We start from the raw sequence: 71,929 nt of genomic DNA, 5'->3' as shown, positions 1-71,929 counted from the left end.
CTGGCTGCTGCTCTTTGTGACTTGGGTTGGTTACAACAGACTTCTCTTTAGATTGCCATGCCTGCTAAAACAAAGACACAAATGTACTGTAATGGAATATGGGGGCCACTGGGACGTGAAAAACTTTGGCAATCTGCTGCCTGATAATTCCTAAATCCTGATGGTTGGGAACCTCGAGTTTCTTACCCCACCGCCCAATCCTGTGCTCCTTTAGACTCCCTGGAAAATTATATTACTGTGTAACATATTTCAATAAAAAGGGGATCAGCAGTGCCATCTGAACACCGATGACATTCTTTACAATGCTACGTAGCACCACAAGTGTGCTGGGATGGGGCAGATTCAGGTCAGGCCATGTCCTCTTCTCAATACCACCATCAGGCAGCAGGTACAGAAACTTCGGGACCCAAACCACCAGCTTCAGGAACAGTTATTCAAAGTTCAAAGTAAATGTATTATCAAAGGGCATACATATCACCAAAGGCAACCAATTTTCTTACAGGCTTACTCAAGAAATCCATGGCTGGAATCACCCTATGAAGCAAAAGAAGACTTTTAAAATTATTAATCGATTCCAGCCCGATATAATTTTTGCTGAAGAAACGCCTATCAGAACGGGTGATCAAAATAGATTTTTTAAATAGTGGTAGGGCCTTCAATATCATGCTACTTGTCAAAACAAAACCAAGGGAGTATCTATTTTTATTAAATCTAATATTTTATTTATCCAAGAAGATATCGTGTCAGATATTAATGGTAGATTTTTAATTGTCAAGGGAACAATTTGTAATAGAAAAATTGTCCTGATTAATCTACATGGACCTAATGTAGATGATCCTTCTTTTTTTAAATATGTATTTGGTTTATTGCCAGATTTAAATGAATATATATTGTTAATGGGTGGTGATCTTAACTGTTGTTTAAATCCTTTGATTGACAAGAGTTCAACCAACCAGCGACTTCCGAGTTGTTCAGCATCACTTATTAACTCTTTTTAATTGATTATGGCTTGATCGAAATCTGAGGAAATTTACATCCTAATGACAGAGATTCACATGTTCATAAAAAATATTTGAGAATTGATTATTTTATAGCTGATTTCCGAAATTTGTCCAAAGTCCAGAAATGTGAATATGACGCTATCGCTGTTTCAGATCATGTGCCTTTAAGCTTAACCTTTGAATTGAATGATGTCGTATTGTAAATTTGCCTTGGCGTTTTCCAGAAAATTTATTACAAAGTTCAGACTTTGTCAAATTTATTGAGACTCAGATAAAAAATTTTTTTCTTTTTAATAATACGAGAGATGTGTCAAAATTGATTATATGGGATACACTTAAAGCATATTTGCAAGGTCAGCTAATCTCCTATTTGGCTAAGCTCAAGAAACAGACAAAAATAGAGTTAGATAAGATTTCAAAACAAATTAAAGACTTGGATAATATTTATGCAGTCTCTCCTAACATTGATTTATTTAAACAAAGGGTTGAACTTCAATCACAATATAATTTACTATTAACTTCTTATTGAAAGAAATTTGCTTAAATCAAAAAGTCAATTTTATATGTTTGGAGACAGAAATAATAAGCTATTAGCATCCCAATTAAAGGCAGCTGGAGCTAAAAGACAAATCTTAAAAATTTGTAAGGGAAATGGTAATTTAGCTTGTAATTATGAAGACATTAATAAAATTTTTCAGGACTTTTACAGTCCTGAATCTCAGTCCAAATCTCAGTTTCCAGCTGATCCTTCTAAAAATGATTGCCTCTTTACAAAAGATTGATCTTCTTAGAATTTTTGTTGAAGATCAACAAACTCTTGATACTCCTATTACTGAAAAGGAAATTCAGAAAGCTATTCTTTCAATGCAATCTGGTAAAGCTCCTGGACTGGATGGTTTTTCCTTAGGATTTTATAAAAAATTTGAAGAATTGCTTTCTCCATATATGTTGGAAATGCTCAAAGATTCTTTTTTGTTAGGAGAGTTACCTCCCACATTTTATGAAGCTTCTATTTCTTTAATTCTTAAGAAAGCTAAAGATTGTGCTTCATATAGACCTATCTCATTATTAAATGTGGATGCTAAAATCCTTTCAAAAATAATGGCTAATCGACTGGAGAATATTCTAGCTAAAATTATTTCTCAGGACCAAACAGGTTTTATAAAAGGCCGTTATTCCTTCTCTAATACTCGGAGACTGTTAAATGTTATATACTCATCCCTTTCTAAGACTCCTCAATGTGTTGTTTCTCTTGATGCTGAAAAGGCATTTGATAGAGTTGAATGGAAATACTTATTTAACATTTTAGAGAAATTCAACATTAGTACTAATATTAATACGTGGATTAGAATGATATATAAAAGCCTTATTGCCACTGCTATTACTAATAATTGCAGATCTTTTTTTCGAATTTTGCGGGGTACGAGACAAGGATGTCCGTTAAGTCCCCTGTAACTTAACTTGATGTTGGAACCTTTGGCTATTGCATTTCATGAAGCTAAAGATATTCAAGGAATTTCCATAAATGGGACTATTCATAAGATCTCCCTTTATGCTGATGATCTTTTAGTTTATGCTTTGAATCCTGAAGAATCCATTCCTAGTTTATTGAAATTATTAAATGAATTTGGAAAGTTTTCGGGATATAAATTAAACTTTAATAAAAGTGAATTATTTCCTTTGAATGATTCTGCTTCTATATATGATGACATTCCTTTTAAAGTTACAGACTCTTTCAAATATTTAGGTGTTATCATCACTAAAAATTATGGAGACCTTTATAGAGTTAATTTGGTTCCCTTAGTGGATTTTATGAAGCAAATATTTTGTAGATGGAATCCACTTACACTTTCATGCAGTTAAAGTGATGATCTTACCAAAATTTTTTATATGTATTTCAAAATTTTCCTATTTTTTTTAACTAAGAAGTTTTTTGATCAGGTTGATTCTATTATTTCATCTTTTGTTCAGAATAATAAGAGACTAAGAATTGGAAAATATCATTTACAAAAATCAAAAAAGGATGGAGGTCTTGCTCTGCCTAATTTAAGAATGTATTATTGGGCGGTTAATATACGTTATTGTGTGTTTTTGGTTATATTGGACTGATAAAAATGAACGACCACCTTGGGTTGATTTGGTACTGAAAGCTGTGAAACAATTTTACTTAACTTCGTTATTAGGAGCCTCTTTACCTGTACAACTAGCCAAAATTTCTATTCTAAATTTATATCCTATGATTAAGCAGTCATTACGAATTTGGTACCAGTTTCGTAATTTTTTTAATCTTAAAAAATTTAGCCTTCTTAGTTTAATTTATCGAAACTATTTATTTAAACCTTCACTTAGTGATCCTACCTTTTTTCTTTGGAGGAATAAAGGAGTTTATCCTTCATGGATCTGTTTCAAGAAGGTCGATTGATGTCTTTTGAGAAATTAGTAACTAAGTATTCTCTCTCGCACTCACATTTCCTGCAATATCTTCAGGTCAGACATTTCTTACAAGAATATTTAAGTAATTTTCCATATATACAAGATTCTGACCTGTTAGGCATTATTTTAAAAATGAATCCTTTAGTGAAAGGTTTTATTGGGAAAAATTATAATTTACTATTACAACAGTATAATTATCCTTTACTTAAGATTAAGCAAGATTGGGAAAGAGAGCTTAACATGACCTTGATATCAGAGGATTGGTTGTGAATTTTGAAGTTGGTTAATTCTTCTTCGATTTGTGCCAGTCACTGTCTAATTCAATATAAAATTGTACATAGTTACTACTTGACAGAGGAGAGACTGTCTAAAATGTTTCCTAATGTTGATAGTCAGTGTGATAGATGTAAAACTGAGACAGCTACATTGACACATATGTTTTGGTCGTGTTCTGTATTGAAACAGTTTTGGAAATCTATTTTCTCTATAATTTCTAAAGCTTTAAAAATTAATTTACAACCTAATAAATTGACAGTTTTGTTTGGTACAATTCCTCAATATATTCATGGTATTTCTATATCAGACCAACATGTAATTGCATTTGTCACATTATTGGCCAGAAGGGCTATTTTGTTGAAATGGAAAGATGCCTCTGCTCACACCTTGATACAATGGTTCTCTCAGCTGATGTTATGTCTTAGTTTGGAGAAAATTAGAAGTCGAACTTTTGATCCTCGATTTGACTTTGAGAAAAGGTGGGGTTCTTTTGCCCGTTACTATCATTTGATTTGAGTTAATTAAGGTGGTCCCCTTCTGATTCTTGTGTCATTGGTTTTGGTTGGCAGATTGATGTTTTTCTTTTATGGAAGCTTATATGTCATATAGCTCCGGGGTTGTGCTCCCAATGGGTTTTTTTCCTCATTTTTTTTTCAGTTAGTAGGTTTTTTTTTTTGTTTTAGTTAGTAGGGGTTCTTTTTTCCTTTTTTTTTCCAAAAATTTTTTTTTAAAAATCCATGATAGAGTAATAACGTAATAGAATCATTGAAAGACCGCACCAACCTGGGCATTCAGCCAGTCTGCAAAAGACAACAAACTGTGCAAATTCAAAAAGAAATAACAATAATAAATAAATAAGCAAAAATATCGAGAATATGAGATGAAGAGTCCTTTAAAGTGAGTCCGTTGGTTGTAGGAACAGTTCAGTGAGGGGGCAAGTGGAGTTGAGTGAAGTTATCCCCTTGGGTTCGAGAGCCTGATGGTTGAAGGGTAGGAACTGTTCCTGAACCTGGTGATGTGAATCCTGAGGCCCCTCTACCTTCCTCCTCTCGGCATCAGTGAGAAGAGAGCTTGTTTTGGGTGGAGGAGGTTCCTGGTGATGGATGCTGCTTTTCTGTGACATTGTTTTGTGTGGATGTGCTGAATGGTGGGGAGAGCTTTACCTGTGATGGACCGGACCATATCCACTACTTTTTGTAGGATTTTCCCCACAACCATCAGGCTCCTGAACCAGGACGGATAACTTCATTCACCTTGACACAGAACTGACTCCACAACCTAGACTCACTTTCAAGGACTCTACAACTCGCGCTCTCAGTATTAATTTTTATTTGCAGTTTGCCTTTCTTTGCATATTGGTTGTTTATCACTCTGTTTATGTGTAGCTTTTTGTAAATTCTATTGTATTTATTTTTCTGCAGGAAAAAGAATCTCAAGGTAGTATATGGCAACATATATGTACATTAAACACGCTTTCTCATTCCGTCCATAGCTCGAACGAATGAGATAAAGCACAAAATCATTTTCCTGCTAATTCCATTTGACGTATCACCATCACAAATTTAACATGTTTCTGTTTCACAAGCTCACAAAGTGTAGGAGGAATGTTAACCAGAAATGAAAACAAACAGCATTTTAAATGAAATTGGAGCCTCTAAGAACAGCATCCCTACCGTTTTTGTGGATGTCCCAGTTTCCGTACTTCTCAGCTAGAATCAAAAAAAAACACAAAATTTCACACTGGGAACAATATTTGATGCACTGTCACAGATCTGAAATGTTAACTCTCTCTACATATCAAGACCATAATTCACAGGCCATTCAGCCCATTGAGTCTTAAATCACAGTTCTCAAACCCATTCTTCTGTCTTCTGCCCGTAACCTTTGACACCATTACTAATCAAGAATCTATCAACCACCACTTTAAATAACCCAGTGAGTTGGCCTCCACAGCTGTCTGTAGCAATGAATTTCACAGATGCACCACCCTCTAGTTAAAGAAATTTCCTCCTCATCCCTGTTCTATTCAGAGACTCTGCTCTCTGATCCTAAACTCCCCCACTGTAGAAAACATCCCCTCTACATCCATTCTGTCTAGGCCTTTCAATATTAAATAGGTTTCATTGAACTTCCCCCTCCTCAATCTTCTAAACTCCCGTGAGTACAGGCCCTAACCATCAAATGCTCCTCACACATTAACCCTTTAATGTCCAGAATTATTCTCATAAACCTCCTCTGGACCCTCTCCAGTGCCAGCACATCTTTTCTGAGATAATGGGCCCAAAACTGCTCACTTTACTCCAAGTACGGTCTGACCTATGCCTTATAAAACCTCGGCATTACATCCTTGCTCCTATATTCTAGTTTGCTTGAAATGAATGTTAACATAGCATTTGCCTTCCTTACCATCGAATCAACTGGCAAGTTAGACCTTACAGAATCCCTTTGCCCCTCCGACTTTTGAATTTTCTTCCCCTTTAGAAAATAGCTTACACCTTTATTCTTTCTTCCAAAGTACATGACTATACACTTCCCAACATTGCATTCATTTTCTGCTACTTCTTCCCCATTGCTTTCATATTCCTTCTGCAGACTCCCCACTTCTTCAACAATACCTGCTCTCCATCTCTTTGTATTGTCCATAAGCTTGGACACAACGGCATCAACTCCGTCATCCATATCTTTGACATATAACGTGAAAAGAAGCGGTCCCAACTCCAACCCCTGCAGAACACCACGAGACACTGGCAGCTAACCAGAATTCCCACTTTTTGCCTTCTGCCCTGAGCCAGTCCTCTGTCCATGCCAGTATCTTTCCTATAATACCACCGGCTCTAGTTTTGTTTAGCGGACTCATGTGTGGCAGCTTGTCCAATGCTTTCTGAAAATCCACTGATTCTCCTTTATCCGTCCTGCCAGTTCTTTCCTCAAAGAAGAAATTTGTCTGACTTGCGGAGTGTTTCCTACATTTTCAGTTTTTAAAACATCCGCAAACACCAGATGCACACTTTCAAACCACAAGCCTCCATGGTAATTCACCTTTTCTTTGAATTCCCTAACCAGAGAAGGTATTTGAAGCTAAGTCATTAAATATATTCCATATGGACTTAAACCTGATTTCTGAGGACGAAAGGAATTAAGGGATGTTATGGGAAAAGCAGGAAAGGGGACTGAATTTGGATGACCACCCTTGTTCATGTTGAAACCCCAGAGCAGGTCGAAATGTTTGTTCCTGCTCCTATTTCCTATGGCCTTACACAAAAAAAACTTTTTTTAAAAAAAATTCTAAAACAAAGCACCAAAGAGTTAAATTTGGCATAGTCAATAGCAGAAGGAAATAACCACTTCTCTGTTTGGTCAATCACACCTGTCCTTGTGGAAACATTGATCGATTATACGTCATGCTCCAAGTGCTGGAATTCCTCCAGTGAACCTGTTCTGCGCTCATGTCTAACCAGACCAGCACAGTACTAGACCACAAGACACAGGAGCAGAATTAGGCCACTTGGCCCATCATGCACCATTCCATCACAGCTGATTAATTATCCTTCTCCCCATTACCATCAACACCCTAATCAAGAACCAATCAACTTCACTTTAAATATACCCAATGACTCGGCCGCCACAGCTGTCTGAGGCGATGAGTTCCACAGATTCACCACCCTTTGGCTAAAGAAATTCCTCCTTATGTCTGTTCCAAATGGACATACTTTACTGAGGCTGTGCCCTCTGGTCCTAGACCCACCCACTAAAGAAAACATGCCCACTCGATCTAGGCAATTCAATATTCTATAGGTTTCAACGAGATACCCCCACCCCCCCTCATTCTTCTAAACTCCAGTGAGTACAGGCCGAGAGCCATCAAATGCTCCTCATACATTAACTCTTTCACTCCCAGGATCATTCTCGTGAATCTCCTCTGGACCCTCTCCAATGCCAGCACATCCTTTCTTACAGAGGGGGCCCCAAAACTGTTCACCACGCTCCAAGTGTGGTCTGACGAATGCCTTACAAAGCCTCAGCATTACATCCTTGCTTTAATGTACTGCAGCACACTTGGATGTAGAATGCATATAGAGTAGTTACCTCACACACCCCCCACCCCCCATACAACTGCTATTCTATATGGAGGAGGAAGAGAAGCATATCCTCTCAATATAACGAGTTCTAAGTTTAAACAGAAGCTCATTACCTCAAACTCGGCGTAGTTTTGGTGTCTCCTCTTTGCCTCGTGTCTCCACAACTTCAGACAGACAATGGAGCTGATGAGATACAGGAACATGGTGGCAAAGAGAAAGATGACCGCAGCGATCTGTCCTCCCTCGACGCGGCAAAATGTCGCATTCAGTGGGGTGTTGAAGAGAGGATAATAGCAGAGGCCGCCGCGGTTCATATCGTTGAGGTACACGATGGCAGCAGCCAGAAAGAGGATAAAAAGAACGACGTTAATGGCAAACTCGGTCAGCGGCCACCAGTTAGAATCCAGTAAGATGGTGCGATAGTACATGGACATCCCCAGCACCAGGAGAATGATGGTGACCACCCACGCCAAGCCTGCGACGACAATAACAAAAGGTGTCTTTGGCCCCTCGTAGTAGTATCCTCCTTGCAAACTGTTGGCAGCGTGACTGTACGGCCGAGAGTAACCAAACATATTGTACCATTCATTGTCTTTATGTATGTAAGCACAGACACAGGCAAATACAGCGGCCCCAAACAGCAGCTGAATGGCGCCCAGGATCCGCAGCAAGCCAGCCCACGACTTCATGTAGGAGTATTTCAGGTTGTACTCTTGCACTTTGTCATGGTAGTTCCGGACGGTGCGGGTGTGGCGATCCAACGAATCGTAGGGGTCGCGGGGGAGCATCGACTCAGCCTCTCTCCGAGAGTTGTAGCTTCCCCCTGAACCTCCGTAGGGATCCCGGTAGGAGCTGGTGCCGGACGCCTGCCCTTCCAGCCCGAGATATTCCTTCACAGAGGGTGTGGGGGAGGCGGGTGGTGAGCACTCCACTCCGTCGCTGGTATTGCTAAGAGCCATGTTCACCTGTGGATCGTCACTTCTCCCTCTGAACAAGTTCTTCACAGAATCTGGGATAAAACGCCGCACCGGCTTCAGCTCCAGGGAAGTCACCGGCTCATCAGCTTCATCCGGATAGAACTCGGGGCCAACGGGTGGGTGCAGAGGCAGTGGTGGGGGCGGCAGGGGGTCTGCACTCACTGCTAAATCACAATCCTTCAACAGCTTTGCACCAGGTGCAGTGACGTCCTCCTCCAGAGAAGGATGGGAACGCTGGCTTTCTCGAGGGACCTCATCGTACTGCGTCACCCTTCCCCGGTTCCTCCATGTTTCATGAGAAGCTCCAGACCTCTGTCCCAATGACATTGGCACAATTTCCCCCTGCAACTTAAAAACAGCATTTTATTCTGCTTTCTGCCCCCTTCTTTTTCAGTCTTGATGAAGGGTCTCGGCCCAAAATGTCATCTGCTTCTCCCCCTCCAGAGTCGCTGGCTGACCTGCTGAGTTCCGCTTTTGTGTGCATTGCTGAATATTTCCAGCATCTGCAGTATCTCTTGTGTTTAAAAAAAACACACTAGTTTTAATCCACATCCCCATAAACACTGCTGAAGATGGTCACTCATTTTACCACACTTTATTTCAGCTTATGGGAAAGTGCATTGCTCACATACAGAACAGAACAGGGTTTGGTCACCCGTCCGCTCAACTAGCCCCACCAACTTCACATTCTACCTACTACTGTAACTTCCTTTAGCTCAATAATCACAAGCTGATCCCAGTATCTGTGAATAGAGCAAAGCAGTGCTTACAGCACAAAAGTTCTCAGTCTCCCTACCTCCTCCCTTCTTCAATTGTTACCACTTCATCTCTCCCTCTCTCTCCTCTGAGCTGTAACAGGCACACAGACTGCAAAACCTATGGACCAGATGAACGCAGTAACCCAAACTGCCTGTCTTCAACCCTCGCACCAGCCATGCAAACCGCTTTCAACCTATGGCGTTACAGGCATGGATAGAGGAATGGCTGACAGGCAGGAGGCAGCGAGTGGGAATAAAGGGGCCTTTTCTGGTTGGCTGCCAGTGACTAGTTGTGTTCCTCAGGGGTCAGTATTGGAACCGCTACTTTTCACATTGTTTGTCAATGATTTAGATAATGGAATTAATGGCTTTGTGACAAAGTTTGCAGATGATACAAAGATAGGTGGACAGGTAGGTAGTGCTGAGGAAGCAATAATAATTGCAGCAGCATTGGAAGAATGGGTAAAAAAGTGGCAGGTGGAATGCACTGTTGGGAAATATATGATAATGTATTTTGATAAAAGGAACAATAAAGCAGACTATTATCTAAATGGAGAGAGGGTGCAAACATCAGAGGTGCAGAGGACTTAGGAGTCCTCGTGCAAGATTCCCAGAAAGTTAATTTACAGGTTGAGTCTATGGTAAAGGCGGCAAATGCAATGTTGGCATTTATTTCAAGGGGAATAGAATATAAAAATAAGGATATAACACTAAGGCTTTACAAGACACTAGTCAGAGGAGGTTCAGAAAGATGATTCTGGAAATGAAGAGGTTAACATATGAGGAGTGTTTGGCAGCTTTGGGTCTGTACTCACTGAAATTCAGAAGAATGTGGAGGGATCTCACTGATATCTACCAAATGTGGAAAGGACTAGATAGGGTGGATGTGGAGAGGACGTTTCTTGTGGTGTCCAGAGTCAGAGGGCACAGCCTCAAAATTGAGAGGCGACCCTTTAGAACAGAGGTAAGGAGGAACTTTTTTAAGCCAGAGAGTAGTGAACCTGTGGAACGCTCTGCCACAGACTGAGGTGGAGGCCAAGTCCATGGGTATATTTAATGCAGAAGTTGATAGTTTTCTGATCGGTCAGGGCATCAGAGGATATAGTGAGAAGGCAGGTGTTTGCGGTTCAGTGGAATGTGGGATCAGCCATGATGGAATGGCAGAGCAGACTGAATGGCCTAATTGTGGCCCCCAAGTCTAATGGTCTGAGAGTCACGCAAGCCGCCTATCTTCAACTCGCGCACCGGTCTCGCAAACCATCTTCATCCCGTGTACGCATCACGCAAACCAGCTGCCTTCAACCTTAAGCAAACAATCTTCAACATCTGTTCTATAAACAATCATCATAAACTTGTTTGTGTTCAGCAGGTTTGCACTTAGAGCACGCTATAGCAAATGGGTTTGGAAAAAGACCAAACTAACCTTACAGTAAACAAAATGTTCACTAGCCGCAAGAAAGAAGGTTTTACCTATCTCGGGTGAAGTGCAGTGCACAAAGTGAATGTTCCACTTTAAGGAAGGAGTGAAAGAATTCATCGACCGCGTTTCAACACAGGAAAGCAACCTGATACCTGACTAGCCAATTACGTCTTTCAGACTGAGCAATAAGACGGTATGAATAAATATAAAGATGAAAGCAGCAGCATTATTTCAGCATTAGGAATGGAGTGTGGAGAATCCTCGGTTTCCAAACATGCAGGGAATATCCCTGCCTTGACTCACCATGGCTCCAATTTGTTGAGTTTAAGATTGATTTACAAGTTGAAGCATCAGGAACCATTCTCATCCCAAGAATGGGATTCCCTGTAAGGAGAAACACAAGAAAGCGCTCCTTGTTTTCAGGTGCCTATCATACCTTCTCTGCCACTCAATAAGGCAAGGCCAGAGGACACAGGAACAAAACAGACCATTTGGCCCATTGAGTCCATTCCATCATGGCTGATTTATTATCCCTCTCAACTCCATTCACCTTCCTTCTCCCTATAACTTTCGATGCCCTGACTAATCAACCTCCACCTGAACTATACTCAATGACTTGGCCTCCACAGCTGTCCATGGCAATGAGTTCCACAGATTTTCCACCATCTGACTAAAGGGATCCCTCCTCATCTCTGTTCTAAAGGGACACCCTTGTATTATGAGGCTGTGTCCTCATGGGTGATTACTTTTAAACCTCCATCCCTGCAAAAAAACTTGACATCTCTTGATTTTTCTTTAAGATGCAAAGGTCCAACCTATTTAACAAGTGATTCCCTACAGCCCTGTGGGGACAGGATTTCAAGTGCTACCGCTCTGGGTGAAGAAGCTCCCCAGGCCGACTGGCCTGCACCTTATTTTGGGACTGTGATACAAGAGCACAAATTCTACTGAACGCCATTTTGATCTCACACCTGTTAGGAAGTACAACTACGTCTATTTCTCCTGTATTATTGAACCCGTTAAATTCTTGCTCTTTCATGAGACTAGTTCACGGTTCTCTCGAATTGTCTCTGCACCTCCTGACAGTCCAGCCTCGCTGACGCGCTGACGGCAGTACCCGCTGACGCGGTTTCAAGTGCAGAGTTCAAACTTGATTCCCTTTGCGCAAGCTAAAACTTCTCAGCAAGAAAAAAGTTTAAATGGGACGTGTACTGTGGAAACAGGCTGTAGCCCAGAGGGTCCCAAAATTTAAAGAGGAGACATAGAGGTTCTGCAGATGCTGGAAATCCAGAGCAACACAAACAAAACGCTGGAGGAACTCAGCAGGTCAGGCAGCAACAATGGAGGGAAGTAAACAGTCGACGTTTTGGGTCGAGACTCATCAGGACACAATCAGAAACGGAATCAAGTTATCCTTAACATAACTAAGATGAAATTTGTTATATTGCGACAGCAGTACATCGCAAGGATAAAATGATTAGAAATTACGAAATAGAGCAATTAATAACCGAAACAGAGTAACGAAGGCATTCCCAGTCCCACAAGAAGACCACTTAAAGTGACAGCAAAGCAACAAAGTTTTAAACAAACGAGATTTTACTTCCTCAGACGTATTTCACACCCTGGACTCCGATGAAAACACCCGAAACTCCACTAACCCAGTTTCGGCGAGACAGAGAGCCGCGCACGCAGGTTTCGGGCAGGAGCGCCGGGTAGCAAAGGCAGGAGCCCGGCTCCGATTAGGAGGGGACCAGGCTCCCCCACCCCATTCAAACCCCCTCCGCCTCGCCCGCTCTCAGATACAGTACTCACCGCCCCGGCCGCTCCTTCCTCACCTGCCCAAATGGCGGAAACTCTCGGTCACGTGACCCGGCGGCTCCGGCATGATGTCACACACGTACCTCTCCAGGTATGTATACCTGTCCTCTTCCTTTCCAATCACGATGAAGGATCTCAGCCCAAAACGTCAACTGTTTATTTCTCTCCATAGATGCTAACTTGCCCTGCTGAGTTCCTCCAGCATTTTGTGTGTGTTGCTCAGGATTTCCAGCATCTGCCAAATTCTCTTTAGTGTTTAAAGACTAAAGAGTTGGAGTCTTATTACAACAACTAGATTTTCAAATAATCACGCCGGGAAAGATACAGTAATCCTAAAATAATCTTCAAACAGCCCAGTTTTATGAGAGGTTTCCATTGAAAGATCTTTACAACAATTATGTCGATGCATTCTTACTGTTAATGTTGAACAAAATAACATGACGATAATGATCTGGATGGGTGTATGAGACGTGTAAAAGTCTTAGACGCATGTTACAAAATCTGTAAAGCAAAGACGTTTTCAAATATAATGGAATGAGAAGTTTCCAAGTATCAAACAAATTACTATAAAGTGCAGCAAACAGTAAAAATCTAATTCAAATCAATATTTGGTATGACCACCCTTTGCCTTTAAAACTGCATCAATTTTCTTAGGTACGCAGTCGTGTAGTTTTATAAGAAAATCGGCTGGTAGGTTGTTCCAAGCATCCTGGAGAACTTGTCACAGTTCTTCTGCACTTTGGCTGTCTCGCTTGCTCTGTCTTTCCAGGTAATCCCAGACATGATGGTGAGATCTAAGCTCTGTGGAGGCCGTACCATCTGACACCACGTTAAAAGTTCAATGGTCAGGCTCTACGGCAAACCATCAAAGCCACATCAGAGGCGACGGAAAGAAGCAGGCACTGGCTTTGGCTCAAGCGGAAAGAACTTTCCTGGGCTCCAAGATAGCATCAAGAGAGTGGGAAGACACAACGGCGGGTGCCTCTGGGACGCCATAAGTCATTGTCAAGCCCTAAGGAGACTTAATGGGCTAATCGATGAAACATCGAGGAAGGAGGGTGCCCACTTGAAAAACCCTGTGTGCCAACCCTGTGCCACTCCTAAAGTCAAGGCAGTCTCGAGCAAAAGCTCATAACCCATTAGCACGAGGGATATTAACATCTTATCCTGTGTTTTTATTGATTTTTAGGGTGCCTAAGGCTTTTGCACAGTACCGTAGTTTCTAAACTTCCAAAAGTCATGAAACTGAAAAAAGAGAAGTAGTGAACAACAGGAATTCTGCAGATGCTGGAAATTCAAGCAACACACATCAAAGTTGCTGGTGAACGCAGCAGGCCAGGCAGCATCTCTAGGAAGAGGTACAGTCAACGTTTCAGGCCAAGACCCTTCGTCAGGACCAACTGAAGGAAGAGTTAGTAAGAGATTTGAAAGTGGGAGGGGGAGGGGGAGATCCAAAATGATAGGAGAAGACAGGAGGGGGAGGGATGGAGCCAACAGCTGGACAGGTGATTGGCAAAGGGGATATGAGAGGATCATGGGACAGGAGGTCCGGGAAGAAAGACGGTGGGGGGGGGACCCAGAGGATGGGCAAGAGGTATATTCAGAGGGACAGAGGGAGAAAAAGGAGAGTGAGAGAAAGAATGTGTGTATAAAAATAAATAACAGTTGGGATATGAGGGGGAGGTGGGGCGTTAGCGGAAGTTAGAGAAGTCAATGTTCATGCCATCAGGTTGGAGGCTACCCAGACGGAATATAAGGTGTTGTTCCTCCAACCTGAGTGTGGCTTCATCTTTACAGTAGAGGAGGCCATGGATAGACATGTCATGAAAGAGAAGCAGTGAGTGTTTTGCAAGAGCAAATTGGTAAACTAGCAGATAGATGCCAGTTGAGAATGAGGGGGTGCATTTGGTGGGAAGAATGTGGAAGGATAATCTAAATCGATGGTTCAACTTTAAAGGGATGCTGGAACAGAAACAGGTATGTGAAGAGGGAGAAGACAGCAGAACTTGCTGAAGGTTGCTAAGAAATCTACTGAACTCATTCTGAGGACCAGGTGCCAAAGACAGGCCATGCTCTCTTGAGTGGAGAAGAGATTTAACAGAGGGGAGCGTCGACTCAGACCATGAGGGGCCTGCGTCAGGCATTTTCATGCCTTACAAGGTGCAGATTGGAAGTCTGTGTGGGGCGCCACTCCTCACACAGACACTAGAGCAATGTGTGGTTAAGTGCCTTGCTCAAGGACACAAACACGCTGCCACAGCTGAGGCTCGAACTAGCGACCTTCAGATCACTAGACGAATGCCTTAACCACTTGGCCACGTGCCCAACACCAATTGACAATTAACAGAACAATTGACAAACTATTTCTACTTGTAGAAGGCTCAGTGATCTACAGATACGAATTTGATGGCTGGCCAAAAACCCAAATATAATGTGAGAATTAATACAAGTTATAAATTGGAATGCACTCAGCAAATGAAAAGGGGATTCAACAGGAACTTTCCAAATTAACTAAATACTAAAAACGAAGACATCATGGTACAGGTGTACAGTTGAAAAAGTTAAGATTCAAGATTGTTTAATGTAATTTCATGTGCACGTGTAAAGGAGAACAAAATAATTGTTACTCCTAATCTGATGCAGCACTAAAAACACAAAAGATAAAGAGCACAATAATAAAAACAATAAATATATAACATAGCATGTATATATAAATTGATTGTATGCCCATGAAGTGATACTAGGCTATCCAGAAGGTGACTGACAGGAAATAATGGTGTCGTGGGGGAGTTAGTAGGTGGAGGTATTGATCAGCCTTACATCTTGGGGAAAGTAACTGTTTTGGGGTCTGGTGGTCCTGGTGTGGATGCCTGTATAGCCTCCTCCCTGATAGGAAGGGAACAAGCAGTCCACGAGCTGGGATGTTGCTGGCTCTATTTTGGCTCCTTTCGGTATATATGTCCTTGATGGCAGGTAGGCTGGTGTTGGTGATGCATCGGGCAGTTTTGACTACCTGTTGTAGTGCCTTCTTGTGTGCTGTAGTACAGTTTCCATAACAAGCAGTGTTGGGACGCTCCATACTGTGTATCTGTAGAATGACATGAGTATGGATGTGCAAAGTCCAACTCTCTTCAGACTCCTCAGAAAGTGGAGGTGTTGTTGAGCTTTCTTGACTACGTAGGATGTGTTCATGTTCTGGGACCATGTAAGATTGTGTGAGATGTGCACTCTCAGGAGTTTGAAACTGCTTGCAGTTTCCACTGCTGTGCCATCGATGCAAAGTGAGGAGGGGGAGAGTGAGTAACGTGAGTTCTCCTGAAGTCAATAACCATCTCCTTTGTCTTATTGTCATTAAGGAAGAGGTTATTTTCCTGGCACCAGTCCTCAAGCTCTTCCACCTTCTTTACGTAGGCCATCTCATCATTGTTGATAATGAGCCCCACCACTGTTCTGACATTGGCAAACTTGTCAATGGAATTACTCGGGTGTTTGGCCGTGCAGTCCGCTGTGAGCAGAGTGTACAGCGAGGGGTTCAGCACACAGCCCTGAGGCGGGGGGACAGGGGCATCCAGAGTTTAGATGATGGGGAGGGAGGGAGGAGCGGTTATGCATCCTGACTAGCTGGGGTCTGTTCATTAGGAAGTCCAATACCCAGTTGCACAGTGGTGTATTTAGACCGCGGAGTAGGAATTTTGGGACAAAGGTGTTGAATGCCAAACTGAAATCCAGAAACAGTATTGTGACATAAGTGTCCTTGTTTTCTAGGTGTGTCAGGCCAGGTGGATGGCAGATGCTATGACATCTGTTGTAAAGCAGTCCTCTTGGTAAACATATTAGTGAGTGTGGCATGAATGGTATTTTTGATATGTGCCATTATCAACCATCCAAAGCAGTTCCTGATGATTGCATCAGTGCCACCAGGTGGTGGATGTTTAGTTCTGAAGGTATAGAATTCATGATTGCAAAGATGATGGCAGCTGATTTGAAGCGTGTGGGGACAGCAACCTGGACGAGTGAAGTGTTGAAGATGTCATTGACATCAGAGAGCTGGTGTGCACACTCCCTGAGGACTCAGCCTGGGATGTTGTCTGGCCTTGCCATCTTTCGGGGACTGACTCTCTGCAGAGTTCTTCTCAAGTCTGCTGCTGTTACAGACAGTGGCTGCACACGTGGGAGGTGGGTAGCTTTCATAACATGCCTCGAAGTGTATACAGAAGTTGCTTAGAGCGTCATGGAGGGAGGTGTCACTGGTAAGTTGACGCTGTTTTTCCTTGTGTAGTGATACCTTTGATGCTCAGCCACAGTCACCATGGATTGTTATCGGACAGATGTTCCTGAATTTTTGTACACAGGCAGTCTTTGACCTCTTGATGCCTAAGGTGGGGTTTGCCCTGGCTGCTCTGAGAGCTGTTCTGTCACCGGACTTGAAGGCAGTGTCCTGGGCTTTCAGTAGGGAGCGCATAGAGTATAAGGGAGGGTATAGAGTCGTGGTGAAAGTACAGAGTTGTATAGACATATAAATTCACAGCACAGGTATAGACTTGTATACAGGTACTGCATCACAGCACAGGTATAGAGTTGTATAGAGGTACTGCATCACAGTACAGATCTAGAGTCGTATGGAGGGAGAGCCATGGTACAGGTATAGAATCGTATAGAGGGAGAGTCATGGTACAGGTACAGTCATATGGAGGGAGAGTCATGGTACAGGTAGAGTCATATGGAGGGAGAGCCATGGTCCAGGTAGAGTCGTATGGACAGAGAATCATGGTCCAGGTAGAGTCGTATGGAGGGAGAGTCATGGTCCAGGTAGAGTCGTATGGAGGGAGAGTCATGGTCCAGGTAGAGTCGTATGGAGGGACAGTCATGGTACAGGTCTAGAGTCATATGGAGGGACAGTCATGGTACAGGTAGAGTTGTATAGAGGTACAGGTATAGTACAGGTAGAGTCGTATGGAGGGAGAGTCATGGTACAGGTAGAGTCGTATGGAGGGAGAGTCATGGTACAGGTCTGGAGTCGTATGGAGGGAGAGTCATGGTACAGGTAGAGTCGTATGGAGGGAGAGTCATGGTACAGGTCTAGAGTCGCATGGAGGGAGAGTCATGGTACAGGTAGAGTCGTATGGAGGGACAGTCATGGTACAGGTAGAGTCGTATGGAGCGACAGTCATGGTACAGGTCTAGAGTCATATGGAGGGACAGTCATGGTACAGGTAGAGTCGTATGGAAGGACAGTCATGGTCCAGGTAGAGTCGTATGGAGGGAGAGTCATGGTACAGGTAGAGTCGTATGGAGGGACAGTCATGGTACAGGTAGAGTCGTATGGAGGGAGAGTCATGGTACAGGTAGAGTCGTATGGAGGGAGAGTCATGGTCCAGGTAGAGTCGTATGGAGGGAGAGTCATGGTCCAGGTAGAGTCGTATGGAGAGAGAGTCATGGTACAGGTAGAGTCGTATGGAGGGAGAGTCATGGTACAGGTAGAGTTGTATGGAGGGAGAGTCATGGTACAGGTCTGGAGTCGTATGGAGGGAGAGTCATGGTACAGGTAGAGTCGTATGGAGGGAGAGTCATGGTACAGGTCTGGAGTCGTATGGAGGGAGAGTCATGGTACAGGTAGAGTCGTATGGAGGGAGAGTCATGGTACAGGTCTAGAGTCGTATGGAGGGACAGTCATGGTACAGGTAGAGTTGTATGGAGGGACAGTCATGGTACAGGTCTAGAGTCATATGGAGGGACAGTCATGGTACAGGTAGAGTCGTATGGAGGGAGAGTCATGGTACAGGTAGAGTTGTATAGAGGTACAGGTATAGTACAGGTAGAGTCATGGTACAGGTAGAGTCGTATGGAGGGAGAGTCATGGTACAGGTCTACAGTCGTATGGAGGGAGAGTCATGGTACAGGTAGAGTCGTATGGAGGGACAGTCATGGTACAGGTAGAGTCGTATGGAGGACAGTCATGGTACAGGTCTAGAGTCATATGGAGGGACAGTCATGGTACAGGTAGAGTCGTATGGAGGGAGAGTCATGGTACAGGTAGAGTTGCTGCCTCACAGCTCCATAGCCCAGTCTGATTGTGTTAAGGTTACATTTCTCCCTGTGGCCCTGTAGTCTTCCTCTGGATGCTCTGGTTTCCTCCCAAAGACCAAAAACATGTGGGTTGTAAGATAATTTGACTGCTATAATTACCCTTGGGGTGTGGAGGGAGAATCTAGCAGGCAGTTGATGGAAATGTGCATCCGTACAGTTGGTTCTGTTTGTACACTGTCACCGTGACTCTGAATTGAAGAGCTATGCTGATCGGCTGGGCAAACAGAATTAGCTGGATACTCATTCAAAGGTAGGCACTCTTCTTCACTGTTGTGTAATTGTAAGCATCTAAAATTCCTTTATCCAGATAAAACCAAAATTTCATTGTTGTGAAGAGTGTAGGCATAGCAATTCCAGATCTAGATATGTTCTAGATATGTGCAGGGGGTGGGATTAAATAGGAAAGGCAGTTCAAGCACAATCCATGTCCTCAACAAATCCAGTAGTTCCAGCAAACTTCCAATCACATCTTCAAACCTAACTCTCCAGAACTTCCCCTTGGCTCTGAATTAACACTAACACACCTTGATACTGAAGCTGTCGGGAGCCTCGTCGTATTTATTTATTCCTGTGTATTAGTTCCAGACTAGTTAATAATCTATGAAATCCACAAATTGATTTGATGTTATCAAGTGATAGTACTGCCAACATTGGAAAGAGAAGACAGGTGGCCATGTGAAGATATTTACAATATTAAACAATTTAAAGGTTTTGCTGAATACTTTGTGAGAAAGTATACAATGTAGATAATAAAAAACTGTAAGAGAAGCTTGAACTATTGAGAATGATCTTTGACAAAGATTTAAATAACTATACAAATATAACAAACCAAGCATCACTGCGGTCATTAGAAGATGTAAGTGTAACTTGGAGTAACGTTTCTGTATGACTCGGTGCATATTACACTGAAATAAAATGTCAATCTACTCAGAACTGCACGTGACCAATTTAGGTATTAGGCTCAGGGTGCTGAAGAGGGACTTGATGCCCTTTTATTTTGTTCACCAGAAGCAATCTCAAACATAAATATAAATATTATTTATAATTGTTCCAATAACTTCATTTGCATATCTAAACTCTTTGAAAACGAAATGATTCAATTTTCAACTTTTTATATAAACAGGCTCAATAAAAGTAAAGAAAAAAAACATGCACGACACTGACAAAAATGATGAAAAGAAATTTGGCATAAGTGAATATTTAGCGAAAGCATTTGATCAAGACTGTTTCCTGTACAACAGGTAGATCCCTTTGGTACTGACGGAAATGGTTCTATTCAATCCACTGAGGGACTGCACTGTCAGTAGATGTTAGTGAGCTATGGAGAAATTAAATGATGTCTGATAGCTCCAGAGTTTTGGGCATGTTTATGTAAACATTATTTTCATGCTCAGAGTAATTCAAATACTCTTTTTTAGTTACTCTGGTTTCAGCAGCATTTTCATTTGCCAAAAAGAATGCTCCTGAACCATTATTTATCAGAATTTCAATAATTAAAAATAAATATGCATCTACCCGTAAGTTAGTCCAGAAGAAAACTTCTACATTAGTCACTATCATATTCCTCAATTATTAGCTCCTCGTCCTCGAGAAAGGCTTGTGTTATGGTGGGTTGCGGCTGGCTGCTCGGCAGGTCCCCTCCACCGCACTGGCCGGCAACACCTGCAGAGTATGTGGTCTGAGGCTCTTGTGTGCTTGCTGCTGTCTGCTCCTGTGTCACTAATGGATGAGGCCGCCAACAGTCCTCTTCCTCGTGACTGAGCTCCACAATACCAGGATCTTTATCCGTTAAAGCTTCCAATGCCGGCCTGAAAAACCCACAGTTAGTCTGACAAATGATGTCTGGAAACAAACTAGGTGACAGTAACACACACAAAATGCTGGAGGAACTCTGATGAAATGTACTTTGAAACTTTGAACCGATTGCTTTTTCCCTGTCAAACACTGGAATAAATGTGACTGTTCATATTTTCTGCCTTATGTCACACTTTCAGTCAAACTTTCTCACTACTCACAGGGTTGGAATGTTCTATAAAACTCCAGGGAGTGATTTATGAAATCTGAGCACGCAGGTGCAACAAGAGCTCAGAAGGTAAATGACATGACAAATCAAGGGTGATGTGCGAGAGAGGGTTAGATTGATCTTAGCATAGGTGAAACATTGATAGAGTTGTTAGGAAGGCATGTGGTGTGTTGGCCTTCAATAGTCAGGGGATTGAGTTCAAGAGCTGCGAAGTAATGTTGCAACTCTAAAACCCCGGTTAGACTACACTTGAATATTGTGTCCAGTTCTGATCGGCTCATTATAAGCTTTGGGGAAGGTGTAGAGGAGATTTACCAGGATGCTGCCTGGTTTAGAAGTGGATGGCCAGAGGTCTTTTCTGCCCCAGGGCGGAAATTGCTATTACTGGGGGGGGTTGGGGGTATAATTTTAAGGCGATTGTAGGAAAATGTAGGTAGGATATCAGATGCAAGTTTATTTACACAGACAGTTCGGGGTGCAGTGAACACATTGCCAGGGGTGATAGTATAAAGACAGGTTCATCACGAACCCTTAAAACTCTTAGATATGCACGTGGATGATAGAAAAATGGTGGACTATGTGAGAGGAAAGAGTTAGATTGATCTTAGAGTAGGTTAAAAGGTTGATAACAAAATTGTCGGCCGAAGGGCCTGTACTGTGATGTACTGTTCTGTGTTCTTATGTTTTCACTGGTAGCGACAGTTACAATTTTTAAAGATCAGGGAATTGAGAAGCATGGGGTTCTCACAGAGGTGTCAAAGCTGGGGGTAGATCAGTTATGATCACGTTGCATGGTGGAGCAGACAAAGAGGGCCAGATGGCCAGCTCATTTCTATTTTATGTTCCCTGTGTGCTCATTCATCGTCAGCAGAACAAAAGTTCATATTAAACCAGCAACTGCAAAGAATAATGTCCTCCCATTGTCAAGAATTAAACCCAGGTTGTTATTATTTTTAAATCACGTTTTCCCCACTTTACATCAGGTAAATAAAGTTTAAGGTTAACAACTATATCTCACACTCAAAAGTTAATGCCGATTTAAATTTCCCTAAGTAGGAAGTGTAAACTAAGAACATTAACTCGTATGCAAAGCAGAATCAACTGTGATATTGGGAAACCATATGTACATACCTTGTAGAGTATCGCTTGAATGGAAACCTTCCCACATCGTGAATAAAATTAATTTGTGCTGTGTACATAAACATAAATCAGAAAAATTTATAGATGTTATTCAGATGAGAATGCAACCTTAAAAACTTTACACGAGAATAATTTTGTTTCCCACTGAAACTTTTTGTTGTATTCTCTGAAAGGACCAGGGCTGGAATTGGACTGCAATGTCATGCTGTTGGGCACTTGGCACAGGAAACATTAACGGTACCAGAACAGTCTATGCAGAGGGGATCAACATGCTCACAGCATGCAGGCAGTCTGTTTGTTAGGAGGACATCAGGTTTAGCCACCACAATGCCAAACTGATTGCTGCAACTCCCTACAATGCTATCGACAAACCAAAATTTAAGGTTTAAGAACTTAACCATGTGCAGGATTGCAAGAGGCTGCATAGCATTGTGGATTCAGCCAGTTCCATCATGTGCACAACCCTCCCCACCACTGAGAACAGGATTAAGAGACCATTAACGACCCTCACCATCCGGGATATGCCCTAAGACATAAGAGGTGAATCAGGCCATCCAGCCTATCGAATCTGCTCCGCCATTTCATCACAGCTAATTTATTATCCTTCTCAATCCCATTCTCCTGCATTCTCCCAGTAACCTTTGACACTCTTACTGATCACAAACCTATCAACTTCCCAATATACCCAATGACTTCGCCTCAGCAGCTGGACTTCCACAGATTCACCACCTTCGGGCAAAAGGAATTCCTCCTCGTCTCTGTTCTAAAGGGACGTCCTTGTATTCTGATGCTGTGCCCTCCGGTCCTAGACTCCCCACTATAGGAAACATCCTCTCCACGTCCACTCTACCCAGGCCTTTCAATACTCAATAGGTTTCAATGATATCCCCCTCATTCTTCTAAACTCCAGTGAGTACAGGTCCAGAGCCATCAAACGCTCCTCATACATTAACCCTCTTCTCATTATTACCAGAAGTAGTACAGGAGCTGGAAGACCCACATTCAACATTTGAGGAACAGCTTCTTCTCCTCCACCACCAGATTCCTTCATTACTATTGCATTATTCCACTTTTGACCTTTTTTTTAAGAACTTATTAGTATTTTTTGTCTCTTACTGTAATGCTGTCGCAAAACAACAAATTTCACAACATATCAGTGAGAATAAACCTGACTGACTTATCAAATACAAAGTTACTTTAGGTTACTTGAGAAAAGACAGTCATCTTCACAGTGAACAGATTATTTTCTGAGAGTTTGAGGGAGTTAGAAAATGAATCTTCCAACGACTCCACAACCTGCTTTAGATATCAGAATCAGGTTCATGTGACGTGAAATTTGTTAACTTAGCAGCAGCAGTTCAATGCAATACATGATATAGAAAATAATAATAAGAAATAAATAAGTAAATCAATTACAGTATAGGTATATTGAATAGATTAAAAAAACATGCAAATACTATATACTTGAAAAGAAAGTGAGGGTTCAGTGTCCATTTAGGAATCGGATGGCCGAGGGGAAGAAGCTGTTCCTGAGTCACTGAGTGTGAGCCTTCAGGCTTCTGTACCTCCTACCTGATGGTAACAGTGAGAAAAGGGCATGCCCTGGGTACTGGAAGTCCTTATCATTAGTGCTTCTACCATACGGACATCCATGTTTAAACCATTATTCACAATATGCTTTCTATTTGATGAATACAAGCTCGGGAATATCACCACACTGTTTTCTGACTTAGGGCAGAGATGGAAATTAGTAAAGTCTGTAGCTCCACATCAATATTTGCCATGGTAGCGGAGTGGTCAGCGCAAAGCCACGGCAGCTCGGGGCATTGGAGTTCAGAGTCCAATCCCGGCATCCTCTGTAAGGAGTTTATACATCCTCCCTGTGGAATGTGGGGATTTCCTCCGGGTGCTCCAATCTCTTCCCACAGTCCAAACATGTACTGGGTCATTGTAACTTGCCCCGTGAATAAGCTAGGGTTAAATTGATGGGTTGCTGGCAGCGGGGCTTGAAGGGCCAAGAGGGCCAATTTGGTGCTATATCCAAATAAATAAAAAGCAAATTTGGCAGCCCAATGCACAGTTTACTTGCATAAGGATAGAATATTTCCAGTCTAAGTCTACTTAAAATGATCTCAACTGCACGCAAGTTCCAATTTTCAATACAAAACCAGGGAAGAGCAACACTACCTAAAATATACACGTGCTTCTGCAGCTGGAGACTGCGTTTTGCAAGTTACGGGTTATGATGAAAACAAAATTTATACTTTTCCTCTGGTAGTAGAGGCAGATACCTTAAGGAGATTTAAGAGACTCTTAAGATAGGCATATGGATGAAAGAAAAGGAAGGGAAGGGTTAGGTTGATCTTAGAATAGGTTAAAGGGTACACAAGCATTGTGGGCTGAAGAACTTGTATTGTGCTGTCATGTTCTATGTCCTTCAATGCACATGTAATATGGAGCACTGAATACAGATTTGCACTATTTTGCTACACATTATTGTATCAAACTTCTATGAAATTATATGCTACAACTGGAAAAAAGCTCATCCTGTTAATATTTTTCATCTTACCTTGATTTCTCATGGGGTTTGTCAGTAGCGCTAGGTATGGTAATAGCTCAGTCTGAAGGCAAAGTGGGGCTAAACAGAAGTTCGAGAAGAAACCCTTGGCGGCAAGACAATTTTCTTTATACTGAAACAACAAAGAAAAGAATTTTGGTTTTTAATTACCATGTACCATATGAACTATCATAACCAAGAATTCGCTGAAAGGACTGTCTCAGTAGTGCTATTTGCACAGAGTCTCTCAGGTACATTAATGTCCAAGAAAATTAAGCTGATGTTTCTAACAAGCCAAATGTAAGAGCTGGACAACAATGAGAAACCAACAATGCCAATGTCCTGACCCTTTGTTGGAGATATCACTTTTGGATTTGAGAGCGTGTTCTATGCTGATAGCTTGCGTGAACTGGGTTTTTCTCTCTGAAGCGACGGAGGGAGGATGAGAACTGACTTGATAATAAGAGGCATAGACAAAGTGGACAGCCAGAGACATTTTCCCAGGGTGGAAATGGCTAATGCAAGCAGGCATAATTTTAAGGTGATTGGAGGAAAGTATAGGGAGGATGTCAGAGGTGAGTTTCTTTTTAAAACACAAGAATTTTATCTGGGTGGGTGCATGAAATGCCCTGCCAGGGCTGCTGGTAGAGGCAGATACTTTGGGGGCATTTAAGAAACTTTTAGATAGGCTGATGCATGATAGAAAAATTGAGGGTTATGTAGGAGGGAAGGGTTCGATTGATCTTAGATTAGGTTAAAAGGTCAGCACAACATTGTGAGCCGAAGGGCCTGTACTGTGCTGTAATGTTCTGTGGTCTTATAATAGCATAATGCCACAAAACCAAACCAGCAGATTTAGCATCTACAGTGAAATACATCGTTTGTGTGAACAACCAATACCATCTAAGGATGTGCAGGGAGCAGCCCGCAAGTATTGTCACCCATTCCGACACCAATATGGCATGCCCAGAAAGCTTGGCAGAACAACGAAGAATATAGTAAGCAACAAAATAACTCAGCAAAACAAGCTCAGTGCTCCTTGCCAGCAAACCGCCACCACCCATTCACCCACACACATACACACACAGTTCTTCAACCTCAGCAGTTAGAATTCATTAGTACAAGCCCATTGCTAAGCTATACTAGGTTGATCAGATTCTGTTAAACTGTAACCAGAACGCCAGCTGAATTTATCAGTCAAACCAGTTCTGCCCGTACCTTTTTGTTTATTGATAGCCACTGTGGTTTGTGCAAAGGTTTGAAACCAGCTCCTCCTTTACAATTAGCCCAAGCTCGAGCTCTGTTGGAATGAATCAGCCCTCTGGTTGCCACAGACGCACTATATTTCCACATGGTTGAACGATGCTAAGGAAGTCATAGAACCAGATAAATAAGACGTTTGTCAAAACTCACTATAAGATTTAGTTTGAACATGTCCTATACTCACAAAATGTAACCTGTGTGAAAATTAGAGTGCTGTAGAATTTCATATATTGCCCAACCCAATGAGGTTATATTTCAAAGTCGTCTTGTCACGCAAAGCATGGGCTTCAGCAGTGGACATAATGCCTCAGCTAGGGATTAAATAGTACTCGGGAGACACAGGAGAATGCAACTGCTGGAATCGGCGGGGTTTCCACCCAAAACGACAACCGCTGGTCAAACTTGAAGGCAGAGTATAGGGTTAATGGCAGGATTCTTAGCATTGTGGAGGAACAGAGGAATCTTATTTATTTATTGAGATACAGCGCAGAATAAGCCCTTTGACATGCACTGCCCAGCACCCCCTGATTTAATCATAGTCTAATCAATGCCAGGCTTTGGACTGTGGGAAGAAACCGGAGTACCCAAAGGAAACCCATGTGGTCACAGGGAGAAAGTACAAACTCTTTAGAGGCAGCAGCGGGAATTGAACCCACGTCACTGGTATTGTTGGCTGTTGTGCTAACCACTACAGTACCGTGCCACCCTGCCAGGTATGGTGGTAGAGGTAGACACATTAGGGAGATTTAACAGACTCTTAGGTAAGCACATGGATAAATGTAAAATGGAGGGCTATGCAGGAGGGAATGGTTAGATTGATAGAGTAGGTTAAAAGGTTGGCACAACATCGTGGCCCTAAGGGCCTTATCCTGCTGTGCTGTCCTATGTCGTACGTTAATTCCTTTCCCGTCACAGTTGCCGTTCAACCCACTGGGGTTCCTCCAGCAGACCGTTTGATGGTGTTAACCAGTACTTTGCTGGGTTCAGGATAATTTTCTGGATTTTGTTCCCTGTGCCAAGATTCAGGAGTCCCAGACATTTCATAAGTTGTTGTGTTAAAGAGTCCTCCTCTGCTCAAAAACTCTTGGGTACATCTATTCAATTTTAGGGTTCTTTTATCACCCATAACAATTAGAATACAAAATATGAGCCAAAGTGTGGTAGGTGTATTCAGCCACATGGTCACTCTAGCCTACCCTGCCATTTGATAAGGTCATGGTAATCTCCATCCCAGATTCCTGCTTACCTCCACCATCTTCTCATTCTACTCATCAGGAATCTTTGCCTTAAGAATATTTAAATATTCTGCCTCCTTTGAGGAAGAGTTCCAAAAACATATGAAGAACTTCAAAAAGAATTGTTTATACTTGTCTACATTCCAGAGCCTATCTTTAATGTATCAGGAATGGGTTAGGGAAACTGTGAAAACTACTTAATAAACCATTTTGGTTCAGGAAGGTGAAGCAAACATTCTGCAACAAATTAAACAAATAATGATTGACTCGATTTAATACAAACAATGGTGAATACCGGGAGGCACGATTTAAAGTGACTGGGGGAAAGTATATGGGGACATGTCAGAAGTAGGTTGTTTTTGTTGTTACACAGCGAGTGGTGAGCACGTGGAACATCCTGCCAGTGGTGGTGGTAAAGGCAGCTAGGTCAGCGTCATTTAACAGACTCTTAGATGAGCACATGGATAGAGAAATGGAGGGCTATGTGGGAGGGAAAGGTTAGATTGATCTTGGAGGAAGTTAAAAGGTCAGCACAACATTGTGGGCCGAAGGGCCTGTACCATTCAAAGTTCTAATTCTACTATTGTATTATTATAATACAACATCTTGGGATTACTCTTTTCACAGAGGTAGGAATTGCAGAGTGGATATAAGTATTGGAATTTTAGAGCAAAATCAATTCAAGAGAAGTTTTAAAAATGACCGTAATGGTAAGAAAGGAGATTTTTGGACAATAACTAACTAACCTACTAATCGGTACATGGTATGTCTTTGGCCTGAAGGAGGAAACCCACACATTCCACTGGGAGAACATACAGACTCGTTACAGATACCATTGGAATTGAACTCTGACCTCTGGCGTTCCAAGGTGTAATAGCATTACACTAAGAACATTATTGACAGTTTTGAAAAAGTCGAAACAGATTTCTTTCATTACCGATGGCAATAAATGAATGGGCAAAGGCAAAGCCACTCCCTCACCTCTCACCCATCATAAGCTCAGGGCATTAGAACTGATTCATGGGCAACCAAGCACTTTTGAATTGTAGCCATGGTTGTAACGTAGCAGCGCAGCGCTTGCCTATCAGCTACGCAACAGCCTGGCTCATGAATCAGTAAATGATTACCAGTTACACAATGTTTGTTACTTACACTCCAATCTACTGTTAGGAAGTCCGCATCACTGAGGTAGTCACTAGCACGCACTATGTCATCTATGTCACTGAAGAAATCAACATAATTCTGGTGGAGGTAAAGATTAAACAACTCCTCAGACATATGTGAATTTTCAATTACCTCCTGAAATACAAATAAAACATAAAAATCATTAAAACATGATAGGTTACTCTTATTCTGCCCTTGCAGTAACAGGCCCTATGACACAGCCAGCAGGCAGGAACTTCCTTGGACTATCCTTCACCCTAAATGCCACCACAAAACTGATACGAGTCCACTGATATGGTGAAGAATTGAATCCTCAAATATCAGAAGATAGGATCAACACTAGAGTATTTGACACATCCTTCTCCTTCATATTTGTGATGAAGATTACGCTTACCTCTGGATTGACCAGGAGCGGATCCCTCTGATGCTCAGATAAATGAGTTGGTAATGGATTCAAATGCACGTCAGTGGATGGCTCTCCTTCAAAGGAAAATTGTCCATTATTTACAGTTGGTCAATTTTAACTCACAACATTAGACTGAAAAATCTACTTCACTGCTGAAAAAGTCTGAGGCAAGGGGAGAAAAAAACCAGAGGACATGGGTTAAGGGTGAGGGGGGAAAAGTTTAAAGGGAACATTAGGGGGGGGCTTCTTCACACAGAGAGTGGTGGGAGTATGGAATGAGCTGCCAGACAAGGTGGTAAATGCGGGTTCTTTTTTAACATTTAAGAATAAATTGGACAGATACATGGATGGGAGGTGTATGGAGAGATATGGTCCGTGTGCAGGTCAGTGGGACTAGGCAGAAGATGGTTCGGCACAGCCAAGAAGTGCCAAAAGGCCTGTTTCTGTGCTGTAGTTTTTCTATGGTTTCTAAATCTCAGCGATCTACAGGAGATAATTTTTGTGGTGGCTTCAAACACACATTGTCATTCAGAATCAGAATCGGACATAGAATCAGGTTTAATATCACTGGCCTACGTCATGAAATTTGTTAACTTAGCGGCAGCAATATAATGCAACTCATAATAAACATGAAAATTTTAATTACAGTAAATATATATATCAAATAGTTAAATTAAGATAAGCAGCACAAAAAACATAAATTAAAAACAGAAAAAAATTCGTATTCATTTTAATTTCATCTGATTTTCACCTTTTCCCTATAACTAAACATGCACTAATTTTCATACAACAAAATGAGGACATAATTTTAAGCTAATTGGAGGAAATTATAGAGGGAATGTCAGAGGTAAGCTTTTCTTTTACACACACAGAGTAAAGAATGCATGGAAAGTGCTGCCAAGGAGGTGGTAGTGCCAGATATGTTAGGAACATTTAAGAAACTATTAGATAGGCACATGGATGATAGGAAAATGGAGGGCTATGTACAAGGGAAGGGCTAGATTGACCTTAGAGTAGGTTAAAAGGTCGACACATCATGGGCTGAAGTACGTTTATTGTTCTGCAATGTTCTGTGTTCTGAAATCCCCATCCTCAATGACTTTCGCCAGCTGCAGTGGTGCAAGGAAGTTTGTGAACCCTGTAAAATTTTCTCTATTTCTGCATAAATATGACCTAAAATGTGAACAGATCTTCATGTCAGTCCTAAAACTGGATAAAGAGAACCCAATTAAATAAATAACACAAAAAATTATACTTGTTCATTCATTTATTGAGAAAAATGATACAATATTACATGTATTTGCTGGAGAAAAGTATGCGAACCTTTGTTTTCAGTAAATGGTGTGACCACCACCTTCCCACCCAACCCCTTATACAACAATAACTTCAACCAAACATTTCCAGTAACTGTTGACCAGTCCTGCTTGGAGGAATCTTAGGCCATTCCTCCTTACAAAACTGCTTCAACTCTAGGGTGTTGGTGGGCTTCCTTGCATGAACTGCTTGCTTCAGGTCCTTCCTCAACATTTCTATAGGGTTGTCAGGACTTTGACTCAGCCATTCTAAAACATGAACTTTCTTCTTTTTTTTACCATTCTGTTGTTGATTTACTCTTGCCTTTCGGATCATTGCCTTGTTGCATTACCTAACTTCTATTAAGCTTCTGGTGACGGTCTGCTACCCTGACTTTCTCCTGTAAAATGTCTTGATACAATTTGGAATTCATTGATCCCTCAATGATTGCAAGCTTTTCAGACCCTGATGCAGCAAAGCAGCTCCAAACTATGATGCTCCTTCCACCGTGCTTCACAGTTGGGTTGAGGTTTTGGTGTCGGTGTGCAGTGCCCTTTTCCCTCCTAACAGCAGTGTGCCTTTTTGCCAAAAAGTTCTTTTGTCTCATCTGTCCACAGAACGTTGTCCCAGAAGCATTTTAGAACATCTAGATGGTCTTTTGCAAACTTGAGACATTCAGCAATGTTTTTTTAAAGAGAGTAGTGGTTTCCTCCACGGCGTCCTTCCATGAACACCATTCTCGTTCAGTGTTTTTCTTATAGTGGACACATGAACAGAAACTTAAGCAAGTTCTAGAGATTTCTGCAGGTCTTTTGCTGTTACCCTTGGGATCTTTTTCACCTCCTTCGGCATTGCATGTTGTGCTCTTAGTGTGATCTTTGCAGGTTGCCCACTCCTAGAGAGAGTAGCAACAGTACTGAGTTTCCTCCATCTGTAGACAATTTCTCTTACTGTGGACTGATGAACACTCAGGTCTTTAGAAATGCTTTTGTAGCCTTTTCCAGCTTCATGCCTGTCTACAATTCTTCTTTTAAGGTCCTCTGAAAGTTGTTTTGATCAAGGCATGGTGCAGATAAACAGATCTTTCTTGAGAACAGCAGGCTCTGTAAGTAACATGACTTTTGTGTGTCTTTTTTATAAGGCAGGGCACCTCTACAGCCCACATCTCCAATCTCATCTGATTGCTTGGAACGCCTGACTCCAAATAGCTTTTGTAGAAGGCATTATCCTAGAGGTTCACATACTTTTCCCAACGAATACATGTAATATTGGATCATTTTTCTCAATAAATAAATGAGCATGTAAAATGCTTTTTGTGTTATTTATTTAATTGGGTCATCTTTATCTAGTTTTAGGACTTATGGTAAGGTCTGATCACATTTTAGGCCATATTAATAAAGAAATAGAGAAAATTCTACAGGGTTCACAAAACTTTCTGGCACCACTGTGTGGTTAGCAATGCTCCAATTTCAAACTCTCATTGCATCTTCAAGTTCCTGTATCATCAGCAAGTTAGATATTTGAGATCCCTGTCAGCCCTATAATGCACCAACGTCTCAACTCTCCTTGCTCCCTTCTCATCCATGGATCCACTAAATCCGTTGTCTTGGTCTGTAGATCTGAAATCCATTCTGTCACTTCACCTTTCCCTAAATACACTCCACAAAGCCAAAACTTAATCCTCTATTTTCTTGAATTGGTCTATCTTCATCTTCCTTTCCCCCTTTAAGTTCCTCACTAAAAACAAATCCTTTAACCACATCTCCACTTCTTCTGAGTTTAGAATGAAGGGTGATATTGTTGAAAACAGAAGATCCTAAAGGAGAGTGAAAGAGAGGATGGTGAGATATTTCCACTAGTGAGAGAGCCTCAAATGAGAAGTAGTTACAAAGTTAGGCAGTGGTCAATCAAGTAGTCACCCACCTACAGGAAAGATGTAAATAAGGAAAGATTGAACTTTATTCCCTAGAATGTAGAAGATTGAGGGGAGATTTGATAGAGGTATACAAAATTATGAGGGGTATAGATAGGGTAAATGCAAGCAGGCTTTTTCTACTGAGGTTGGGTGACACCACAACTAAAAGTCATGGATTAAGGGTTTAAGGGGAACATGACGGGAAATTTCTTCACTCAGATCATGGTTAGTGTATGGAATGAGCTGCCGGCACAAGTGGTGGATGCAAATTCAATTTCAACATTTAAGAGAAATTGGGTAGGTACATGGATGGAGGAGTATGGAGGTCTATGGTCCAGGTGCAGGTCGGTGGACTACGCAGTTTATATGGTTCAGCATGAACTAAGGAACCTGTATCTGTGCTGGAGTTTTCAATTACTCTAAAACTGAGTCATACAGTATAGAAACTTCACAAACAAGAGAAAATCTGCAGATGCTGGAAGTCAAAGCAACACACACAAAATGGTAGAGGAACTCAGCAGGCCAGGTAACATCTATGGCTAAGAGTGAACAGTCGACATTTCGGGTCAAGACCCTTCATCAGGACTCACGTCTTGGTCGGGAACGTCGATTGTTTATTCTTTTCCATAGATGCTACCTGGCCTACTGAGTTCCTCCAGCATTTGAGGTTCTCTTGCTAGTGGAAACTTATTACAAAAGGTGGAAATCTCTGCCTAAAGGGCTGTGGAGGCTTCATCACCGGGGAGTGTATAAACAGAAACAGACAAACATTTGAAAGGTCATGTTATTGACGACCATAAGGAGTTGGGACAGAGGAAGAGGTGAGCCCTAGGGCAGATCAGTCATAATTACAATAGGGCAGGTTTGAGGGGCCCAGTGACCTATAGTTTTACATTCCTTCTTTATCTCAACATCCAGAATTAACTGAGAAGCCTTTCTGCTATATGATGCAAATTGTTTTGGGAAAGTAATCTCATATTTTCCAACACCACCACCTGGTGGCAAATAAGAAAATGTGTCTGCTTGAAGTATTATACCCACCAATGCTCCCTCTACTTTTTTTTAAAAGAAGAGCTGAAAGAAGCAATCATTGTTCTGCGCGGGGAATTTTTAAACAGCCTGAAATCTGAGTGGTATTTTAAACGTTTGTTTGTTTTGTAATATGCAAACTATGAATATTTAGAATGCAAATTCAAAAATCACATATATTTGATTTTATTTAGTAATTGAATGGTGTAATGAAGTATAGCACAACAAAGAAAATCTTTCATGTTTGGTGAACTTCTTCTAGCTGTGTCCAATTTCAGCTGTGTGGCAACAAAGGCTATGTGTGCAGGAGCATTTTAGTTAATGCACAGCTTAGTGGGAACAATGGTGCCCACAGAAAGATAATTCATGCATCCTTCCAGTTAAGGTATGTTTTTGAAGAGGGGACTCGAAGGTTTAGGCACAATGACAATGAAGGTCTGGCTATTAATCGTCTCATTAGGCTGGTGTTTGACTCAGAGAGCCTACAGAGAGACCATAAGACCTTAAAATATAGGAGTAGAATTAGGCCATTCGGCCCATTGAGTCTGCTTCATTTTTTTCATCATGGTCAATCCAATTCCCTCCCAACTTCATTCTACTGCCTCCTCCCCATAACTTTTCACGCCTTGACTAGTCCAAGGACATATCAACCTTTGTCTTAAGTGCACCCAATGACCTTTCCTCCACAGCAGCCTGTGGCAACAAATTCCACAGATTCATCACCCTCTGGCTAGAGGTGATGCTGCTTGCTGTGCCTTGACGTTTCGGCTCGTATAAAGATAAGAGATTAGCTTTGTTTGTCATGTGTACTTCAAAACATCGATGTGTACAGGGAAAATATGTCACTTGTGTCAATGGCCAAAACAGTCCGAGGATGTACTGGGAGCAGCCTGCCAGTGTCGCTGCCCTTCTGTCAGCTGGGATGACTGAGCTCAGTGACTGTCACAAAGGGACATTCAGCTAAATTAGGCAAAGTAATAAAAGCCTGTCCAAGAATTTGTCTTAAAGAGGAAAGAGACATGGAGGTAGTGAGACTTGAGGATCGAATTAGAGCATGAGAATGAATGACCAATCAATCTAAGTACACTTATTACATAAATATAAAATAATGGAAAAATCAGAGATTACAGAAATTTGTAAGTATTTCCGCACTCTGGAAATGTTTCTATAAACCTCATGCATTGTCAGTTCTCTTTCTCCAGGAGCATGGCAGCATGCTCGGACATAGCTGCATCTACGGGGCCCACCAAAAGTATTATTGTCTTTTTTTTTAAACGTATTTTTTATGATTCCAAGACCCTGCTGGACATTAAGAAATGAAAGTACTTCGCCTATCCAATCGGTGAGTTGTTTATTGCTGGAGAAACTGAAAGAACTGGAATTGGTGTCAATCATGTTGGTGCCCGTGTCAGAAAGACGTCAGAGTAGGTGTACAGTCTAACAGCAAATATAATCGCTTTTCTGGTGATCACAAGACCCTGTTGGACATTGTTAATGTGGAATGCTACAAGTCCGATTTACTAGCTTTTGACAAATTGTGGGGGAACTGCGTGTCCTCGGTTGTAGCGAGGACGAGGTCTCAAAGCACAGTTTTCACCCTCTTTCAGTCGCCCAGGTGAGAGGCACTGGAGTCGTTGCACTCCACCATAGGCGATGATGGTTGGTACATGCTGGAATCGGTGCTGTTCCCGAGTGTCTGCCTGGCTGAAGACAACTTGTATTCGCTGCAGACTGCTGCAACGTTCATGGACTCTGGAACTTGAGTATACATTTTTTTGTGTGCTGTCTTATATGTGCTCTGTGTGTTGTGCTGTGTATGACTGTTGGTACTGTGTGTTTTGCACTTTGCCCCAGGAGTATCAGGAGTATGTATTCATGGGTATTCATGTATGGTTGATTGACAAACCCAAACTTATTTTGACACTTACCTTAAGCTTCATCGATAACCAACTTCTAATAACTCTTATTACTGTCTTCTTTGCATGACACAGAATCTTCAGCATTATACAACGTAGGGCATAGAAAATTGCTAACTGATCATTCTACTTTAGAATAAGGTTAAGAAAAATTGATCTTAAAAGTGGTAGCTTGTAGCATAGTTGCATTGCTTTTATAAAGCACTGAAAATTATACATGGGGGAATAAGCAGAAGAAGTCCACGAGTACATTCTAAAATTTGTGGACAATATTAAAATCTTGGTTAGGTTGTGAATCTAAGGGAACTAATACATTTAAAAGGATTCAAATACACTTGTTTAAAACTTGAACTTACGTTTACAATACATAATTTTTCCCAGAGCTCGAAAAAGGAAGAGGGATTGGTCCTTGCCTCCAATGGCAGGTAGGGCACTCACATTTTCATGTGCCTTTGAAGACTTTTCTTTATACTTTCGTCCCAAAGATGTACCAGTTCTTACTGAAGATTTTCCTTTACTCTTTGGCAACTGACTCTGTTCCAATGGGCAGCCTGAATTGTCAAAAGGAAGAGTTTTGTAGGTGGATCATACAACAGCATTAATTTGTAAATTGTTTTGCAAAAGAAAATCAATTAAAGCGGGATGTTATCTCTTTACAAAATAATTACTCTGTTATTAGTACGTTCCACATTTTGGAATAAATTTCATGGAAAAAAGATTACAAGTTCATAAACACAAGAGGTTCTGCATCCACATTAACACACACATAATGAGGAGATCAGTAGGTCAGGTAGAATCTAGGGAGGGGAATAAACAGTCAACGTTTTGGACTATTGAAGAGTCTCAATGCAAAACATCAACTGTGTATTCCTTTCCATAGATGTTGCCTGAGGTGTTGAGTTCCTCCAGCATTTGTGCATGTTATGTTTTGGTCACTGGAATTACATACATTATAAATAATTCAAAGGATTCAAGGTATATTTATTATCAAAGTACCTATGCAGTATACAACCCTAAGATTCGTCTTCCCACAGACAGCCACAGAACAAGGAAGAAACATAGAAACAACCCATTCAAAGAAAAAGCAATCAACCCCCCCCCCAAACACAATAAATAAATAAATAAAACAGACAAAAAGAGACAAATCACACAAAAAGAGTGAAGCATGGGACATAATCACAAGATGAAAATGTAGCATCAGCTACATAGTTCTGAAGCACTGTGTATAAATCAACTTTGCTGCACTCGTCTCAAAGTCAGTAATCCATGTTGAGGCTTGTGGACAGGCACAACCAAGGGTGACAGTATTCAACAATTAGCTTCGGTGGGCTGCGTCACTCCTGGACTAAGTCACTCCTGACCACTCCTCTGCCCCCCCCCATTCTTGTCCAGTAATAAAATAGTTACATTTTCAGTACGTTACACTGTGAATAACTGATGTCTGGTATACCTTAGCTCAAAAAAAGCCAAGGCAGATTCTTCTTACATCCTAAACAGAGAGCAAAGTGAAAATGACAACATTTTGACAAGTGATGGATTAGTGCTACAAACGTACAGAGACCTATAGTTTACCATCGGAGCACAGGCAGCAGACTTTCTACCCATCCATATACATTACGTCTGTGCATACTTTCTGATGATGAATTCCTCTGCCCATATTGACAACAAGAACACTCCACTTTACCTGTAATACCAATCCAACTTCTGTATTTTTGTTACTTCCCCACTCTGTACTACGTCCAAACAACCTTACTTCATGTTCCCAAATGCATCAAATATTGGCACCTAACTCAAAGTAACATAATACAAAAGGTCATATAGAAGTCAGGATTTAATACAATGAAATTGTCTTTGCTTTGCCTTTCAGCTTCAGCTCAGGAGTAATTTTAGTCTTAGCTTCCCACAGGAAGATGACAGATACATATTTTCATATTCCATCAATTATTAAAAGATCTTAGGTTCATAATGCATATTTTTCCTCAATAAGTTCAGCAAGCTAGGGCTTCTCTCTTTGCAGCGAAGGAGGATGACAGGTGGCTTGATGTGGGAGTACAAGATGATGTGAGGTATAGATTGAGTGAATAGCCAAAGACTTTTTCCCAGGGTGGATGTGGTAATACGGGGAGGCATAAACTTAAGCCAATTGGAGGAAAATATAGAGAGGATGTCAGAAGTAGTAGTTGTTTGCTTGTGTTTCTTTTTACAGACAGTGGTAGATGCATGGGACACCCTACTAGTGGGTGATGCTAGAGGCAGATACAGTAGAAACATTTGAGAAACTTAAAGAATAGGCACACGGATGATCAAAAAATGGAAGGCTATGAAGGAGGGAAGATGTGATTGCTCTTACAGTAGATTAAAAGGCTGGCACAGCATTGTGGGCCGAAGGGCCTGTACCGTGCTGTAGTCCTCCATGTTCTAGTGGTACAGTGGGTTCTAACTTCAGAGCCAAAACATAGATCAAATATGAAAATATTAATTATTTACCAATTTGCTACTAAAATAGCGATGAATACTGTTTTTCCAAAATTATCAACTTATTTTACTCTCCTGCCATTATTAAATTACCTTTCACCAACGTAAACTGCAGACTGTTTATTGCACTTCTGATATCTCCTGCGCTGGCCCTGCACAGCATCTCCAGGACAGCTTTGTCAGGAACAACAGACTTGCCAGCTTTCTGCATATCAAGATAATTTTTTTAAACTGTTAATATTTCATAATGGACAGAATGGTTGCCCACCCCTGCACAGGTCCCAAAATGCTGGCCAAGCATTACAACTGTAACATTAGTTGCATATTAACACTTTGAAAAGAGCTAACTTTGCATGTCCAAATAATGATTGAACAGAGTTAAAAAGTATGTGTGAAATGTAATCCCAATAATCTACCTTAATGAAAGATTTGTGCGGATCACTTTGAGTTGGAAAGTGCAAACATTTCACTAAATTCTGTACATATGTTTCAATTTGATTGTAGGATCAGTATCCATAGTTTTTCTTCACAGTCATCTTTGTTAGTGTTGGGCATGTGGCCAAGTGGTTGAGGCATTCATCTAGTTATCTCAAGGTTGCTAGTTCGAGCCTCAGCTATGCCAGCGTGTTTGTGCCCTTGAGCAAAGCACTTAATCACACCTTGCTCTACTCTGTTCGAGGAGTGGCGCCCCACACAGACTTCCAATCTGTGCCTTGTAAGGCATGAAAATGCCCGACGCAGGCCTCTCATGGTCCGAGTCAACGTTCCCCTCCCCCCATCTTTGTTACATTTATGATCAAGTCAGTCATTCTTACTGATATACTTACTCCAATGTTTTCATAACAATGCTTACAGCAGGAAATCCAGAACCGTTTTGCTACGGAAATTATTTTTCACTTAACTAATTAATTTATTTAGAGATACAGCATGGTAAGAGGCCCTTCAGGCTCAATTCACCCATGTGACCAGTTCCACTACCAACCTGCACGTCTATGAAGCGTGGGATGACACTGGAGCAGCCCCACAGAGTCAGGGGAGAACATACAAACTTCTTCAGACAGCAACAGAATTGAACACAGGTCACTGGGTAACTGAGCGAGAGTCATGTGTCATAAGGAGACAATGAACTTTGGTTCTTCGGTCTTAAGGGGACAGCCATCTTATAAAAATACACAAAAAAATAGGAGAATATCTTGGAAAAAGTTTGTCCAGATCTTTACTGCAGGATACTACAACTAAATGAAACAAGGGACACAAGTTAAAAATGATGAAAGGGAAGTTTAGTACAATTACCAGGAATGACATCTTCATGAAAACAAGAATCAGCAATGAAATGGTTATTTAAATAGCGGGGGAAAAAACAGGCGGCATTCAGATTCCACCTTGCCATGGCAACTGATTTCTACTTTGTTGAAAAGTGAGAGAATGTAAAATAGGAAACAATACAGTTCAAAAATATTAATGTTTCTTAATTCTATGTTATCACATTTGTGTCTGATTTGCACAGTAACAATAGTATATGATTCTATATATCATACAGAATCCTGGTCCCGATGCAGGTCAATGAGAATAGGCAGCTTAAACGGCTTGGCATGGACTAATGGGCTGAAGGGCCTGTTTCTCTGCTGTGCTTCTCTATGACTCTAATTATACTGGGAGCTCCTGTGATTATGCAGTGACCCCAGGCTGTACAGTGCATATTGCAGGTCATGTGGAGACTGGGACTATGTTTATAGTCTGTTGACAGCTGTCACTGAGGATCAGATATAGGAAAGACAGTTTGGCAATTACCAGAAGCTTCTGATCGCAACAACATACCCCAAAACTCTGGTTAAATAAAAATGCTGAAAAACACAGCTGTTTACATTAAAGTAGGATTTACCTTGCTTGCCTCTTGAGCGGATATTCTGCTTAGAACTTTCAGCATGCTCGTGGGAGCTACAGGGTTAAAACTACCAAAAGATGGAAAAGAATGGTTTAAATAATAGACCATAGCAAGTTGATTTGTAATTCAATTTAGCTTTCAGCATGTAAAATGATTAAACGTCATTAAGTAACAAAATAAAAAAACCATTTAAGTCTCCTTGTTGCTTCTTATCAGATTCAGGTAAAGCACAGGGACATACAAACCCCAAGGCTGATACCTGTCGAGACTAACTTCTCTCATCTCTGCAAAGTGAGGTGGTCTTTCTTGGCATGGTATTGCTTATGTATGTATGGGAAGGGAACAAGTGGCAAATTAATTATCCATCATCCTACTTTACTTTGCATGCCATCTATAGATAATTTCATCATGCCCCAGACACTCTCTGTTCAATCTCCTGCTTTCTGGTAGGAGATACAGAGACATTTTAGCCAAGACAGTTAGACTGAAAAACAGCTTCTTCCCTAGGATTGTTGTGCAGCTGAATAATGCTACATCCGGCTTGCCAACGGCCTTTAAGTGTTATGGAATATCAAAGTCACTTGTTGGATGTAAACATGGAATTTTTTTCTAATTAAGCCACACCACCTGCATTGTAAATATCTGATTCACACAGACTGGAGTAGCACCACAACCTCGTCCTGAGTATAAAGTTCTGTCAGTACATTGAGGTTGTACAAGAGCTAAACAATAGTAAAGTACAGAATAAAGTGCTACAGATAATTCAAGTTTTTTTCCCCCTGTAACCCCTTAAGCAGTGACCTGTGTGTTAAGTACAAATACTCTGACAAGGTTGAAGACAGAATCAGAGTCAGATGCTTGTTCCTTGTTGATGACACCTGCGTCAAGACCACACGTGGACAATGACCTTTCTGGATAAATTTTTGGAAGGCAGCTTTCAAAAGTGCACCACTATCTAAACAGGGGTAAACAATCAAAATGTTCTCTGACTTTGTAATGGGATTTATCCTTAATTAATTAATAAATGTAAAAATGATGCCTCTTGTATGGTTTCTGAGGAACCAGCGGACTATACAGACAAGCAAATTTCGGGGGAAACGCTCTCCAGTTCAGTCTGCTCATGGTACAAATGGAGCAATGAATTTGTCACCCATGAACAGCACGGAAATATCACTTCTGTTTTAAAATACTGTCAAAATTTCAGCACTAAAGAGATACAAAGTTTAAAAATTTAAATTTTTTTTACACAATCCGTACATTTTGAAACTCCAAATGAAATACAATTGTAATAGATTCAAAATATATTTAACTGTTTAAAAATCACTTAGTTCAAGAATATTTATAAAAGACAAAATCAAAGGAGCACAAACAAATGTGCGGAGTTACCAGTGAACTGGTACTTGCCTAATGTTGAAGATACCTAGTTCCTTTTGGATGTCGTGAGGGAAGAGTAACCGCTGGTTGCTGTCTCCACTGAAGCTGTCAGAAATTATGAACACCAATGGACATCTGGCCGTCTGAACAAACTTCCTAATTAAGAATACAGCAAGTGCTCAACTTTACATCATATAATACCTTTATATTTTTTCCCACACTTAAGTACGTATTAAAAAATTACCCCCAGAGGCGGTGTTAAGGAACTACAGCTGCAGCTGGATGACCTTCAGCTCATTTAGGAGAATGAGGAGATGACAGACAGAAGTTATAGGGAGGTAGTCACTCTATGTTACAGGAGGCAAGCACCTGGGTGACGGTATGGAGAGTGAAAGGTAAAAGGCAGCCCGTGCAGATCACCCCTGCGGCCGTACTCCTCCATAATAAGTGTACCGCTTTGGATACCGTTGGGGTGGGGGATGACAACCTACCAGGGAAAGCTGTAGGAATGGGTGTCTGGCACTGAGTCTGGTTCTGTGGCTTAGAAGGGAAGGGGAGGGAGTAAAAGAGGAGTGCAGTAGTGATAGGACATTTCATAGTTAGAGCAGCAGACAGGAGATTCTGTGGACAAGATGGTATATTGCCAGGGATAGGAATGTCTCAGATCAGGTCCACAGTATTGTAATTGGGGGGGGGGGGAGAAGGGTGAACATCTAGAAGTTGTGGTACATATTGATACCAACGACATAGGTAAGGACAGGGAGGAGGTCCTGAAGAGAGAATATAGGGAAACAACAGGAATCCTGCAGATACTGGAAATTCAAGCAACACACATAAAAGTTGCTGGTGAATGCAGCAGGCCAGGCAGCATCTCTAGGAAGAGGTGCAGTTGACGTTTCAGGCCGAGACCCTTCGTCAGGACTAACTGAAGGAAGAGTGAGTAAGGGATTTGAAAGTTGGAGGGGGAGGGGGAGATCCAAAATGATAGGAGAAGACAGGAGGGGGAGGGATCCCTTACTCACTCTTCCTTCAGTTAGTCCTGACGAAGGGTCTCGGCCTGAAACGTCGACTGCACCGCTTCCTAGAGAATATAGGGAGCTGAGTAGAGAGCTGAAAAGCAGAACCTCTCTGGGTAGTAATCTCTGGAATGCTGTCTGTGCCATGTGCCAATGAGGGTAAGAGTAGAAAGATTTGGCAGATGAATGCGTGGCTGAGGAATTGGTGGGGGGGGGGGCAGTGTTTCAGATTTCTGGATTATTAAGGTCTCTTCTGGGGAAAGTATAAACTGTCCAAATTGATGTGTTACACCCGTACCCAAGGGGGACCAACAGCCTCACAGGGAGGTATGCTAGAGCTGCTGGGGAGGGACGAAATGAGTGGTAGTGCTGAGGATGGCACAGTTGATAGATGCAGTGCATAGTGAGACTGTCAGGAAGGACAGGCAAGTGATAGGGCAAAATTACATTCAGTGAGATCAGTTAAAGTGTAACATCGAAATGTGTTGAATGTAGGACTGAAGGTGTTATAGTGAATGCACACAGAATACAGAATAAGGTAGGTGATCTTGTAGTGCAGTTAGAGATTGGCAGAAATTATGTTGTGGGCATCAATGACTCATGGCTGAAAGTAGATCATAGTTGGGAGGTTAACATCGAAGGATATATATACATTGTATTGAAAGGACAGGCAAGTAGGCAGAAGGGGTGGGGTGGCTCTATAGGTAAAAAGTGACATAGGACTAGAAAATGTAGAATCCTTGTGGGTAGAGTTAAGAAGCTACAAGGGTAAAAAAAAAACCCTGATGGGAGTTAAATACATGCCTTCAAACAGCAGCCAGGATATGGGATACAAATACTTTGAGAGATAGAAAAGGCAGGTAAAAAGGGAAATGTTACGATAGTCATGGGGGGATTTCAATATGCCGGTCTAGTGGGAAAATCAGGTCGGCGCTGAATCCCAAGAGAGGGAATTTGTATGTAACCTACGAGATGCCTTTTTAAGAACAGCTTGTGATCAGGCCCACTAGGGGAAAGGCAATTCTGATCGGGTGTTATATAATGAACTAGATTTGATGAGGGAGCTTAGGTAAGGAACCCTTAGGAGGCAGTGATCATAACATGATAGAATGCCCACTGCAGTTTGAGAGGGAGAAGGTAAAGTTAGATGTATCAGTATTATAGCGGATTAAATGGAATGACAGAGGCACGAGAGTGGATCTGGCCAAAGTTGATTGGAAGAGGACATTAGCAGGGATGATAACTCCACTGCCTGGAGTTTCTGGGAGCAATTTGGAAGGCGCAGGACAGATACATCCCAAAGATGAAGAAGTATTCTAAAGGGAGGATGAGATGTAACCATGGCCGACATGACAGCAAAAGAGAAGACATATAATATTGCAAAAATTAGTGGGAAGCTAGAGGATTCGGAAGCTTTTAAAAACCAACAGAATGCAACTAAAAAAAAGCAATGAGAGAAAAGATGAAATATGAAGGTAAGCTAGCCAATATATAAATGAGGATTCAAAAAGTTTTTTTTTGAGATATATAAAGAGAGATGAGAGATCAGCTGCAGAAACATGACACTGGAAAGGTAGTAACGGGGGGAAAAAAAGAGACAGATGACTTAATAAGTATCTTGCGTCAACCTTCACTGTAGAAGACACTGCTAGTACGCCAGAACTTCAAGAGTGTCAGGGGACAGAAATGAATGCAGTTGCTATTACTAAGGAGAAGTTGCCTGGGAAGATGAAAGGACTGAAGCGAGATAGGTCACCTGGACCAGATGGACTACACCCAGCATTCTGAAAGAGGTAGCTGAAGAGATTGTGGAGGCATTAGTAATGACCTTTCAAAAATCACTAGGTTCTGGATTGGTTCTGGAAAACTGCAAATGTCACTCCATTCTTTAAGAAGGGAGGGAGGCTGAAGAAAGTAAAATATAGGCCATTTAGTCATTCAATAATTTTATAAATGGCTCATCAGAAGCAGTCAGTGAAATAACTTATTGTATAAATGACATTTCGTTTCAGTTTGAATAAAAATCTGAGGAAACTTACCGTAAGATATCATGCAAACAAGAGGGTTCTCTATAAAACTGATTAGGGATATCCTGTGAAGAAGAAGAATTATCATTGGACAACATGTATAGTTTTAGCTAAAAGTACAGAAGGCTCTCATGTACATTGTGATATCTGAAAATTTCAATATTATTTTAGATTTCAATATTACGAAGAAAATTCATTTGAACTTTAAAAGAATCAATTACAAAAATCATTAGTACTTCAAAGGCCTTTTCCTGAGAAATAAAACAAAAATGCCCAAACTTTTCTGAACACACAACCTACTGTTTAATCTCATGTGTGAACTGCTCCAAGGGTTTGTTTTCTTGCAAGTGTGACGAGAATACACATAGATGTTAGCTATCCTGTGAGATCAGCAGTTGGTCTGCCACCTGTCCTCAGGGGAAGGAGAGATAAGGAACAATGGAGCAGCATCTGGAGATGTGTAATGAAGGGACTGGGGGGGGGGGGGGGAGAGAGAGAGAAAGCTGTCTGGAGCGGCTCCCCCTTTGAACCCTGAACTGTTTGAAGTGATGGACAGGCGATACCCCAGCAGGGGGATAAAAAGGGACAGGTTCGCTAAGGCAGGACACACATGACACCCGAGGTAACGAGACCCTGGAAGCAGTGCGCCTCTCACGAGTCGGTAGGAAGTACTGGACAACGCACAGGGTGGAAAGGTACGATCAGCGGGAACCCGGTGTGTGTCCGCCCTTGCTTGGGTGCCGGGTTCACTGCAGAGGATCGACCGCATCTGGAGGAGGGGTCACAGTCGGTGACCTCAGGTGACATCACCAAGGACCTGCCCAAAGGCTGCTTGTGAGCAATTATCGCCGGTCTGTGAGTAGAAGCTGTTTCTGAATGATCAGTCGTTCCCGTTCTCTCTCTCTCTCTCCCCCCAAGTTGTCCATCGCCATGGCAACGATTACTGCGAACTGAACTACTAAATTGGACTGAACTTTGTGGCACTTTGAAATTGGTCATTTATCCCTAGACAACGATAGAGCTTGATTGATGCTGTTATCTTAATTCTGTGCACATGTGTGTTTATTATTGCTGAACTGTTGCATTTATTATCCTTTCGATTACTGTGTTGCTTGTTTCTTTAATAAAACTTTCTTAGTTCTAGTAATCCAGACTCCAACTGAGTGATCCATTTCTGCTGGTTTGGCAACCCAGTTACGGGGTACGTAACACAAGGAACCAATTATAGAGCTCAAAAAGACTGTACTCACCTCAACAAGGATCAGTTTCTTGTCCAAATGCAGAACGTCTCCCACCATCTGGAGCTTTTTATATTTGCTGGCTCGTAGCAAAAATTCTTCAAACTGGACAGATTGTGGCTTGCCCATGTACGCTTGGAAACTGGAGCCTGAAATAAATTAAAGAACAGATTAGAGGAAGTTCAAATTTTATTCAAAAATAAAATAGAGAAATTCTAAAGCGTACAATCAATCCATATGCAATCTTTGATTTCTGAAATTTTTATGCTGGGTGGGGGATCAGCAGCAAGCATTAATCATTGGATATCAATATTACTGGCTCACTTTCAACACTAAGATCTGAACCAGCTTGTTAGTTGGATGAAGTGAAAAGTAGGTAATGCAGCTGACAAACATGTTTGTGTGCAAGTTAAAACAACATTAAAATAGAACATGGAACGTTATAGCCCTTTAGCCCATGATATTGTTCCACACTTTTAACCTACCCCAGAATCAATCTAACACTTCCCTTCTGTGTAGCCCCCCTTTTTTCTATAGTCCATATGTCTATCTAAGTCCCTCTTCAATGCCTGTAATATATCTGCCTCTACCACCACCCCAGCAGGGCACTCCATGCATCCACCACTCTCTATGTAATAAACCCATCTCTGACATGCTCCCTATGCTTTCCTCCAATCACCAAGAAATTATGTCGCCTCCTTTGAACCAATAGAAATCTGCCTTCCTTCCTTCCTTCCCTACCCACTCTTAACACTTACCCTCTAGACAAAATTGAAAAAAACAAAATGGTCTCTGCAAACACCGGTGTGACCAGTACAAATATATTTGCCCAAACATTGTTATTTGGAACTGAAGTTTCCAATGATAATTATTACTTATCTTCAGCATATTCCCGGAGCACAAAGAGCACAATCACAGCCAATTCTTACTTAAAAAGAGGGGAAATAGAATGTAGTTTGTTTTAATTCCTTAAGCATATGAAATGTTTATGGCTTCCATTTGAATGAGAAGAGCACATCAAGGACTGTTACTGACTTAACAACATTAATGCATTAACACACTGAGCTTAAAAGCCAGTGGAAAATGTGTGTGTTTGTTAAATAGACAAGTAGCAAATTAGAGGAGGAGAGAACCAATGCAGTGACAAAATGTTTTTGGAATTACACACTTCATTATGGAGATTTTAAAAATTCCTTAACCTAGAACATACTTTAACATCTTCCACCCATCCATCAGATTTACAGCATACATCCATTGTGGCTACCACTGGCCAACAAGACAGATGTGGATAAAATACCAGCATCTGTACAGTTGTGGCAGGGACGGCATTAATGATATCCACAACAGGGTTCACATTTCTGAAATGTGCTCTTACCAGTGTTATAGTGGTGTTCGAATTCATCCCAAGCTTTAAATTTCTCTTGCGATAATGGGTTTATCCATTCCTGTAGCTGAATGCTCAGCTCCTTCACAAGGACGTGTATGGTAGCCGTCTTGCCAGTGCCTGAGCCACCTGTTAACAGCAGGATGGAGCCATCCTTCACACAACATTTAAACAGAGTCAGTTAGGGTTCATTTAAAATCCCACAATTGTTACAAAATTTTAAAACAATGCACTACCATGAGGAGGACTGCTCCAAGTTCAATGTGTTACATTATACATTCTACCACCCAGTACTGGCCAGGACAGGGGCAAGGAGTCTACAGTTGGTTTCCTTGCCCTGCTTTTAAGAAAGAACAAACCTGACAAAAGGGATTTTTTTTTGATAAATACAGTTTTTAAAAGAATAAACTGTGATGTAATAACAAGAATATTGAAAACTAATGTGATCTAATGGGAAGGTAAAATACAGCTTTTAAAAGAATAGAATGTGGTGGCATCGTGGTTAGCTCAACACTATTAAAAGTTCAAATTACATTTTATTATCTAAGTATACTTATGTCACCATATACAACCCTGAGATTCATTTTGTGGGCATAATCAATAAATCTATAGAATAATAACCATAAGAGAATAAATGAAATACCGCCCAACTTGGACGTTCAAACAGATTGCGGAAGACAACAAACTGTGCAAATACAAAAGGAAGAAATAATAATAATAATAAATAAATAAGCAATGAACATTGCGAACATGAGATAAAGTGTCCTTGAAAATGAGTCCATTGGTTGTGGGAACATATCAATGAGGTTATCCCCTTTGGTTCAAGAGCCTGATGTATGAGGGGTAAAAACTGCTCCTGAACCTGGTGGTGTGATCCTGAGATTCCTATATCACCTTCCTGATGGCGGCAGCGAGAAGAGAGCATGCGTTGGGAGGTGGGGGTCCCTGATGATGGATGCTGCATTTTATGTAGATGTGCTCAATGGTTGGGAGGGCTCTACCAGTGATGGACTGGGCTGAATCCACTAATTATTGCAGGATGTACCGTTCAAGGGCATTGGTGTTTCCATGCCATACTGTGATGTAGTCAGTCAATATAGTCTCACCACACATCTATACAAGTTTGACAACGCCAGCGACCCAGGTTCAATTCCACCGCTGTCTCTGAGGAGTTTGTACATTCTCCCATGCAGGTTTCCTCCGGGTGCTCCAGTTTCCTCCCATATTCCAAACATATACAGATCAGTCAGATGGGTGCAATTGGTTGGCACAGACTCACTGGGCCAGAATGGCCGGTTATAGTGCTGTATCCCGAAATAAAACAAATTCTTTACAAATCTCAATAATAATTGGAATTTGGTTTGCAACAGAATGGAGCAAGGATAGTTGGAGCCAGAAAAAAATATCGGTAGAAACTTTTGAAGGAAAATGTACTTTACAAACGTACCTGCTGCACACCGGATTAACCATGTGATTTGCAGCATTTAAATGCAGAGTTTAAGTCAATAATTTCAGCAAAGAGAACATTTAAAATATACTAACAGAACTGATTTCAGCTATGTGACCTAAGTGATATATGTTTTGATGTACATGTGACAAATAAAGCTAATCATTATATAATCTTTTTTTTAATAATCCGGTTGATGTTTGTAATATTAATAGATTTGAAGGATAATTTGGGAATTGATAGGATGTTGTCCAAGGAGATACTCAGAAAACACCTGAAAAAGGCTTAGCATGAAAGATGTTAGCAAAATGAATCATGCATACAACTGGACACAACCTAATGGAAGGTGGTGGTGAGGGGCAGAACAATTAGTGTTGTTGCTGGGGCCTTGACCCTGTCCTCAGATACAGGCCATGGGAGTTTATACATCCCCCCAAATTGGCATTGGTTTCTACCAGATGGTCCCGTCTCCTCCCACATCTCGAAGACATTTAGGTAGGTTTATAGAAAATCACAATTTATGTTAAAAGGCAGCAGGAGAACGGACGAGTTGGAACGTTAATGTGCACATGAGAGAGAAAGGGTGACAAGAAATGGTGGGGGGGGGGTGAGAACAGGAGCCAATGGGGAGCCCATGGAAATTCCCTGAAAACCAGCATGGACCAAATATCTGTACTGTAATGAGCCTGGCCACATGACCAGCCATTCAGTGGGTGGACAGTGAGGGAAGTGACCATATCTCCTTGATTTTCAGGACAGCTATAGATAAGGATAAATATGGACCTTGGAGGAGAGTATTAAATTGGAGCAGAGCAAACTACAAGAGCTTTCGGCAGATACTAGGGAGAGTTAACTGGAAACAGCTGTTTTTGGGGAAGTCCATATCCAACATGTGGAGGGTGCAAAAAGACCAACTATACAGAGCACAGGAAAGGTAGGTTCCAGTCAGGAGGAAAGACAAGGATGGCAAGGTAGAGAACTGTGGATATCAAAAGAGAGGTGACAAATTAGTCAAGGAGAAAAATGAAAGTACATAAATCTTAGAAAACTAGAATCAAAGCCCTTAATCATTTTTGATAAGCCAGAACAGTAATAAAGAAGGTAACTAGGAAAGCCAGGAAGGGGCATTAAAAATCCTTGGTAAGTAAGATTAAACAGATTCTATACAAATATCAGAAGCAAGAGTGTAGGACCACTGAACTAGGGAGAGGGTAGGAACACTCAAGGATAAAGGGGAATGTTTGCTTGAATGTGGAGGATTTGGGCATGTTTTAATGAGTACTTCACATCAGCATTTACCAAGGAAAAGGACATGCAGGATACAGGATAGGGCATGTTGAGGTAAAGGAGGAGGTAGTGTTGGGTCTTTGAAAGAGCATTAAGATAGATAAGTCCCTGGGGCCTGATGGGATATACCCAATTTATTAAACGAGAACAAGTGAAGAGATTGCTGGGCCCTTTACCAATAACTTTGTGTCGTCTCTTACTACAGGCAAGGTTGCGGAGGATTGGTGACAAGTGAATGTTGCATTATTCAACAAGTGATAATCCTGCAAGCCCTAGACCAGTGAGTCTCACGTCAGTGATAAGAGAAGCTACTGGACAGAATTCTTAGGGATAGGATTTATGAGCATTTGGAAAACCATGGCCTAATTAGGGAGAGCCAGCGTGGCTTTGTATGGGGCAAGTCGCGGCTTACTAATTTGATAAGAGTTTTTTTGACAAGGTAATGAGCGTGATTGATGAAGGTAGAGCTGTGGACATTAACTACAGGGACTTCAGTAAGGTGGTTCACAAGATCCCTCAAGGGAGGCTCATCCAGAAGATTAAGATGCATGGGATCCATGGTGAATTGGCTGTTTGGATTCAGAACTGGTTTTCTCTTAGAAGTTTGAAGGTAGTGGTCAAGAAGGCTTTTTTCTAGTTGGAGGTTTGAGATTAGTGGTGTTCTGGGGGGATCTGACTGGGACCTCTGCTGTTCGTGATGTATATAAATGATCTGGATGAAAATGTAGATGGGTGGGTTAGTAAGTTTGCAGATGATACAAAGATTGGTGGTGTCGTGGATAGCGTAGAAGACTGGCAAAGAATATAGTGCGATATAGATCAGTTGCAAATATGGTCAGAGAAATGGCAGATAGAGTTTAATCCAGCCAAATCTGAAGTGTTACACCTTGGAATAGGTCAAATATAAAGAAACAGTACACTGTTTAGGGCAAGACAGTGTGGATGTGCAACGGGATCTTGTGGTCCAAGTTCATAGCTCCCTGAAAGCGTCTACACAAGTTGATAGGGTGGTTAAGAAGGCACATGACATACTTGCTTTTATTAGTCCAGGCAGAGAGTTCAAAAGTCAGGAAGTTACTGTATGTTGCAGATTTATAAAACTCTAGTTAGGCTGCACCTGAAGTACTGCATTCAGTTCTGGTCACCCCATTATAGGAAGGATGCCAAAGCTTTGGAGAGGGTGAAAAAGGAGCTTACCAAGATTATGAGAGGCATAGAATAGACAGACAATATCTTTTTTTCCCAGTATTGTCATGTCTAATACCAGAGGGCAGGGAGTTAAGGTGAGAAGGGATCATTTCAAAGAAGACGTAAAGGGCAAGTTTTTTTTTACAAAGTGGCGTGTGCCTGGAATGTGCTGCCTGGGGTACTGGTAATAGCAGATACATTAGAAACTTTTTAAGAGGTGTTTAGATAGGTACACGACTGTGAGGAAATGGCAGGATACAGACATTGTCGAGGCAGATGGGATCAGTTTAATTGAATTGGTTCAGCACAACATTGTGGGCTGAAGAGCTTGTTTCTGAGCTGTTGTATTCTATTTTCTCACTTGGAGTATGGTGATTAGTCCAGGTCACCTCACTATAGGAAGGATGTGGAAGCTTTATAGAGGATGCAGAAGAGATTTGCTAGGTTATCTTGTGATTTACCAGAACATACCTTATGAGAAATGGTTGAGCAAGCTAGGACTATTTTCTTTGGAGCAAAGGAGGGTGAGAGGTTATTTGTTAGAGGTGTTCATGATGATTAGGCATAGATAAGGTGCACAGTCAGAGACGTTTTCACATTGTGGAAATGGCTAATACAAAGGAACATAATTTAAGGTGATTGCAGCAAAGTATAGGCAGGTGTCAGAGGTAAGCTTTTTTTAAAAAATACGGTGGGTCAGTGGAACTGCCAGGGTGCTGGTAGAAGCAGATAAATTAGAGAAATTTAAGAAACTCTTAGATAGGCACATGAATGAAATAAAAATGGAGGTTTATGTGGAAAGGAAGGGCTAAGTTGACCTTAGAGTAGATTGAAAAGGTTGGCACATCATCGTGGGGACTGTACTGTGCTTTAGCATTCCAAGTTCCAGATTCACTGTCATAAGAATATATGAGAATAATGACTTGCGTCTTTAATGGGCTGGAAGATGAGTGTCAGAGAGATGGAATAAAGGGCTAGATCCCCAATGGGCAGGAGGTGCCCATCAGAATCCTCAGCTTTTCAACAACAGATTAACGAATGGGTCATCTAAGTTTGCAAGTGATGTGTAACTGCGAGGCACAGTGTGGTATATGGATGGGAGAAGGCATATAACTGATCTGTCAAAATTATTCCATTTAGCAATCAAGGTGAAGCATCACAAGGTCATCCAGTAAAAGGGAGATTTCTGGGAGTGACCAGTGTGCAGAAGCAAAGAGGTTTAGGTAATCATGTATACCACTGACAAAGTGCACAGAAAATGCAATCATAAAAACACATGCAGGCCTTTTTTTTTCCCAACAGAGAGGGATGGAAGAACTCAATGAAGCTCACAAGAAAAGACAGCAAAATAAGAAATGTGACTCACTTGCCGATGGCATCTCTCTGATGTATGGGCCTTCAGCCAACTATCAACCTCTTCAATTTTCTTCTTGTGAACCGCAAGTTCACCCTGCAGCAGGAGAGATCAGAAAACCATCAGAGCAATATTTTTGTAACATGTTTATAAAGAAACCTGCAGTGTTTTATAATAATATACACGACAAAAAGTTGGACTTAGAAGCAGTTATGCATTAGGACAGTGATCCCAACCCTTTTGAGCGAGAACTCTTATTTAAACCATTGAAAAGCTTTGCGGCAACAACATATTCCTCTTTAATAAAAAAGGGATGTAATATGAGAATATTTAAAACTAACAACATAGAAATAACACTATGAATTACAGTATCAATTGTGGTGAATAAAATTTAAGTCAATGCTGAATAAAATGATAAAAAAATTTAAAAGGTCCATATGTTTAAAAGTGAGGTAGAACTAATTAAAAAAGATTTAACCTCGTCCAAAATTAAAGTCTTATTGAAAGAAAAGCAATGTCATTGCATGTTTCCTTCTGCAAGTCAAGGCTCAGAGATCTTTTGACTACTCACTTCTTGTTTTTCATACAATTGCATGGTAGATACAACTTACTACTGTGTAAGACTACTAGTCTGGATAAACACAACACCTATACTCAGTGGCCACTTTATTAGCTATCTCCTGCAGTGACCACTGAATGTATGTTTGTGGTCTTCTACTGCAAAAGCCCATCCACTTCAAGGTTCAATGTGTTGTGCATTCAGCGATATTCTTCTGCACACCACTGCCGTAAGTCTTGGTTATTTGAGTTGCAACGAGTTCAGATGAACGTTATTTCAACACCGGCTCCCGGATGGATTGACTCGTGTCAGCCCCTCCCGGGACACAATTCATCTTGACAAATCTAATGGGAAGTGTGAATAGAACAACACCTGCCATACGAAACAACATTTGAGTTGCTGTCGCCTTCCTGTCAGGTTGAAACAGACTGGCCATTCTCCTCTGACCTCCCTCATTAATAAAGTGCATTCACCCACAAAACTGCCACTCGCTGGATTTTTTTTGTTTTTCGCAGCATTCTCTGTAAACTCTAGAGACTGTTTTGCATGAAAAAGCAGGAGATCAGCAGTTTCTAAAATACTCAAACCACCCCATCTGGCACCAACAATCATTCCACAATCTAAGTCACTTAGATCTTCTTCATTCTGATGTTTGGTCTTAACAATAACTGAACTTGTTGACCATGTCTGTAGCTTTTATGCATTAAATTGCTGCCACATGATTAACCGATTGGCTATTTGATTCAATGAGCAGGGGTACAGGTGTACCTAATAAAATGGCCACTGAGTATATACTTCTATTCATCCAACTTTGATATTTTTCTCTCACCTGTAATCTGCAGTGTCAGTGATGTAAGCACACAGTGTTTGAGATGATTAAACAAAGATTCAAGGTGAAAAGCTGAAAATGGTTTAGGACACTGCCCTGGGCAATTTCTACGGCTAAGTCCGGGTTTAAAGGTGACTTGACATCTTACAAACAGCACCAGAATTCTGAATGTGAGGTGTTACTTCAACTTAAGGAACAGTTTCTGCATGATTCATCCTAACTAGTTTTAACCACGGCCACATTCAATCTAACAATGCCTTACTATCCTGGGCAATAATCCCCCTCCCTCCTTACCTCCGGAAGTCAACTCTTTTGTCTGTGTTTGGACCAGGGTTGTAATGAAGCTGGGAGCTAAGTGTCCTGGCCAAAGCCAACCTGAGCGTTAGTGAGTGGTTCATTGCTAAGTGCTGCTTGATACTGGCATTATGATTCCTTCCATCATTTGCTGTTGATTGAGAGTAGACTGAAGAGGTTGTTGTCGGCTTGATTGTACCTACACCATTTTTTGTAAAAAATTACAAATCTGGGCATGGCTGACATACAGCAGACTTGATGGGCCAAATAGCCTAATTCTGCCCTTACGTCTTCTTGTCTTATGGTATTGGAAAGCACGTCTTCAGGACAATAACCTCAATGTGGTGTGGTCCCACAGTATTTTCTATTCCGAGTACACTCAGTCATTTCGTGACATCATGCACACTGAATCAACTGGATTCAGTAAATACCAGAGACATGTAGCGGCAGGGACTACATCAATCTGTTACTTCCAGCTGAGGAGAATTGCAAATATTTCAGGCATGTCTCTGGCATTTACATGCTGCTCTCTCCTATCAATGATGAGGAGTTGTCTCCTCCCCAGGGCTGTTTAATTTTCTTCTGCCATTTTACGTCAGTGGAGCTGCAGAGCTTTGATGTGACCCACCGAATGTGGGATTACTTGATGCTGTCTGTTTTTCTGCGATCATAATTACATGTGCTATCTGTGCCTTGCGCTGTGTTTACTGTGATGCTGTGTTTTGCACCTTGGCTCTGCAGGAATGCTGTTTTGTTTGGCTGTGCTCATGGGTATGGTTGAACGTCAATTAAATTTAAACTTGAACTTATGTCAACTTGCACATCTACATAGTACTTACTTTTAATCTGTTACTATTATTGTGTTAATATTATGTTATGTGCTGTGTGTGATATATGTATTGTGTTTTGTACCTTGGTCCCAGTGGAACATTGCTTCATGTACAGTATACAGATGAATGACAATAAACTTGAATTTGAAAGAGTTCAAGCCACTTCCATACACTGAACCACATTCATCGATTCCCTTCACATTTTCAATTTCTGTCTTCCATATACTTAGTGAATAAGTCCCTGTCTCCTTGAGCGGAAAGGTCCAAAGATTCTCTACCTTTTACATGAAAAAAACATCTTCTCCTCTCATCCCTGAATTGCTAACCCCTTACTTTGAGAGTGGCTCTAGACTTCCTAGCTTTCGACTTTACTCTGCTCTACATTCATTACTGTGTGGGCAAGCGCAGCTCAAATACCATCTAAAAATTTGTCAGCGACACCACTGCTGTTGGCAAAATCTCAGATGGTAGTGAGGCAGCTTACAGGAGCAAGATAGATCAGCTGGTTGAGTGGTGTAATACTCTAACCCAGGTAACATATTGCTGAAGCTCTTCTGCACCCTCTTCAGAGTCTCCACATCCTTCCTGTAAAGGAGGTATCGGAACTGAAAGCAACACTCTTAATGTGACCATGTTACAAATACATTCAAAGAATGAGTCTTCAGTTTTATATGTTCTGACTTGACCTGAAGATACAGTCTGGTCTGTCTTGACAGACTCTGGTTATCATTACGCATTCTGCAAATCTCCCCAATCAATATGTCTCTTCTCCTTAACTTTCTAAGAGGAACACATTCAGGAATAGACTAAGACAACTGTGCTGCTCCAAAGAGCGCAATGTGAGATCATTCTTACCCTTGGCCATTAGGCTCTACAATGAGTCAACCTTTTGCCGGGGAAGTGATGTTGTTAGACTGTTATTAGCCTCTGTTTAAGCTCTGTTTACCACACCCTGCTGTCTCAGACATCCTGTCAATGGTACCATCACTTCTTGTCTAGACAGTGCAAACGTGCACTCATTACTGTACAATATTACAGTAATTTTTCCACTTGGAAAAATGTGTGAACTTCTAAATCTTGTAATCTTTGACTTGTAAATCTTGTACATCTTATTTTTAAGGTAACTTTTTTTATTCTTTCTTACTTCTCTAATATTTGTGTATCTGTGCACTTGTAATTGGACTGTAACACTGTAATTTCCTTTGGGATCAATAAATTATCCATCTATCGAAATTTCCCCTCACCAGAGGGAGGGAGAAGCCTCTTGGAGATGACAACTGACAAGGGAATCCCTTTCATTGATAATTTATCAAACAATGTAACATCTGTTTCTAGTTAACTCAAGTAACAATCTTTTCTCTCTTACCTACAAAATAATCAGAATTCCTGTGCCTATAGGTTGAGGACCCACGGTTGGGGCATTACTTGTGAGATAATTCTGCTTGTAGAATCGCTTCTCCAGAAATAACACGTAGGAAAAAAGGGTTTACATTATGGAGTATTTGCATACGGATGGTTTAGTTTAGGAACACAGCCTCTCCCTAAAGCAGGAGTATACTGTAAATGAAAGTCCGAAATTGCAGGGCTGATGAGACTCAAGTTAGGATTTGCTTTGGAAAATCTGAAGTTTACGCTGGGTAGACAGGGGGAGGTCAATAAGAAACACACTCCCATAATAAATAAAGACGTAACAGGATATCAGACCTATTTGCATAACTGTAGAAACAAGCTTCTCCAAACTGAAATCATAAAAGTATGGAAATTTGAATTGACTTTATTACTTACATCCTTCACATAGACAAGGAGTTAAAATCCAAAATTAATAGATATGGCCCATAATAAATTATGGAATTTATTATATATCACTTTCCTACCTGTGTTTGAGGTCGATATTCATCCACCCAGGAACTACTGCAATTTGAGGTGGAGTTTTGCCTACAGCGACTTAAAGTCTGTTCCGCATGAGATACTTTAATTCTTTTTTGATCCTTTGTGTCATTTAAGGTATTGGAATGAAATTTCTTGTCACTTCCTGTCCAAAGAATTTTCTGATTCCCACCACTTGACTTTGAACAAGCAGATGGCTTTCTGTCTGCAACCTGTGGTAAGGGAGATTTGCTGATGCAATCAAATGATGGATTCACCCAGTCGGTCACCTGAAATAACAATTTACACAATACTTTTAATCAAGGAATTAATTTTGCCGTATGTGTTCAAAAGAAATATTGTCATTACTTGGTTTATTTACTGCATCTGCAAAATCCTTGTTATTTCCATCTCCCTAGTAATTTGTCCCCCACATCCTTGCTGCTGTTCAGAGGCCCATATGTGATTCTCATGAGCATCTTTTTCACTCTTGCAGTTTCTTAACTCTCCCCAGAAGGATTTTACATCTTCCAATCCTATGTCACCTCTTTGTAAGGATTTCATTGCATTTTTAACAACAAAGCCACCCCACTCCCTCTGCATACCTGCTTATCCTTTCGATACACTCTGTATCCTTGGATATTAAGCTCCCAACTGAGAGCTTTTTTCAGCCACTAAGTGATGCCCACAACGCCATGTAATATTAACTTACAGATGCCAGCATGCGTGGCACTGGAGGTCTGCTCGTTATTATGCCAATATTAGCATACAGATGCCAGCAAGCACGACACTAGAAGTCTGTTCGTTATTATCGTGATATTAGCGGACAGAGGCCAGCATGCACAGCCTCTGTCCGCTAATATCAGGATAAAACACAGCCCAAGCCCAAGGATCTGATTTGCTAATACCATTCTTTAAGTTAAGTTGTTTGATCACAGAAACTAAAGATAAATTTGTATTCTCAATGCAGGTACTAGAACTATGACATAGTACAAAAGAACTTATATTCTCAAAGTACTGTTGTGAAACACTCTTACCTTAGCAGAAACAACCTTTCTGCCGAGAGAAGATTTTGACATCATCGACTGCCGGAAGTCATATGTGGGCTATGATCCACACTGTCATCAATAAAGTGATAAAGAAAACTCCAGCTTGAAAAAGAAAGAATATGCAAAATGTAGCTTTGATATGGTACTTTTTTTGTCCATTCTATCCTCTAGAATTCAACATTAGGTTCAACAATTAAAGGTAATATTCAGCTGCAGTACCTTTACCTACAGTTCTTCTGAAAATCACCTTTGTATTCTTTCTAACACCATTAAACGCCACCTTTGCCTTGCACAATCACCTTCAGCCTTTGACCTCATCACAGGCATTCTCACCTCCACTCCTATCTGTGTATATTAACAGCGTGCTTTTAAAACTTTTTTCCAGTTCTGAGAAAAGCTTATCAGTCACGCTGTTCTCCCCACACATGCTGCTGAAGTGGTTAGCACTTGATGCCTCTGTCACCCCTTCACAGAATCAGCAATTGTTTTCCTTATTCCCTAAGGAATTGAGCACTGCACACTAACGAGAAAACTATCAGCACAAGCGATTCCGCAGAAGCTGGAAATCCAGAGTAACAGGCACAAAATGCTGGAGGAACTCAGCAGGTCAGATAGCAATCATGAAAGTGAACACGAGGAATTCCGCAGATACTGCAAATTCAAGCAACACACATCAAAGTTGCTGGTGAACGCAGCAGGCCAGGCAGCATCTCTAGGAAGAGGTACAGTCGACGTTCTGGGCCGAGACCCTTCGTCAGGACAAAGTGAATGAGGTTTGAATGATTTAAGTGGTGGACCAAAATTAAAAGGCCAGGGTGTTGGAGCCAGAGGCGAGGGATGGGCTGGTTCAGCTCTCTGCTCCGCTGATATACTCATCTCTGTGCTGAACTATGGCCGTAGAGTGCAACTGACAGGCTTCTAAATCAGCTGTGGCTGTGGAGTCACTTTCGTGAACTTCAGCTCTAAATACTACTTGCTTACTTTTATAGTTTGCGTGACTTGTTGTTTTTCTGCACATTGGATGTTCAATGGTCTTTTTTTAAAAGATGGGTTCTATTGGGTTTCTTTGTTTTGTGGCTGTCCGTAAGGTGACGAGTCTCAAGGTTGTATATAGTATGCATACTTTGAATAAATATACTTTGAACTTTAAACTTAAACAGTTGCCATTTCTGGTCATCAGTACTGAAAAGTAAGGGGGAAGATGACCAAATAAAAGCAAGGGGGAAGGGGAAGGAGGACAAGCTAGAAGGTGATAGGTGAGGCCAGGTGGGCGGGAAAGGTAAAGGGTTGGAGAGGAAGGAATCTGATCAGAGAAGAGAGTGGACCATGGGAGAAAGGGAAGAAGGGCCACCAGCGGGAGGTGATAGGCAGATGAGGAAAAGAGGTAAGAGGCCAAGTGGGAAATGAAAGAAGAGGGAAGGGGGAAAAGAAAAAGAAAAAGAGAGAAAAAAAATTACCAAGAGCAATCAATGTTCATTCAAGTGCAAAATTGCACTGTGTGGTTTTTAAAGATACAACAACTGAGGCCTGTTGCAGAAACTACATTCCCAAAATATAGTTGTAAATCTTCTACTTGGTTCACCAGGAATAACTATTCAGCTCAGAAAAGATATTGACATCATGAACTTACTGGTGGTCAGGTTATACCCAGTTGCACACTGACACAATGGTTGAAAGTGCTTTACAGAAAGTTTATTTTCAGTTGTATCAAACAACCCCTACCAAGTTACTAGTCTTAAATTATATAATTAAAAATAACAGACAACATGTAAATAATGTCCATGGTTGTAGCCAAAAGCAGGAGGGGACTGAAGAAAGAACCGTTTTTGAGTATCTTTAATTCCTTGAATGGTTCATATTCATCAACTTCATTAAAATCCATACAATCTTTTTCCTCATACAATTTGTTTGCTGTGAGAAACTACCACAGATGTTCACAGTCCTCCATCCATCAGGTACAAAGAGAATCCAGAAAGAAAATCAAGGACATTATGTAATTTGCAACAAATCAATGATTAACTAAAATTGTCAAATGGGATACAACAATGTAGCACTACGCAAGCTACTTTCTAAGTGTAGGAAATTGTAAACTGCAATCAAATAATTTAGTCAGCTATTAAATAGCTGGACACAGGCAAGCCACAGTAAGAAAAATTTGTACACATAATTTAAATAGTTTCACAATTTTGTTATGAAGATTATTAATTCTGTATGATTTAAAAAGGAAAATAGTTTATTACCATCACTTCTGACACAGAGAACTACAATAAAAATGGAAAAAAGCTACATATATACAGGGCTCTCCTGCTTCAGTGAACACAATAAAAACAAATTATGTCTCAGGTCAAGGAGCTTTCGGCAGAAATGAGTGAAATAGAAATCAAATTATATGGCAGAGGAAAGGAGCAGAGGGAGTGGCAGTGAGAGCACAGACGTAGAGGGTCTGATTTCACTCGAATTGAAATGAGGCAGAGAAGCAGTGAAGGTGGAAGATGGAAATGGGACGAGTGTCTGAGTGTTCAGGTTCGCAGAACAGAGCAAAACTCTCTCCAGCTGACTGAAAGCACACTATTATGTACCGGGATACATGACAGCCCAGCCCCCGGACACCCCAGCTAGCCCATTACACAGCCTAATACAAACATTACACGTTACACACCCCAGGAGACACATAACACTCCACATTACACACACTTCACACTCACCAATTCTCTTCTCACTCCGATTTTTTAACAAACACCAGCTCGCCAAGAGGTCCTCCCTTTCTCCAGTCTCAGCTCTCAACCGTATTTTAGTTGTCCAGGATTTTGCCCATTGTGTTCCTTGATGCAGCGACGGTACCAGGAGAGCCACTGTTTCCTACAGAATCAACTTTGAATCATTGGGAGTGGTCTGTTTGTGCGTGAAATGTTTCTGATCATTTCGGCAGTGAGCAGGACGAGCCGTGACGCAAAGGGAGGTGGCTCAAGTCGAGCGAAAGACCCCACGGGTAGGAGCTCGTGTCTGTCACCATGGAGAGACGGCCGAATATCCTCCTCACAGGTGAGGGGTGTGGGTCTGAGTATGGGGGCCGGGGGTTTATGTGTGTGTGGTGCCTGTCACCATGGAGAATCGATCTTATCTCCTCACAGGTGAGGGGTGTGGGTCTGAGTACGGGGGCCGGGGGTTTATGTGTGTGTGGTGCCTGTCACCATGGAGAATCGATCTTATCTCCTCACAGGTGAGGGGTGTGGGTCTGAGTATGGGGGCCGGGGGTTTATGTGTGTGGTGTCTGTCACCATGGAGAATCGATCTTATCTCCTCACAGGTGAGGGGTGTGGGTCTGAGTATGGGGGCCGGGGGTTTATGTGTGTGTGGTGCCTGTCACCATGGAGAATCGATCTTATCTCCTCACAGGTGAGGGGTGTGGGTCTGAGTATGGGGGCCGGGGGTTTATGTGTGTGTGGTGCCTGTCACCATGGAGAATCGATCTTATCTCCTCACAGGTGAGGGGTGTGGGTCTGAGTATGGGGGCCGGGGGTTTATGTGTGTGTGGTGCCTGTCACCATGGAGAATCGATCTTATCTCCTCACAGGTGAGGGGTGTGGGTCTGAGTATGGGGGCCGGGGGTTTATGTGTGTGTGGTGCCTGTCACCATGGAGAATCGATCTTATCTCCTCACGGGTGAGGGGTGTGGGTCTGAGTATGGGGGCCGGGGGTTTATGTGTGTGTGGTGCCTGTCACCATGGAGAATTGATCTTATCTCCTCACGGGTGAGGGGTGTGGGTCTGAGTATGGGGGCCGGGGGTTTATGTGTGTGTGGTGCCTGTCACCATGGAGAATCGATCTTATCTCCTCACAGGTGAGGGGTGTGGGTCTGAGTATGGGGGCCGGGGGTTTATGTGTGTGTGGTGCCTGTCACCATGGGGAATCGATCTTATCTCCTCACAGGTGAGGGGTGTGGGTCTGAGTATGGGGGCCGGGGGTTTATGTGTGTGTGGTGCCTGTCACCATGGAGAATCGATCTTATCTCCTCACAGGTGAGGGGTGTGGGTCTGAGTATGGGGGCCGGGGGTTTATGTGTGTGTGGTGCCTGTCACCATGGAGAATCGATCTTATCTCCTCACAGGTGAGGGGTGTGGGTCTGAGTATGGGGGCCGGGGGTTTATGTGTGTGTGGTGCCTGTCAGCATGGAGAATCGATCTTATCTCCTCACAGGTGAGGGGTGTGGGTCTGAGTATGGGGGCCGGGGGTTTATGTGTGTGTGGTGCCTGTCAGCATGGAGAATCGATCTTATCTCCTCACAGGTGAGGGGTGTGGGTCTGAGTATGGGGGCCGGGGGTTTATGTGTGTGTGGTGCCTGTCAGCATGGAGAATCGATCTTATCTCCTCACAGGTGAGGGGTGTGGGTCTGAGTATGGGGGCCGGGGGTTTATGTGTGTGTGGTGCCTGTCAGCATGGAGAATCGATCTTATCTCCTCACAGGTGAGGGGTGTGGGTCTGAGTATGGGGGCCGGGGGTTTATGTGTGTGTGGTGCCTGTCAGCATGGAGAATCGATCTTATCTCCTCACAGGTGAGGGGTGTGGGTCTGAGTATGGGGGCCGGGGGTTTATGTGTGTGTGGTGCCTGTCACCATGGAGAATCGATCTTATCTCCTCACAGGTGAGGGGTGTGGGTCTGAGTATGGGGGCCGGGGGTTTATGTGTGTGTGGTGCCTGTCACCATGGAGAATCGATCTTATCTCCTCACAGGTGAGGGGTGTGGGTCTGAGTATGGGGGCCGGGGGTTTATGTGTGTGTGGTGCCTGTCACCATGGAGAATCGATCTTATCTCCTCACAGGTGAGGGGTGTGGGTCTGAGTATGGGGGCCGGGGGTTTATGTGTGTGTGGTGCCTGTCACCATGGAGAATCGATCTTATCTCCTCACAGGTGAGGGGTGTGGGTCTGAGTACGGGGGCCGGGGGTTTATGTGTGTGTGGAGCCTGTCACCATGGAGAATCGATCTTATCTCCTCACAGGTGAGGGGTGTGGGTCTGAGTACGGGGGCCGGGGGTTTATGTGTGTGTGGTGCCTGTCAGCATGGAGAATCGATCTTATCTCCTCACAGGTGAGGGCTGTGGGTCTGAGTACGGGGGCCGGGGGTTTATGTGTGTATGGTGCCTGTCACCATGGAGAATCGATCTTATCTCCTCACAGGTGAGGGGTGTGGGTCTGAGTATGGGGGCCGGGGGTTTATGTGTGTGTGGTGCCTGTCACCATGGAGAATCGATCTTATCTCCTCACAGGTGAGGGGTGTGGGTCTGAGTATGGGGGCCGGGGGTTTATGTGTGTGTGGTGCCTGTCACCATGGAGAATCGATCTTATCTCCTCACAGGTGAGGGGTGTGGGTCTGAGGATGGGGGCCGGGGGTTTATGTGTGTGTGGTGCCTGTCACCATGGAGAATCGATCTTATCTCCTCACAGGTGAGGGGTGTGGGTCTGAGGATGGGGGCCGGGGGTTTATGTGTGTGTGGTGCCTGTCACCATGGAGAATCGATCTTATCTCCTCACAGGTGAGGGGTGTGGGTCTGAGGATGGGGGCCGGGGGTTTATGTGTGTGTGGTGCCTGTCACCATGGAGAATCGATCTTATCTCCTCACAGGTGAGGGGTGTGGGTCTGAGTATGGGGGCCAGGGGTTTATGTGTGTGTGGTGCCTGTCACCATGGAGAATCGATCTTATCTCCTCACAGGTGAGGGGTGTGGGTCTGAGTATGGGGGTCAGGGGTTTATGTGTGTATGGTGCCTGTCACCATGGAGAATTGATCTTATCTCCTCACAGGTGAGGGGTGTGGGTCTGAGTATGGGGGCCGGGGGTGTATGTGTGTGTGGTGCCTGTCACCATGGAGAATCGATCTTATCTCCTCACAGGTGAGGGGTGTGGGTTTGAGTATGGGGGCCAGGGGTTTATGTGTGTGTGGTGTCTGTCACCATGGAGAATCGATCTTATCTCCTCACAGGTGAGGGGTGTGGGTCTGAGTATGGGGGCCAGGGGTTTATGTGTGTGTGGTGCCTGTCACCATGGAGAATCGATCTTATCTCCTCACAGGTGAGGGGTGTGGGTTTGAGTATGGGGGCCAGGGGTTTATGTGTGTGGTGTCTGTCACCATAGAGAGACGGTCGAATATCCTTCTCACGGGTGGGGAGTGTGGGTCTGAGTATGGGGGCCAGGGGTTTATGTGTGTGGTGTCTGTCAGCATGGAGAGATGCCGAATGTCCTGCTCACAGGTGAGGGGTGTGGGTCTGAGTATGGGGGCCGGGGGCTTATGTGTGTGTGTGGTGTCTGTCACCATGGGGAAACGGCCGAATATCCTCCTCACAGGTGAGGGGTGTGGGTTTGAGTATGGGGGCCAGGGGTTTATGTGTGTGGTGTCTGTCAGCATGGAGAGATGCCGAATGTCCTGCTCACAGGTGAGGGGTGTGGGTCTGAGTATGGGGGCCAGGGGTTTATGTGTGTGTGGTGTCTGTCACCATGGGGAAACGGCCGAATATCCTCCTCACAGGTGAGGGGTGTGGGTTTGAGTATGGGGGCCGGGGGTTTATGTGTATGGTGTCTGTCACTATGGAGAGATGCCGAATGTCCTGCTCACAGGTGAGGGGTGTGGGTCTGAGTATGGGGGCCGGGGGCTTATGTGTATGGTGTCTGTCAGCATGGAGAGATGGCCGAATATCCTTCTCTCAGGTGGAGGGTGGGGATCTGTATGGGGTCAGGAGTTTATATGTATGAGGCGTGTATGTGTGTGGTGTCTTATCACATAGAGATGGCCAAATGTCCTCATTGTGCGGGAGTAGGATGTATCGGGGAAGGAGGGAGAGGAATCGTGAGTAACCATAGAGAGACCGCCAAATATCTTTCTGAAAGATGTGTGGGGAGGGGTTGGATTGGGGTGAGATTGTGGTAAGGGTAGGGAGTGGTGGTTGAGCTGTTTGTGTGGGGACAGCCGGGAGAGTGTACGATGGGTTGTCTGGGTAGGGTAAAGGAGGGCAAGCTAGTTTACTTTAACTGTTGCTTGTGCATGGGGTGAGTTTTCTTAGGGGCAAAAATCAAGATGCTGGTGGAGACACAAAAATCTGCTTGTTGCTGAAGATGCTGGAGGAGTCAGTGGATTGAGGAGTGGTGGCAAATGCATATGAGTGGGGGACAGCATATATTCCCAGTGAGGATTTACTTTTTATGCTACTTTTGTCTAGTATTGTTAAGGTTCCTAAGGGTGCTACAACATCTGACAACTGAGAGAAGCTACATGCAATGTTTTCTCTACTCTACTAGCTATAACTTCAGAAAGCTCTTTCTGTTACATTGGCTTCTGGCTTCTTCCCCCTTCCATCCCATCCATGATGAAGGGTCTCAGTCCAAAACGTTAACTGTTTATTCCCCTCCATATTTGCTGCCTGATCTGCTGAATCCCTCCAGCATTTGTGTGTGTTGTTCTGTTGCATTATTGAATAGGTCAGAATTTTATTTCTTAGATCGCAGAAGATTGAGAGGAGATTTGAAGGAGGTTAAAAAAAATTATGAAGGGTATAGACAGGGTAAATGAGGTTTTTCCACTGAGGTTGGGTGGGACTACAACGAGACGTAATGGGTTAAGGGTGAAAGGTGAAACGTTTAAGGGGAACACAAGCGGAAACTTCTTCACTCAGAGGGTTGTGAGAGTGGAACGAGCTGCCAGTGCAAGTGGTGCATGCAGGTTACATTGCATTATACAGGGAAAATACAAAAACAAAACTCCCAGCAGTAGTGAAGGCTGAAGGAAATGGGGAAGTAAAATAAAGCCAGCATTAATTTTAAAAACATTGTAATGGAAGTTAGCAAACTTGAAAATTGATTAATTTCAAGGATCTAATGACATTTGATACTGGTGACTTCAGAGATGGTAAATTATTTGCTTTTTATCTGCCAAAGTTTAAAAAAAAATGCTGCAATGCTTCCTGTACATTGAAGGGTCCCAAATGTAACCACAAAGGAGAGAGAGAGAGACACACACACAAAAGAAACTGGAAATTAAAAACCTGTCAGCTCAATGAGATAGTGGGGGAAGATACCGGAATCTATCATGAAGTCTGTGATTTTGAACCACCATGAAAAGAATGGTACAATCGTGTGGAACTGTAAATCCTCGTGGGAGGGAGAAAGCATTGATGTTGTGCGTTGTGACACTACACTCTGGGAGGTCGGTGGGGAGCATTCCCACAGGGATGCTGTAACAATCGGTGACAGCAGTGTTTCTCCTGGCAGGTACTCCAGGCGTTGGGAAAACCACCCTCGGTAAAGAGTTAGCTGGAAGAACTGGACTGACGTATGTGAATGTGGGAGAACTGGCAAAGGAAGGTGAGTATAGATTTGCATCTTCCAATTACTGGAACAGACATGAGTTATGGTGGTTTGTAGCCAGGTCAGTACTCTGCTGTTTCATATAACACATGAAAACATTTCTAAAAATCTACATCTCTCCTCTAAGTGATACTCACAATTCTTGAAAAGTTTGAGTTTCATTTTTAAAGGAAGGATTGATAACGTAGCTCCAGTATATATACTTCCATTCCCAGTAAGCACAAATATATTTCCTTTTTTAATTTTCAGCAAATTAAAGCCAGTGTTAGGAAACATTGTTTGTCATAAATTAATTTATCTCCATTAATTAAAGGACGTTCAGACTACTGAATTTTCAGCAGCTGCAGAAAAGATTTACAGTGTCTGGACAAATTGACTAATGTTTGACTAAATGACAAAGTTGATTGAATGTTTGCATTGCTGAAAAATGACAATTAAATATTTCAAAAAGTATGCAAAGTCTTTGTACTAGCTGTGACATTTTATAAACTAATAACAGGATGTAATATGATGAAATATTTGTCTTGTAAAACAATTGCTTTTGGAAACAATTACCTTGGCTTACTTCATGGATTTCCTTATTTAAACGTAATAATGAATGTTGTGTTCAGATAAAAGCATGAACATTTTGAGTTTAGATAGAAAAGACCTCTGGGAAGTGATGACCATTGCTTGGTGATACTGTTGTGTGGCAATTCTCGCCCTGATTTTATATGCAGTGGATTCTGGTTGATTGGGCCATTAACTAATTGGGCGAACTACTTCTTTGGGACAACTCTTAAAAAATTCACAACCGTTTTGCTCACAGCAGTTTCAAGCATTCAGGCTTGGAGATGCCAGAAATGGCCAGGAGTGAAATTGAAACAATTTCACTACTTCAACAAGTTAGGAACTAAGAAGAATTTGAAAATATCGGCAATTATCTTTAATGTTACAATTAAGTGGAGGATAGACAATATGCAACAGGTGCAGGAGTAGGCCATTCACCCCTCGAGCCAGCACCGCCATTCACTGTGATCATGGCTGATCATCCACAATCAGTACCCTATTCCTGCCTTGTCCCCATATCCCTTGACTCCGCTATCTTTAAGAGCTCTATCTGACTCTTTCTTGAAAGCATCCAGAGAATTGGCCTCCACTGCCTTCTGAGGCAATCGTCAAGAACACTGTGTGAAGGCAGTCCATTAGCTCCACTCAGTGTCTGTGCTGGTTTTGTTCATTTACGGTCAATCGAAGGAATACGTTTTTGTACAGTGAATAATTCCTCCGTCAGTAACTATTAGGAAGTAATACAGTTTTCCAGTACTGTAGTAGTATTGGTAATGTTCTAATTTATTCTGTATTTCATTTAAATATTAAATTTGTTACTCAATTTGTCATTTTTATACCTTTTTATGTATAAAACTTTGGCAAAATATACTGGTCCTGATGTGCCCATATTAACTGGAATCCACTGTATATTTTATGTATCAATGTGGGTTTAATATTTGTGAATGTATCTGTACTTTTCTGTCCTAATGGATGTTGCTAGTCAGGAGACAGCTATAAACCAGTATGTTTGTAATATATCTGCAAAGGTCAGCTGTATGAAGGCTATGATGAAGAATATTCGTGTCCCATTCTGGATGAAGACGGGGTGAGTATTGCAGTAGAAAACTTACTATCATCCAAAATGCATTTCAAACATCTGCCCATTTACTTTGTGTTGATTTGTTCAATCCCAAATGTCAGCTTAAATCAAGGAACTTGAGGCTATCAGGCAGGAACTTGGAAGCATAAATTGGAAACAGATATTCCGTACTTTTCTCAGGGAAAAGTACAGAAGAAATGTGGCAAAGGTTCAGGGGATATTTGTGTAGAGTTCTGCATAGGTACATTCCAATGAGACAGGGAAAGGATGGTAGGGTACAGGAACCATGGTGTACAAAGGCTGTTGTAAATCTAGTCAAGAAGAAAAGAAGAGCTTATGAAAGGTTCAAAACGCAAGGTAATGATCGAGAGCTAGAAGATTATAAGGCTAGCAGGAAGGAGCTCAAGAAAGAAATTAGGAGAGCCAGAAGGGGCCATGAGAAGGCCTTGGCGGACAGGATTAAGGAAAACTCCAAGGCATTCTGCAAGTATGTGAAGAGCAAGAGGAGAGGACGTGAGAGAATAGGACCAATCAAGTGTGACAGTGGAAAAGTGTGTATGGAACCGGAGGAGATAGCAGACGTACTTAATGAGTACTTTGCTTCAGTATTCACTACAGAAAAGGATCTTGGCGATTATAGGGATGATTTACAGTGGACTGAAAAGCTTGAGCATGTAGATATTATGAAAGAGGATGTGCAGGCGCTTTTGGAAAGCATCAAGTTGGATAAGTCACTGGGACTGGTCGAGATGTAACCCAGGCTACTGTGGGAGGTGAGGGAGGAGATTGCGGATCCTCCAGCGTTGATCTTTCCACCATCAATGGGGATGGGAGAGGTTCCGGAGGATTGGAGTATTGCGGATGTTGTTCCATTATTCAAGAAAGGGAGTAGAGATACCCCAGGAAATTATAGACCGGTGAGTCTTACTTCAGTGGTTGGTAAGTTGATGGAGAAGATCCTGAGAGGCAGGAATTATGAACATTTGGAGAGGCATAATATGAATAGGAATAGTCAGCATGGCTTTGTGAAAAGCAGGTCGTGCCTTACAAGCCTGATTGAATTTTTTGAGGATGTGACTAGACACATTGATGATGGTAGAGCAGTAGATGTAGTGTATATGGATTTCAGCAAGGCAGTTGACAAGCTACCCAATGCAAGGCTTATTGAGAAAGTAAGGAGGCATGGGATCCAAGGGGAAATTGCTTTGTGGATCCAGAACTGGCTTGCCCACAGAAGGCAAAGAGTGATTGTAGATGGGTCATATTCTGCATGGAGGTCAGTCACCTGTGGTGTGCCCCAGGGATCTGTTCTGGGACCCCTACTCTTCGTGATTTTTACAAATGACCTGGATGAGGAAGTGGAGGGATGGGTTAGTAAATTTGCTGATGACACAAAGGTTGGAGGTGTTGTGGATAGTGTGGAGGGCTGTCAGAGGTTATAGCGGGACATTGATAGCATGCAAAACTGGGCTGAGAAATGGCAGATGGAGTTCAACCCAGATAAGTGTGAAGTGGTTAATTTTGATAGGTCAAATATGATGACAGAATATAGTATTAATGATAAGACTCTTGGCAGTGTGGAGGATCAGAGGGATCTTGGGGTCCGAGTCCATAGGACACTCAAAGCTGCTGCACAGGTTGACTCTCTGGTTAAGAAGGCATATGGTGCATTGGCCTTCATGGAAGTGAGTTTAGGAGCCGAGAGGTAATGTTGCAGCTATATAGGACCCTGGTCAGACCCCACTTGGAGTACTGTGCTCAGTTCAGGTCACCTCACTATAGGAAGGATGTGGAAACCATAGAAAGGGTACAGAGGAGACTTACAAGGATGTTGCCTGGATTGGAGAGCATGCCTTATGAGCATAGTTTGAGTGAACTCGACCTTTTTTCCTTGGAGCGACAGAGGATGAGAAGTGACCTGATAGAGGTGTATACGATGGTGAGAGGCATTGATCGTGTGGATAGTCAGAGGCTTTTTCCTAGGGCTGAAATGGCTAACAGTAGAGGGCACACTTTTAAGGTGCTTGGAAGTAGGTACAGAGGAGATATCAGTGGTAAGTTTTTTTACGCAGAGAGTGGTGAGTGCGTGGAATGGGCTGCCGGTGACGGTGGTGGAGGCGGATGTGATAGGGTCTTTTAAGAGACTCCTAGACAGGTATATGGAGCTCAGGAAAATAGAGGGCTATGGGTAATACTAGGTAATTTTTAAGGTCAGGATATGTTCGACACAGCTTTGTGGGCCGAAGAGCCTGTATTGTGCTGTAGGCTTTCTATGTTTCTAACCAGGAAAGTTAGACTTATTTACATAATTGTGCATGAGCATTGGAATAGAGCAGGGAAGGAATCAACTAAGTTGTAAAACGACCAGGTTGTACTTGTTGCCTGAATGAAACCTTGGAGTTTCATTCCTTAGCAACACATACAAAATTCTGGAGGAACTCAGCAGGTTAGGCAGCACCTGCTCAGCACCTCCAGCAGTTTTTGTGTGTTGCTTCGGATTTCCAACATCTCTCATCTTCATGAGTTTCATTCCTCGCCTTGTCCACTGTCAATGATATTGTTATTTTCGGTGTTTTGGGTAGGATTTGGGTTTCAACATTTGATGTTTATTAAACAACTGAACCAAGATATCTCTGGTTTGTTCTACCCTCACCAAAAACTTTGACAAACTTCTGTAGTTGCACAGTGGAGAGTATCCTAACTGGCTGTATCACGGCCTGATATAGAAACACCAATGCCCAGGATCAGAAAAGTCTACTGAAGGTGGTGGATACAGCCAAGTCCATCACAGGCAAAGCCTTCCCCACCATTGAGCACAAATATAAGGAGCTCTGCTACAAGAAAGCAGCATCTATCATAAAAGACACCCGCCATCCAGGCTATGCTTTCTTCTCACTGCTACTATCAGGGAGAAGGTACAGAAGCTGTAGGTCCTTCACCAGCGGGTTCAGGAACAGTTATTGAATTGGTGCGAATAACTTCAATCACCACATTCTGCAACTTATAGTTTCACTTTCAATGACTCTTTACAACTTGTTCTTGGTATTAATAGTATTATTTTATTTGCGCAATTTGTCTTTTGCACATTGGTTATCTGTAAGTTTTTGTTTAAGTATAGATTTTTTTCATAAATTCCATATTTCCTTATTTTCTGTAAATATCTGCAAGAAAATGAATCTTGTTAGTATATGATGACGAATTAAAGATTGATAATATTTTGACTTTGACTAATGGAATTTGCTTTGCAGGTGATTGACGAACTTGAGGAGAAGATGAATGAAGGCGGGGTAATTGTGGATTACCATGGGTGTGACTTCTTCCCAGAGCGATGGTTCCACATTGTCTTTGTCCTTCGAACAGACAACTCAATCTTGTATGACAGATTAGAGAACAGGTACTGGGTCTGCCTATTCCGCTAACTTGCAGTGTTTTCAAAGTAGTTCATTGTACATGTACCGTCTTCCCCTAAAAAAAAATCACCCTAGTTACTGATTAATTGAACTGATCTTTGGGAAATTGCAGATTGCAGAGAAAGGTGCTATAAGGGTTTCAGGGAGAAGGCAGTGGATTGGGGCAGAGGGAAATGGCTCAGTGGACCAAATGGCCTAGTTCTACTCCTGCATTTTATGATCTCAGCAATGAATATAGTTTCCAGGGTAGTGTTTTTTTTTCCCTCATACTTTGTCCAGAGGTCCGCTGTTTATGGCAGAACTTTAACAGTAACTGTCAGTAGACTAGTTCAATGCATGGGACAGCAGAGTTGCTGTACCATTGCCTCTACAGCAGCAGCCTTGTGTGAATTAATTAGAAAAAGGTATCCAATTTCATGTTTCCCTTTTCTAACAAATTTCATGACATATGCCATGATATTAAGCCTGATTCTGATTCTTTTGCTAGATCCCTGCCAGTGAAGCCCCTTCTGAAGTTAATATTAGTTTTACTTGGTCTGTATTAAAGAGAATTCTTTATTTTTAAAGCAAGCAGCAGAGTAGCATAATGGTTAGTGTAACGTTTTACAACACCAATGATTATTGATCACGGTTCGATGGCTGTTAGCAAAAAAAAGAAAAACAGGGTAGCGTGGTAGAGTAGCAGTTAGCACAATGTTTTACAGTGCCAGTGATCACCGGTCGGGGTTCAATTTTCACTGCTCTCCTAAGGGGTTTGTATGTTCTCCCCATGACCAGTGATCTATGAGTATTAGTATTAAATGTGTTAGTGTTTGCTTTGCTCATCTTACTTACAAGATATTCTGTAACAAACCAAATTTCTTTGATCAAAAAGGCTCTCTTATTATAATAATTGTTTAATTTTTGTTTATTGTTCTTCAGGGGTTACAGTGGGAAGAAACTTCAGGACAACATACAGTGTGAGATTTTCCAGACTATATATGAAGAGGCAATGGAATCCTACCAAGAGGAGATAGTGCATCAGCTGCCCAGCAACACGCCCGAGGACATGGAAAGAAACTTGGAACAGATTGTACAGTGGGTCGAACAGTGGAAGAAAGATAACAATTAAATGCTAGCAGTTAAGGACAGTTTTAGGTTTAGACCAGGGGTTCCCAACCTGGGGTCCATGGACCCTTTGCTAATGGTATTGGTCCATGGCATAAAATAGGTTGGTAACCCCTGGCTTAGAAGATTGATTGCTGGCTTAAAAAGAAACTAGTATACTGAGACAGCTGGTTTTCATTGGGCTGTATGTAACATTGTGAAAGAGTACTGGTATTTTACACAGTGGAAAACACAAAGAACATTTAGACTGTATAGATATTTACTTGTGTATTTACGAACAGAATTGTATAATGATCAATGCAGAAATTTTGCTATTAAACCAAGATGTATAAATCAATATTGTTAAAGCTAATTGAAGAAATATCATTGCTTTTCATTTACAGGTTGCATTTGCTGTCAGTTCTGTAGGAACTAAATAGTTTGGGTGATTGATTTGGTTGTCCGTTGTATGCGATGATGACAGATTTGTGCATTTCTTCTGTTAGATGATTTGAATTGCACAAACAAGCCTGTGCAGGAGAGTTTTTAAAGTGGAAAA

At 42.0% G+C, this 71,929-nt stretch overlaps 3 protein-coding genes across 5 annotated transcripts in view; 1 reads left to right on the top strand and 2 right to left on the bottom strand.

Annotated features, from left to right (window-relative positions):
• Positions 1 to 12,793, bottom strand: part of marveld2b (MARVEL domain containing 2b) — a 24,905-nt gene extending 12,112 nt beyond the window's left edge. Inside the window, exons 1-4 of one of the 3 annotated variants that reach the window (XM_072281048.1) lie at positions 12,757 to 12,793; positions 7,903 to 9,114; positions 5,384 to 5,419; positions 1 to 61 (exon numbers count right to left, since the gene is read on the bottom strand). The exon at positions 1 to 61 is cut by the window's left edge and continues 82 nt beyond it. In XM_072281048.1, coding sequence (XP_072137149.1) covers positions 1 to 61; positions 5,384 to 5,419; positions 7,903 to 9,093 — 1,288 coding nt within the window. In that variant the 5' untranslated portion in view covers positions 9,094 to 9,114; positions 12,757 to 12,793. Of the gene's footprint in view, positions 62 to 5,383; positions 5,420 to 7,902; positions 9,115 to 12,544; positions 12,696 to 12,756 lie in introns of those variants that run through there. The other 2 variants (XM_072281047.1, XM_072281049.1) reach the window with 2 other exon arrangements.
• A 7,025-nt stretch (positions 12,794 to 19,818) lies between these two features.
• rad17 (RAD17 checkpoint clamp loader component) lies at positions 19,819 to 59,704 on the bottom strand. The gene is made up of 17 exons (XM_072281306.1): positions 59,598 to 59,704; positions 56,881 to 56,994; positions 55,852 to 56,133; positions 51,478 to 51,561; positions 46,181 to 46,343; positions 44,818 to 44,954; positions 43,580 to 43,632; positions 40,555 to 40,680; positions 39,148 to 39,217; positions 37,359 to 37,470; positions 35,147 to 35,341; positions 28,626 to 28,711; positions 28,220 to 28,366; positions 25,788 to 25,934; positions 24,582 to 24,702; positions 22,004 to 22,061; positions 19,819 to 20,657 (listed from the first exon to the last, which is right to left on the bottom strand). Exons 2-17 carry the CDS (start codon positions 56,923 to 56,925, stop codon positions 20,396 to 20,398), a joined length of 2,088 nt encoding a protein of 695 aa, XP_072137407.1. The 5' UTR covers positions 56,926 to 56,994; positions 59,598 to 59,704; the 3' UTR covers positions 19,819 to 20,395.
• A 129-nt stretch (positions 59,705 to 59,833) lies between these two features.
• ak6 (adenylate kinase 6) lies at positions 59,834 to 71,728 on the top strand. The gene is made up of 5 exons (XM_072281307.1): positions 59,834 to 59,934; positions 65,149 to 65,241; positions 66,822 to 66,880; positions 70,123 to 70,268; positions 71,206 to 71,728. The coding sequence occupies exons 1-5, from the start codon at positions 59,904 to 59,906 to the stop codon at positions 71,393 to 71,395; spliced, it is 519 nt and encodes a 172-aa protein (XP_072137408.1). The 5' UTR covers positions 59,834 to 59,903; the 3' UTR covers positions 71,396 to 71,728.
• The last annotated feature ends 201 nt before the right edge of the window (positions 71,729 to 71,929 follow it).

Source organism: Mobula birostris, chromosome 17, assembly GCF_030028105.1.
Source record: "Mobula birostris isolate sMobBir1 chromosome 17, sMobBir1.hap1, whole genome shotgun sequence".
Taxonomy (NCBI): domain Eukaryota; kingdom Metazoa; phylum Chordata; class Chondrichthyes; order Myliobatiformes; family Myliobatidae; genus Mobula; species Mobula birostris.
The sequence above is the reverse complement of the archived record's forward strand: the minus strand, read 5'-3'. Positions and strand labels throughout refer to the sequence as shown.

Bases quoted from the DNA above. Each gene is read 5' to 3' on its own strand.
- rad17 (XM_072281306.1), bottom strand. From the start codon at position 56,925: ATGATGTCAAAATCTTCTCTCGGCAGAAAGGTTGTTTCTGCTAAG. The intron at 39,218-40,554 runs GCAAGTACCAGT...ATCTTTTGGTAG, and splicing joins CTAGGTATCTTCAACATTAG to TTTTAACCCTGTAGCTCCCA. The intron at 37,471-39,147 runs GTAAATCCTACT...CTTGATATGCAG, and splicing joins CCGCTCAAGAGGCAAGCAAG to AAAGCTGGCAAGTCTGTTGT.
- ak6 (XM_072281307.1), top strand. From the start codon at position 59,904: ATGGAGAGACGGCCGAATATCCTCCTCACAG. The intron at 65,242-66,821 runs GTGAGTATAGAT...ATATCTGCAAAG, and splicing joins GGGAGAACTGGCAAAGGAAG to GTCAGCTGTATGAAGGCTAT. The intron at 70,269-71,205 runs GTACTGGGTCTG...ATTGTTCTTCAG, and splicing joins TATGACAGATTAGAGAACAG to GGGTTACAGTGGGAAGAAAC.